At 37.9% G+C, this 72,089-nt stretch overlaps 1 protein-coding gene and 1 long non-coding RNA gene across 2 annotated transcripts; one reads left to right on the plus strand and one right to left on the minus strand.

The window, feature by feature from the left end:
• Positions 1 to 9,082: 9,082 nt before the first annotated feature.
• Positions 9,083 to 38,196, minus strand: LOC141605556 (uncharacterized). The gene is made up of 5 exons (XR_012526385.1): positions 37,919 to 38,196; positions 20,980 to 21,072; positions 20,809 to 20,876; positions 11,177 to 11,232; positions 9,083 to 9,336 (listed from the first exon to the last, which is right to left on the minus strand). It is a non-coding gene; the product is annotated as an uncharacterized LOC141605556 (long non-coding RNA).
• Positions 26,575 to 38,120, plus strand: LOC141605555 (uncharacterized). Its single transcript, XM_074424377.1, has 2 exons — positions 26,575 to 31,181; positions 36,367 to 38,120. The coding sequence occupies exon 1, from the start codon at positions 29,162 to 29,164 to the stop codon at positions 29,795 to 29,797; it is 636 nt and encodes a 211-aa protein (XP_074280478.1). The 5' UTR covers positions 26,575 to 29,161; the 3' UTR covers positions 29,798 to 31,181; positions 36,367 to 38,120.
• Positions 38,197 to 72,089: the final 33,893 nt, after the last annotated feature.

The raw sequence follows: 72,089 nt of genomic DNA on the forward strand, positions 1-72,089 counted from the left end.
TATGAACTCTTTCATATTTCTATGCCTGAGCTCCAGAAGGTAGAACGAGTCTTCAACATAGTAAAAACTTGGGCGCATCTACGTGTGAGAACAACAGTAGTGTCCACTAGTGATACCGTCGTAGAGTACCAAAGATAAATTTATAATCCAAACTACTACTGTAGATAGCGGCAGTCAGGGTCGAACCACAGAGAGGCGATGCAATTAATAATTATCTAATTTTAGTCTAAAGTAACAATTGTGAGGGGGTTTGTTTTGAATAGTTCTATAACTAAAGTAAATAAATGAGCAGTAGATAAAAATAGATGGAAGCAAATATTAAAGGGATGCTAAGATGGTCGGTTCACTGTAGTTTCGACGGCGGCAACTCTAGGTAAACTGTCTTAAACATGTTAGACGGGAAAATAAAAAGTCCTCTCGGTCCAATTTAACAGGTAGCAACCTTTCGGCCTAAGCTACGGGTCCCTAATCTCACTAATACTAACTTTCGTTCTTGATTAATGAAACTCAAAATCTAAATTATAACTTATCTCTCGATCTTATTAATTTAGTCGTCTTAATTAAGTAGTCTATTTTCCTCCCCATCTTTCGATCTTGTCGGGTCGGTCAATTCCTAAGCATTCAACTAGTCGCGTGCACTCGATTCGTCAAATATAGCAATTAAATTAATTAAGTCGAAGCAAACCTAACACGCTCTGGTCGATCGACCATGTATGTCAGTCGATCGACCGGAGCCCGACAGCAGGTCACCTACGTCAAAGTCGTCTAACCTACAGATCCCCTACATCTTAGCACAAAGGATTTAGCTACTCATGATTATGATAAAAACAACAATAAGATTAATGAATAAAGCTACTGAATTCATGATAGAATTAACTAAATATTTAACTAACATGAAACGATAATTCGGCTTTTGGGAAACCTAAATTAGCAATTCTAATCTATGAGTGAATGAAAGCAACGAAACTGAATAACGGAACAGAGAAATACCGTAAAGGATTGAAGAGAAAAGATCAAACCCAATGCAAAAGAAAACTTTATTGACGAAAGAATAATCTAAACTAATGAAATAATCAAAAGTTCAACTTCTGTGTTTTGAACCCTAATTGATTCGATGATCATCTGCAGTTAGGAGGAGTTACGTTATATAGATAGTCATCCGTAACTTTATTCCTAAAACCTAATTACAATGGGCTTCGGAATTCTAATTAATTTCCATCAGCTCGTGGGGTGGTCGATCGACCATGTGTGTCAGTCGATCGACCAAGGTGCGTTGTACAGGAGCTTCTGACAATCGTACTCTGGTCTATCGACCAAGAGCATCGGTCTATCGACCACTGCAACAGGTACTTGGCTCCAAAAGCTTCGCAAATTCGTCTTTCGGGCCTCGATACACGCACCAAGTTTGCTTCCCGAGTCTTTACTCCATGTCAAATGAAATACTAAGTACTTAGGGACGGATTCGGCTCGATTTCCGCTGGATTCTTCACATTTCTGCAATATTATACAAAAACACGAAAGTAGACGGAAATAGGGAAAATAGTAGCATAAACTACATAATTGAGCTCTGAAATGCGTGTGAAATAGGGTGTAAAACATCATATTTAGGACACGCATCAAACTTCCCCAAACCAAACCCTTGCTTGTCCCCAAGCAAGAACTAGACTCGATCCTAAAACCTAATGGAACAAGTTCAATCTCAGAGCGAAATGCAAACCGAATAGCCTAAACCGATTTAATGCAACAACTAACAATCAATTAGCGATATGAATCATGCAAACGAGTTATGTAGTCGTCAAAAACTGCTGAACCGTCAACTATAGAGACTTATCATTATGGACTCTCACGGGTCGCTCATATCACACATAAGCACAGGTGAAAGTATGTAAAAGATAGAAAGAAGTAATTTTGTAATGACTCTCACCTAACTACGACCTATAAGAACATGCCTGCAGTCTAATATGAAAATAATCTCTACAACCGTACATATGCATTCCAACCAAACAAATGACCATGACACATGCCGAGGTAAATATGGATATGTGAGGTATGGGCAGGAAGGGCTAAGATAAATTTGGTAAAAACAGAGTTAAAAGCCAAGCTAGTAACTAAGGGAACCAAATTATAACAACATCCAACTTCAAACTCAAGATTTCAATCGAAACGGTGCTAATTAGAAGCACAAATCTCATCATTTCCACAATAACTGTAATTCCCCAAATGATAATGATAAAACATGGGAATAAAATCACCATCTACTCAAAACTTAAACCATGTGATTTGTTCGAATTTCGATACTGTAGCAGGCAGTCGATCGACCAAGTGGGACGGTCGATCGACTGATTCTCTTTTTTCCGAATCATTCTTTTTTTTTTCTCTTTTTTTTTCTTGTCCTTTTTATCTTCCCAACATCATCTCAAAATGAGCATTAGCTACCAAAAACGAAATAACAATCCCAAGAACATAAACTACTAGCTTGACAAGGGCAGGCTAAATGTAGGATGTAGTAACGGGACAAAAAGGCTATTTTTGGCAGTGTGGAGCTTATGGGCAAAATGAATAAAGGGGCTACCTCTTCCACATGTGTCAACTAACCACGAACCCGAATGCATACAGGTATTAAGCAGATTAAGTTCACATTTATGCATATTGATGTAACATGTCTCACAAGGAGTAACTACTCACATTCCTATATAAACCGGTCATGAATGACACCAGTTATGAGCTCTAAACCTCGGAAATATAAGTAGTTTGCCAAAAATCTAAGTCAAGTCTCAAGATTCAGCGAATAAATTAATGAAAACTCGTAGACCATGCATATATGATTCTACTAATAACATGTCAATTTAGCACGGTTTAGGCATAAACAGATGCAAATGCAATGTCATCACTGAAATACTACCGTTCCGACTCAACCTATATGCTAAAATAAACATGCAATTTTTTTGAATTTTTGAAAATTTTCAATTTTTTGAATTTTTGTATATATTATAGGAAATGAAATAACAAATGCAAACTGAAGTGCAATAAACGTGAAACAGAAATGCAATAAAACATGTGAATGCAATGCGCAAAACCCTTCCCCAAACCAAATCACACAATGTCCCCATTGTGCAAAATCATATTAGAAAATAAAAGGGAAATGGGATTTTTGCGATAAATAATAACTAAATAAGACATGAAGTTTAAACTCGGAAACTCACAAGACTTTAAGCGCAGCAAAAGGAAACCTCCCCAAACCAGCGTGAGCTAGGAGGTTTCAGTAGCCAGCAGTGCTACCATAGGTACCTGAAAGGATAGAAAATACCGTGCATTATTCCGAGAAAACAATTTACGAAACGCAAAATTATGTGCAAAATAAGGAAACGGAAGAAAACAGAAATGAATCGGAGAATAAAGTGGAGAAAAGGCTCCCTCAACTCCGCAAATCGACCAAACACAGCAGGGGAAATAGTCGTGAGCAGGTACAGTAGCGGGGCACGGTCGATCGACCATAGCAGCCAGTCGATCGACCAGAGGTGACCAGAACAGAAGCCCCTGGAATCGCGGCTCAGTCGATCGACCAAGATGGCCAGTCGATCGACCAAGATGGCCAGTCGATCGACTGAGAAACCTGCTGTAAGTTTCTGATTTCTTCGAATTAGCTCAATAAATTGAGCTAATATGGTTCATGAACCTGCAAATACACATAATAACGCGCCCAAAATTGCGCAAAACCCAAATGTAAAGTCTAAAGTCCTTAAATCCTAAGCAAACTTATTAAATCGAAGTCTCGCGCAAACCAAAGCAATAAAAAGTCTAACAAAAGCAATAAAATGTCTTTTAGAAAAGTCTTAATCAACTAATAGTTGATCAAGAATGGCCACGGAATGGCCCACTTGCTCGGCTTCTGGCTGCAAGAAGTAGCCTCTACAGTGCTCATCTTCTCAGCGGCACTCCTATCAATTCCAATATCCGCAGAACTCAACGGATCAACATCTCCAACATCTTCCCAATCAATGACCTCGTCTGGCTCGTCAAAATCCATATCGGATTCCGTCACCCTAACTGGCTCCTCATCAGTTGCATAGCTCAGACATCCTAGACCGCCTCTTTGAACGATTGGCTCCTTCACAGCTGGAGCAACAAGCGGCTCCAACTTCCCCAAACCATTTCCTGCAATATCTAAAACAGAAGAATCTTCCTCCAATTTGCTCCCTATCTGGTGCGGAGGTGTTATAGCAATAATAGGCATAGGGGCAGGCATATCAGAAAGCACAAAATAAGATTTCTTCTCAGAAATCGTATTACAAGTGACTGGCCACATAGGATCTTTCTTCTTAGCGGTCTGGGCAAAAATAATGGACTGTTTCCCTACTTTAAAGGTCAATATCCCCGAGCCAACATCTATAATCGCACCAGCAAGGTGTGCGAAAATGGTCTACCCAAAATGATAGGAATGTGAGCATCCTCGGGTATATCTAATACAACGAAGTCAACTGGGAAAAAGAACTTTCCTATTTGCACAGGAATATCCTCTAAGACTCTTATAGGCTGGACCGCAGAACGATCAGTCATCCTGACTCCATGTTAGTAATCGCAAACCTAGTCAATTTCAATTTCTTAGCAAGACTCAAAGGCATAACACTAATGCTAGCTCCTAGATCACATAACGCCTTCTCAATTGAGAAGGTACCAATATTACAAGGAACAGAAAAGCTACCAGGGTCAGCTAGCTTATGAGGAGCAGTGTGGGTCAAATAGGAACATGACTCCTCAGTTAGTGCGACAGATTGCACAGTATCAAGTGACTTCTTTTTAGACAAAAGCTGCTTCATAAATTTCGTGTAAGCAGGCACTTGATTAACTAATTCTAGGAAAGGAACTTGCACATTTAAACTACGAATAACATTCTCAAACTTGTTAAACGATACCTGTTCCTTTTTCGGCACCAATCTCTCTGGATAAGGGGCTGTAAGAAGCAACTTAGCCCTCTCCTCTAGGTCTCTCATACCGGCATCAGTGGACTTAGGCTGAAAATCCACTACCTTGTCCTTGTTGTAGCTCGAACCTTCTTCAGACCGTCTCAGGAATGAACCATTGACCGTCAGGGGGTCATACTTTGGAACCGGAACTGACCCATCAGCATTTGGATCTTGACTCGATAATTTCGGAGTCGTCGTACCCCGAAATAAGTGATCCCTCAAGTTATTTGGCATTGGAGGACGAAAAGGTTCACGATCAGCAGCACTGTCAGTCGATCGACCATGTAGGTCAGTCGATCGACTGGCTTCCTCAGGACCAGAAGCTGTACTGTTATGCGGGCTGGTCGATCGACCATGGGTGTCAGTCGATCGACCGACATACCTGCTGATCGTCTTTTTCTTGCTACTGTTCACTACGGCCTTTTTCTTGCTCGGTTCCGCCTCATCTTTTTCAGTAACATCTTCGACCATAGCGGGCCCATCAAGGGTAGACCCACTCCTCAAAGTGATCGCATTTAGAGTCTCTTTTTGATCCGGCTGCGACGGTAAATGCCCCGGAGCTCTAGTTGCACTTTTGCTTGCCAATTGGGCAATTTGACTCTCCAACATTTTTGTAAAAGTCTCTCTAGCTAGAGACTCCTTTTGCAGCAAACCCAACAGATTCTGAACCATATTTTTCAATTCAGAAATATCAGAACCTTGAAATTGCTGCTGCTGAGGCACATAGGGAGGCTTTTGATATTGATGCTGCTTATGAGGGGGCATATAACTCTGCTGCTGCTGCTGCTGTGGACCCGGATTAAGGACATTTTGGTTAGTCCACCTCAAATTGGGGTGAACATTAGAGGGATCGGGATAAGTACCAGTCTGCCTATAATGTTGAAAGGCATCACATGTTTCATTCGAACTAATACAAAACTCCGAAACATGTCCCTCTCCTCCATATCTTTTGCATGTAAAGGGACCGTCTGAAACTGCATTAACTTTATATATCCCTCCTTTTTTAGATCCCCCAAAATCTATTTTGTCGAATCTCGCAGTAACGACTTCTATTGCAGCTACAGCAAGAGATTCAGCTGATCTTCTCTGATTTCCTCTAGAATTCCCATACTCAGCTTTATGGGTGGCCAGGTCATCGATGATTTTCCACCCCTTTGTCTCACCGCTATTTTCTTGAAATCTCCCAATAGCTGCAGCATCTAGGATAGCTCTTTGATAATCATAAAGAACATTGTAGAATTGGTTGCACAGAAACCATTTCTCAAACCCATGGTGCGGAATGGTTCGCACTAGTCTCTTGAAACGGACCCATGCCTCATGAAAATCTTCATCAGGACCCTGTTTAAAGCTCGTGATCTGAGCTCTAATCGCATTGGTCTTCGAGGCAGAGAAATATTTCTTGTAAAATACTAGGGCCAGCGAATTTCGCCGGTAATCACATTAGCGGCTCGATCCGGATCTCGGTACCATTCCCTTGAAGCATCACGAAGCGAGAATATGAACATCGTCTCCTTCACCTGTCCCGGGTTACACCTGCTGGTGGGGTATGGAACAAGTAGTCAATGAATGTCTCTATATGTTTAGCCGCATCTTCATTTGCAGCTCCCCCAAATTGGTTTCTCTCAACCAAGTTAATATAAGACGGTTTCGGTTCGAATTTCCTTTCCGTCCCGGCTGACAATGCGAATCCCTTATAGAGATTTTCGGCTTTTGGCTCGGAGTGACTGGCTATACTTGCTTCTTCAGCCATATCTGGAGATGTAATGGTCTCAGCTGAAGAAGTAGAAATAGGAGATGAAGGGGGATCCTCCTCAAATAGCTCGTTCTCGTAGTAACTGGACAGAGTACTCAGCTCTTCCTCTGTCGGCAATACTCTATATGATCGTCTCGACTCACGTAAAGTCCTTTCGATCTCAGGATCTAACGGTCGTAATTCACCACCATGTGACCTGTGCATAAGAAGAAACTACAAGTAGAATATGAGAAAAGTTTAAGGAACAGATGTCCCTTAAACTAAGAAAAAGACTAAAATAAAAACAACTAAAATTAAACAATTGCCTCCCCGGCAACGGCGCCATATTTTGATACTGTCGTAGAGTACCAAAGATAAATTTATAATCCAAACTACTACTATAGATAGCGGCACTCAGGGTCGAACCACAGAGAGGCGATGCAATTAATAGTTATCTAATTTTAGTCTAAAGTAACATTTGTGAGGGGGTTTGTTTGGAATAGTTCTATAACTAAAGTAAATAAATGAGCAGTAGATAAAAATAGATGGAAGCAAATATTAAAGGGATGCTAAGATGGTCGGTTCACTGTAGTTTCGACGGCGGCAACTCTAGGTAAACTGTCTTAAACATGTTAGACGGGAAAATAAAAAGTCCTCTCGGTCCAATTTAACAGGTAGCAACCTTTCGGCCTAAGCTACGGGTCCCTAATCTCACTAATACTAAATTTCGTTCTTGATTAATGAAACTCAAAATCTAAATTAACTTATCTCTCGATCTTATTAATTTAGTCGTCTTAATTAAGTAGTCTATTTTCCTCCCCATCTTTCGATCTTGTCGGGTCGGTCAATTCCTAAGCATTCAACTAGTCGCGTGCACTCGATTCGTCAAATATAGCAATTAAATTAGTTAAGTCGAAGCAAATCTAACACGCTCTGGTCGATCGACCATGTATGTCAGTCGATCGACCGGAGCCCGACAGCAGGTCACCTACGTCAAAGCCGTCTAACCTACAGATCCCCTACATCTTAGCACAAAGAATTTAGCTACTCATGATTATGATAAAAACAACAATAAGATTAACGAATAAAGCTACTGAATTCATGATAGAATTAATTAAATATTTAACTAACATGAAACGATAATTCGGCTTTTGGGAAACCTAAACTAGCAATTCTAATCTATGAATGAAGGAAAGCAACGAAACTGAATAATGGAACAGAGAAATACCGTAAAGGATTGAAGAGAAAAGATCAAACCCAATGCAAAAGAAAACTTTATTGACGAAAGAATAATCTAAGCTAATGAAATAATCAAAAGTTCAACTTCTGTGTTTTGAACCCTAATTGATTCGATGATCATCTGCAGTCGGGAGGAGTTACGTTATATAGATAGTCATCCGTAACTTTATTCCTAAAACCTAATTACAATGGGCTTCGGAATTCTAATTAATTTCCGTCAGCTCGTGGGGTGGTCGATCGACCATGTGTGTCAGTCGATCGACCAAGGTGCGCTGTACAGGAGCTTCTGACAATCGTACTCTGGTCTATCGACCAAGAGCATCGGTCTATCGACCACTTCAACAGGTACTTGGCTCCAAAAGCTTCGCAAATTCGTCTTTCGGGCCTCGATACGCGCACCAAGTTTGCTTCCCGAGTCTTTACTCCATGTCAAATGCAATACTAAGTACTTAGGGACAGATTCGGCTCGATTTCCGCTGGATTCTTCACATTTCTGCAATATTATACAAAAACACGAAAGTAGACGGAAATAGGGAAAATAGTAGCATAAACTACATAATTGAGCTCTGAAATGCGTGTGAAATAGGGTGTAAAACATCATATTTAGGACACGCATCAACTAGTCTTCTCCGGTGATCAGCCACAACCACTAGGTAACAAACAGCAAGGCACCTTCCGAGTGCTTTTCCATCTGCCTGAGCCACAATATCTTCACCTCTGGATCCATAACTCTTCATGGGAAAGTGAGTTTGCTCTTCGCCATCTGATCAGCAGCTTGAGTAAGTTTGACGTTTGATTGATAACCACCCTTTCTTCTTCCCTGTAGCGCCATGTTATCTACTCTAGCCATCTAGGTGTTGAGTTCAAGCTTGCCCAGTTGACCATGTTCTGGTTTGGAAAAGCGCCACGTCCACGTCCACACATCAATGGGATGTGCGCGAAACACATAATCAATGCTAGTCATTGAGTTGCAAGAACAAATAGACTAACATCCAAGTCCTTATGGTTTCTAACCATCTCTCACTAAATTATTTATTTAGTCAAATCATTTATTAGGCATTTTCCTAAAGATCTATGTGTGAGCGTCGGGGGCAGTGATGCTCTGATACCAACTGTAATCTCCTATAAAATCTAGTGCAAAACAGTGGCGGAAACACTGTCGAATGGGATTAAATACACAATTATAAAAATTCTAATTGTCATAAATTGAGAATGTATAAAATTCTCAAGGATAAAATTAAATGGTTAAGTCTAAACAAATGCCACTTTTATAAAAAGGGCGAAAATAAAGAAAACCTCCAAAAGTGTTCAAGACTAAAACCATAAAAGAAAGCAGAAAAATAGAGTAGGATCTGCAAACTACTCGCTAGCTCACACAGAAATCCCCAGCAAAGCTAACACCTGTCATGTTATAAACATAACAGCCACAATCAGTGGGGAGTAACTCGACGTCCTCCCAGCCATATCACATGATATAAATGTTACAGAAGCAATAATATATCAAAATAGATTGAAATATCAAAAACATATGTAACAAAAATAAATTATCAAACTCACGCTTAAAATAAACGTGCTGCATGCATAAAAGCAAAATTCCTCAAATGACAGAATGGAAATAATATGGTTCAGGATAGATTTTCACTTTGGCTATACTCCTTGATACCGCAGCATCTTACACTAGTTTTGGGAACTCAGTGTCACGCAAAGGTGACCAACTCCAAGTCCACTCACTAGACAACAAACTATAACAGGACTCGTCTTACTACGCAGTGCGTAGTCCCAGTCTAAGTACATGTACATGACTCTACGACAATCTGTACCTCCCACAAGGGTACCCAATCATATAGCTGTATAAGAACCCGTATGCCTTAGTTCATTATTCTTTTCCCTTACTTTAATTATTCCAAACTTAAAAATATCCCAAGGATAGTATATTATCCATTGTATATCATTCAAATGTTCGTAAGTGAACCACACTTTTATTTCTTCAAAACAGAAAACTTAAATTTTACTTCCAAAAGTATAAAATTAATTCAAGGACTTTAAAATAGATAAGTCACTGCAATTAAACTTTAAAGACCATCCCTTGACTTAAGGTACTTTAGTAAAGACTTATTACTTAGGCTTTAATGAGACGGAGTTCTATATTAGTTTATAAAACTGAACAGCAGTATTGTAAAATTCATAATTAATTACAGAAATGATACAAGGCCAATTTTCATGATTTCCTGTAGCTTTTAGCTACAACTTTCATTTGTTTACCGACTTTAAATTACGAAAGTATCAGGGGTCTAAAAATTCATTTCTAAAAACTGTCATAAAACGCCACCCATAATGTTTCAGTTCATAAATCCACTTTTACAAAATATTTTAAGGCAAGGCAAAATTTTAAACATAATTAGACATTATAAAGCTTCTTTGAGAAAAATATTAGCCACTGTATCAAAAGGAAAATATATTTTAAAAATTAATCTTTGAGAAAAGTCATAAAGGCGTTTTACAAGCGAGCTGTTCACAAGTAATTTATTCTGACCAAACCTTAAGTTTAAATCTTATGAAATTTTTTACACAGACTCTACACTTGAAAATAACAGGAGTCTATTCTTTACACTTTTGCAAATTCGAAATAAAAATAGGTGATATAATTGTTACAAACAAACAAACATATTTGACAGATTTAACAACGGTTTTCATCAAACTTGTAAAATACACCATAAATCGAAAATAATGATTCAAGACCTAAAATTTTATACACAACCTAATACTCCATGTCTATGCCACATATTAAAATTTTGTGAATTAATAATTTGATTTAGTATTTTTAACATAATCAAAACCGAACAGAATCGCCATAATCGCAAAAACTGCATCAATACTTTAAATTACGAAATAAATACTAAAACTCCAAAACAATTACCACGAAAATTCATGATATCTTAAAATATATCATTTAACCCAGAAAAATAATTTACACCGCCTGAAAATCATAAAAACGAATTTATACCATCCTTATATCATATTAATCGATTTGATCATAAAACTTGTAAATCAACCAAAATAAATTCCCTATTGACAAAATAAAATTATACATAGTCAAAATAAATTATGGATATCAAGAGATCATAAATTAAAGGTTTCAAAAATCATATTTATGAATAAATCATCATAAAACATTAAAAATTCAATAGTACATACAACTACAACAATTAAATCAATGTAATACCGAGTAACATGGAGTTACCTTATTCCGGATCCAAATCAAAATGGTACTAGCCTTCAAATGGATTCTCTCGAACCCTACAAAAAAATATCGATCATATGAATAAACCATATGATAATTAATATAAAATGAAAACTAACACCAGATCGATAAGAGTAATTGAATTACCCTTAGAATTAGGATGATTAGAGGAAGAATTAGAACAAAGAAAATGATGAAGAAATATGGGGCTTTCTTGTTGAGTCTCACGCAGCAAACAAAGAGAAGTAGGGTTAGTTTACTTAATTTTTATTTTTTGAATAAAAAGAGAATGATGGATGTTAACCAAATATACTATAGATAAAAGGTATAAAAAAACAATATAAGTAACAAAATAACTCTTTAAGTAGCTCTAGTAAATCCGGTCAAACCAAGGTGGTTAAACAAAATATCTTCCCAAATTTTTTGTTGCAAAATAATTAAAAGTAGGGAAGAAATAATATTTTAAAGCTTAATAGTAAAAGAATAAACTAGTTTAATAAATGACTTGATAAAAGCTATAAAACACGGTCCAACTACTATCTGGAGCCACAAATAAATTTCAATTTAGCTTGTTGAAATGTCATATAAAATTAAAAGTCAGTCCATGAAGAAATAAGACTGAAATAAGACTTAAAACGGAATTAATTAACGATTTATATAAAAACCGATAAACTTAAACAATAAAAATTAAATCTTATAAATAAAAATAAGACTTAAAACGGGATATTCTACGGTGTACCCTTGTGGTTTTTGGTTTTCTACATTGTACCCCTCCTTTTTTTATATTTTATGGTGTACCCTTAAACTCTATACATTAGTCTATATCATGACCTTATTTATTGTCTTTGCTAACTTAGTTTCTTAAATGACATATTAAATCGTCAATTTATCATTCCAATTACTCGGTAACCCACTCATTTACTTATTAGTTCGTTGAATTACTCATTAGCCCACGAAATAGTATACGAAACTAACTAAAAGTTCAAAAAATCTTCATTATCATGTCGTGACTCATAACATATGTTTTTAATAGTAGTTGGTGATTATTAAAAGTGATTTATGATGTTTCTCATATACAACATTAATAAGTTAGAATAAGGGTCAAAGTATCGTCGTTTGATAATAATAAAGTTAATGAAGAGTTAAACGAGGTTATGATGGAGAAAAACTAAGAAGTTTAGGGGTACAATGTAGATTTAAAAAAAAAAAGAGGGGTACAACATAGAAAATCGAAAAACTCAGGGGTACACGGTAGAATATCCCTAAAAATAAAATAAATGAGACTAAAAATTTACGGGTGTTACAGTCTAAATTAAGGGAAATGTTCCCGTTAAGTGAGAAAGGTAAAGCTAAGATGGTCCGATTAGTCCATATGTCATTTGATGACATAGTTATACTGATAATCTGGAATGATTTGATACTTCTTGTGCTAGATAAAATTAGCAACTAAAATTGTTTCAGTTATGCCTCAAGTTAAAGTGAGTTCATTATGATGTAACTTGACCATTAGCTTTCTCACCAAATAACATGAGATGTTAAAGACGATTGAATGTCGTATCAAGAAAGTCTAATATAAATAATCTTTGAGTTTATTAAGAATAAGACTTGAGATATTGACTTAGACGGTGGTAAAGGTGATGAGTGAAAGAGCAATCGTTGTCAGACACAAACCTGAGGCCAAGTCTGAAAAGGGTACGTAAATAATTTAGAGCATATCTAATGATAGCATTGGAAAGGTAACTCCTAGAAGTGTCTAGAAGATCTGCAAATGCAATTGAAGTATGACTTCAAGTGTATATGTTATGGAGGTAAGCGTTACTATTGTTCTGTTACTTTGATATAAGATACCAAATGTAACCGTTACATTATAAATGTAATTGGTTAAGAAGGGTAGAACAATATCTGAAGTGAAATGTTTAAACTATAATATTAACAAATGATGTTATTTCATATGTAGAAATGGTTTACTTAAGCTTACCTTATTGCTTCATACTAGAATTGAATAAAGGTTATTCATGTACATGTCATATTCAAGGTTGGTAATTCTAGTTCATGTTTGGACATGGACTGATTTTATGAAGAACAAGTGTTGTTCTAGGACCTTGTCAGAAGATCAGGTACAGTGAGGCTAGCCAAGTTGTTATTATTAGTAATGAACAACTTTATCCATAACATAATGATTATTAGAGTTCAAGTTTTACGACTCAGTTCTTACCCATTTATGGCATTGTCCTTAAATCATTAAACATGAAAAACATAAGGTATGTCCCTTTTGTTTAGATGATGAAGGGACATAAGAGGCCTCCTACTGTTTTCAGTGGGATTATGTTTGGCTTGTTCGATCACACATATACAGATATATGTGGGTTCAATAAGTTATTTTGCTAAGGGAGAATTTTAGTTGAAAGTATAAGAACAACTTGAGAAGTTGATTTAGTACCGTTTAATCTGAAGGAGACTGAGAGAATTTGGGCTTAATGCATGTGATCATATTAGAGATAAATGAAATCGTTCAAACTATCTCGAACCCTATGTGATTTGGTTCAGTCCATGATGAGTCACACAAATCTTATTGATTCTTTTAAAGGCTTATGTTGCACTATAATGTCTGCGTACATGATTAATGAAAGTGTCCATCTAAAGTCGTCGTAGAAAAGACAGCATATCTGATATGCATTGAAGGTGTTCCTAAACTGCCTTTTCTTAAGACTTGAGACTTTGAAAGTTTTAAGAAAATGTTTCTTGAAACTTAGTTTCGATTCTGACATATGCTTTTGTGGGGTATCCTTAAGAAGGAATTTTATTCGACAACCCATCTCATGAACAAAAGAATTTTTGTTATGTGGAATGTTATGGTTTCTATTAAAGAGACGCGGTCTCTAAAAGAAACAGTGGGAGTAGAGTAAATGTTGAAGTGTTCAAGATTAACAAAATGCTCTACAAATGTTGAAAAGGATTTAGGTTTTATCCATGTAGAGTCATGGATTTTCTACCTAAAAGCCCTACATAGGTTTGACCTATATGGAAGAAGTGATGGACCGCAACTCCAAAAGGTGGTATAAAATCACAAATCTCAAAGAACTCCATGTACCATATCAAAGTATAGACTTTGTAAAAGATGGGCCTTCAATGTGAAGATGACATGGAAAGATATATGGATATCTATATAGCATGGCTGGCAACAACTATAGATTGATATCATATTGTTGACTATGATGAAATCTAATTACAGCAGTATGCTTAAGTTAAATAGGATTAACCTAGCAAAATACTGCCACTCATATGATGAGTTTTGGTAGATGATTGTGAAAAAACACTTTTTCTTATTGGACTTGTGTAAGGTGGAGTGTTGACACATCATGTGAATTTCATGTCATCAGAGTGCGCTAGGAAGATGTGAAAGTTTCAAATTGGTTGAAACGAGTATCTTAGAGTTGAAATCTTTGTTCTCAATAAAGTAACTCAAATAGTTTAATATCCTTTGAAACAAAGATTCAAATGTAATATGTACAAGAAGACTAGTGGGAGTGCAATATGTTGGAGTTAGTGTCCTCCACAATAGTGTGTTTACATAATAAATCTCATTAAAGGAATATCATCACGATATTTAATTATTTGATCCTCGTCAATTGATTAACGTAAATCGATAACGGTTCGCTAACTAGAGTTTGACGTTATTGTCGTGAGATGGCGGTGATCAACTGACCCCTTTCGGTCACACCTAAAGGAACGAACCCCAATTGATAACTAATTAATTGTATGAGATACAATTTATTTAGTCCATTGATTTATAGACTAAAAAGTTAGTCGATTATTTTTAGAGAGATTTCGAGTTGCGAACTCGAGGAGCCGCAGTTATTATTTAATTATGTGATAATTAAATAATAAATTTTATGAGACGGGTTTTAGTCAATTAATTGTTAATTCATTAAAATTGTACTAATTGATTAATGTGATTAATATTAGTACGTAAATAATACGTGTAGCGGTATACGTATATTTACGGAGGGATTTGGACGAAATTAATTGGAAGTATTTAAACATAATACTATATTTAAATAAAATTTACACGTATTTGTGCGACAAATATAAGAACCGAAATAGACCCGTAAATGGGACATTGGACCGTGTAAGTGGAGTGTAGTGGATGATTATAAACACAATCATTTCACTTTACTTGGGATACTTCCATAAGTTATCTTATAATCATTTTTTGCATGTGATGTAAGATTGACAAAAAATAAGAAAATAACACTCCACTCACCCTCTCACCTACCCGGCCACCCCTTCCCATATAGACCAAGTTTTGTTCATTTTTACACTACTTCACTTGTGCATTTGCATGTGATATCTTTCTTGGTCTTCCTCTCTCTAAAATAATAAAATCATCAATTTACTAAGTAGTTAGTAATCTAAAAATAATTACTAAGATTGTTAGTATTATTTACATATTAACAAGGGTAAATTTTACAAGTATCTAGTTAATACTTGTAAGATTATTTTGGGTATTGTTCTTGGGTGCAACTTGAAGGAGACTTTCTTTTTGAAGGTTTTTCAAGGAGGATCATCCATTTCTTTTTAGCTCAAGAACAAACTAGATAGGTGATCTAGTTTGTGCCCATTTTTACCATAAAAATCAATGTAAAGAAATTATTTTTCCTTAATCTTTAATTTTATGCTTTTATATTTGCATGCATGTTACATAGATCACTAAATGAACATATTATGAGATAATTTATTTTTAATTAGAGAGTCTAATTAGGATCTATGATCTTTCACAATATACTTTATGGTTTAGTTTGTAGATGATATTTTTTCTCTTATGCAACAATACATTTTGTTTTAGTCTATGAGACTTAATAATAAAATTGTTTATTATGTGCTCTTATGACGATTAAATACCGATATAGTTCTAGTGATTGTCACTAGACAACCATCTAGGAAATTATCATGTATGCTTGAGGAGCATTGAGAATCATTTATGAGATGGAAGCTGTGATTAAGTGATCATTGTAAACAAGTTGCATCGATTATGATTTTCAAATAGACAAGGTTGGTTCTTGATTCTTATCTAGATACATTTTGTTTATATGAATGAAGTTGTGAGTTGGAATAGTGTCAAGCACAACGACAAGACCAATATTATAACTAAAGTAAGTAACTTATTGCTTGTGAAGCAAGAAGAAAGTGTTTGGTTAAGAATCAAACACACACTTGACTTTGATGATTATGATGCGTTTTTGGTGCTTATGAATCATTTAACAGTTTATCTTATTGATGAGGAAAATTGTGTATTTGCAAGATTATAACCGATGCAATAGTTTCATATCCCGTACAAAATCTCTATTGCATCTAGAACATGAAGAGTGATGTTGTTGCAATTTGTATAAGACGCATTGGCGAGTGGTCTTAGTATTACCAAGAGATGTTTGCCTTAGTGGGAGTTATTTTCGATGATTGATATATATGTATGACATATCGCATTTATTTAATATAAGTGTATTTTATTCAATATTGATTGGATTATTGGTCCCTAAATAATACACATTGATGAAATGGATCACCAAGTGCGTGACTTGGTTGTGGAACTCCATTTGGATGATGTTGTTATTTTGTCTCTAGTCAGAGTATTATGTTGGGACATTTGAACTCATAAATGACTAGTATGTACACTGGTTTATGGCTATATTCCATAAGTCATAGGTAAGGGGATACTAAGCCAGGTGCATGGATGTGTGTTGGAGAATACACATTAAACAGACCCGCCTAAAAGGACTTTACTAAGGATTTCTTAGTATCAGTAAAGCTCTTTGCAAGCTGTTGACTTGTTTTGGCCATAGACTTGAGTCTTTGACTATTTTGTACATGTGAAGTGTATACTTTGATATCATTCCTAGTCTGATATAAAAGGGGATCATGGCTGATCATGGGGTGTGCATGGAGTGTGTGATAGGATGTGGTTAGACAAGAGGGGATTTGCTCCTCCCTTGTGAAGGGAGTATATTGTTTCTTGGCCTCTCGAAGAGTGTGACTTGTGTAATTGCGTGGCCGCGCTCAGATGGGATGATTGTCATCCATCTGCTCTTTTACGAGTCAACTTAGGGATACGAGAAAAATGATTGGGATATATGAGGCTGATACTTTTCCTACCTCATTCTCAGTTGGAAGAGGAGATATTTTTTAAATTTTTTTTTTTTTTTTTTAGAAATAAAAAAAGAAAGGATTTGTTGAGGAGGAATTCAGAGATGCGGAAGGGAATGAGAATTTATCTTAGGATGAACATTGAACGTGGCTTGTGGTTGTCAAGGATATAAGTCAAAAGAGATGTATTTTAAGAGACAGGTTCATAGTCAATGAAGAAATTATAGATATGTAGATCAAGTATTTAGAGATGTGGAAAGTAAATAATGAGGGAGATAATATTTAGAGAAAAGGAAAGTAATAATGTGGGGAGAATTTTGGATGACATAGTCAACAATCTTACCGGAAAATTGGGTTGATAATTTATTGGAATAAGGAAAGTATTTTAAAAAGTTTGGAGAGTGAAACTATTTGACAGATTAAGAAAGTTGGATTTTTGAAAGAGAGATATTTTTAAGGGAGATGAAGTGTAAATTTGGAGGGATAATTAAAAAAGATATATATTAAACATTTTAGAGATTTTAATGGTGACCAAGAGAAATTTGGTCAAACTGAAGTTTGTAAAAATTGAAAGAGATGAATTTTAAGAAGAAAGATGATGGTATGATTAAACATGATAAAGTTTGGAGATTAGATATTTTAGTGGTGACAAAGAGAAAGTGTTCTGGGTGTAATTCCGGAGCAGTGTTCTTTGACCACGTAAGCTTGTGGAATGATGTCGTTGCTTGTCTCTTCCTTTCGCTCTTTCCTGTTTAAGATGAACAAACTGAGGGCTCGGCTTGGTACCGAGTGTACTCACTCCGACGCTCAAGTCAGTAAACTTAAAAGGGATAAGTTGTATGTTACTTGGCAAAGTATATTGTAGAGAGATAAGGGAGTTTATACCAATTTGTGAGATGTTTAGGTTATTTTTCGGTCCTTTTCTCAATGAGAGAAGTGGAGTATTTATAGACTTTCACCTTTTGTCACGTAGTGGCCAAGTGGCCAAGTGGCAGAACAGGTGGAAAGACTGTTCTACCCTCGGCCGAGGGACCCATGGCAGGCCGGCTGGCCTGGTTGACTCCATGCCGAGGGGACTGGATGTGAGTACGCGGATATGCCTCCCGGCTGGCTAGTTGCCTAGCCGAGACCCAAGTGACAGGCCGACAGACTGTGTCGGTTAGGCTGTTTAATACGTTGACTTGCTGTGGATATCTTTGACCTTGCTCAATATGTTGACTCGGTCAGCGGGTGCAGAATATGCCCCATCAGAAAGATTGTCGACTAAAAGATTTGTATGAAATCTGGAAAGATGAATTTTGAGTGGGGAATAAAGGAAGCATCTTTTTTTTTTTGCGAGAAAATTTCTTTGTGTATTTGAAGAAGAGCATAAATTTTTAGAAAGAAATAATTTGAGGGATTTGAAGGCATGAATTAATTGAGGATAAGTATCATAGGAAGACTAATTAGGATCATGAGATTGAATTTAAGAAGAGAAGTCAAACGATTAAACGGGGATTTGTAAGTATGGCAATTGCAACGTGAGGAATAAAGGCAAAGTTAGAGCATAGATGATGGTGAAATGGGGACATGGACATATACGATAATATTACTTTAACATCAATATAAGAAAGATAAAGGCTTTATGGTGTACATAAAATTTGAGAAAAAGATGGGAAGATAGTATAAGGGATATGCTTGGAAAAAATAGGGGTTGATCGTTGTATCATTGAAGGATAGTTTAATGCAATTTTTAGGGTGGTAAAAAGGAGGTGGAAGAATAAGGGTGGTTGGTAGTGGCGGAACTTGGGTGGTAGAAACAAGCCGAGCAGATCTCTGCTCTGGTACCATGATAGAATACAGAGAACTATAGGAAAGATTGAATTATATTAAGATTTGCATGACTTACATAAGTAGTGAACAATACAATTTATACTAATTACAAGAAAGAGTTAATCTACCCTAATAAGCTAAGTTAGCCGTAATACATGGCTTATTGTACAAGAATAAGATCAACCATAGAATAATATACAATATATATGTCAACTATTATAATCACAAGAATATACTATAATATCTTTAGATAATACTCCCAATACTCACTAGTATGTAAACTCCATCCACAGCTCATCGGCAAAAAATAATTCAAAAAATAATTCAGAATGTTCTTATTAAAACGCTCAATCTTTGAGTAAACTACTTACTCATTAATCAAGGCCTCTGACAAATATAACTAATACCAAGTCATACACAAACATATGAATGTTGACCAGAGAGTAGCTCGGGATAAGAAATTCAGTATGACCCATGTTACTTTACTCAATTCTTATTAACAATAAGTGGGAATCAAACATTAGAAGTCAACCTTTAAGACCATGCCTCATTCAACCTTTAAACGAACCACATCCGCATACTCACTCGAATTTCCAACTAACAGACCTCACCATAAATAATTCTCCATATAAGACAATATATACTACATCCCACAAGATGGCGTGTGTGTAACGACAAATAATGATTGATCAATATAACAGTCTCTTAAAAGAAATATCCCAACGATTCTGATGATAAACCCGACCTATTCACAAATAATCTCTATAACTCGTATAAATTCATCATAGTATCATCATAATTCTCATAAATTTGCCCAAATCTGAAATAAACGCATCCCAAACATAAATAAAACAAAATCCAAGATAACATCAACCTTAATTTAACAACTCGTAGAGTACTCTAAAAAATCGATTTACGTCAATGAGCATAACGACAATACAAGAAAGACTTACAATTTATAAAATCTGAAAGAGGGATTGAATGAAAGTGCAAAAGTAATGGTCAGAGGCAAGGGAAGAAAGAATGGCTGAATTATGTGAAAGGGGCAAAAGAGGGAAATTAAAGGGCTTTGGTATGTGAAGAAAGTGGTGAACCGTAGGTTTATTAGAAACATATACAACAATTTTGTTTTTCTTTTTTTTTTCCTTTTGTAAGTTGAGTTGAAAATAAAGACTAATTTCGGGTTCAAATAATTATTCACTCCTAAATAGTTCACAAATCGATATATTTTCAAAACACTCAAAGACATTTATTTCCCATAGCATTACATAAGAAAATAACGCCATAAAAGAAATTCGTAAAATAACGGGGTGTTACACCATCTCATCTCAACTCTTGCACAACTCCCTTAACACCGTACCCAAGGTAGTCATACAATATAAGCACAAATTAATGATCAACTCGTAACACATGTACAATAATTAATTTCAAATGATAAACAAACAATAATACCTAACTCAACCTACGAAAAATGGGATGTTGATCTACATTTACCCATTGTCGATCGACCACTGCGCCCGTTGTCGATCGACCAACACTGGCCATCGATCGACCACATGTACTCGTGTCTAATGACACCTTCGCTCCATGAATAGTATAATGCTCATAATCAATGATGCGACGTATCAATTCAACAATACGAATTTATACAATACCAAAGGTAAGTAGAGTATCCTTACCTTAATAGCAACTCGGCAATCAAAGAAAAAAGCAAGAGTCTAGAACCGCTCCTCTACGAATCCGTGCCCTAATTATACAATAACCGTAACATATAATCAATCATGGCACAATACGATGACGGATCGAAAAAATGAATACTCGATTGATTAAACAATGATTAGAATACTTACGAATACGGATGTATGAATTGAGACGGTCTAATGCTTGATTCCCGCACTCTCCTTATTCTCCCTTCACTCGATTTCAACGTGGAATGGGTGTGTCTGTATTTGTGTTTTTGAATTGACAAAAGGCTATAATAATATTGGGGGTTGGGTATATACATTTATAGGTGTGATAGGGTTTACGTAAGAAACAACAAATACACTAATGCAGACCATGTCAATCGACATACCACAGGGTATCGATCGACCAAACACAAAGTTTCCCCCAAACCCACTCACGGTGTCGACTCAACGACCCCCGTCGATCGACACACCCATGTCGATCGACACCCCCCATGTCAAACGACACTCCACTCCCTTAGTCTATAGACAGTCAATATGAAACCGTTAGACAAGGCCATAAGACACAACTCCATAATCACTAGACGTATCATAAACTCATACAAATTAATCTTAGCATTCACTCTCATAATTTGGCATCCCTTATTATAATTTACGGGGTATTACATGATGTGTAGTAACTAGTCTCTTAGCTAGAGTTGATGGAGGATTAGGCCATGATTAATGAGTCTATCTTATTGATTGAATGTTGTGGTTTTAACTAGTGCAGATGTTATGTTTGATGAAATGCTTGATTGCGAGCCTTGGTCCTAATCCGACTCAAGTTTGATTTATTTTAGACTCATTTACATGTGAACCTCCCTTTGTTCTCCTCTATGATCCCATGTTACCCTGGTGTTTTATCTATATTGTTTACAATTTCATCCATTTTCTTGGTTTAATTTTCATTTGTTTACATTTAGTTTAGAATACAAACACAGAACCTCAATTCATAACACATGCAAGACATAGTTATTTGCATTAATACCTCCTTTAAACAAATCGTCCTTTGGGTTCAATCTCTAATTACTTCTATACTAGTTGTTTGTTGAGTATAAATTACGATTGATTTGGTTGTGACGACCTAGACCAACTATCAATTTTTCATATATTACTGATATAATTAGTATAAAAATATAAAATATATTTTCTGAAAATGTGTTATTATCATATATCACATATTGAATTATTAATTGCAAATCTCATATCAAAATATATTCGAATTAATTAAAAAACATATCAAAACATATTCTAAAAAGCAAACCCGTGCATTTTTTTGCACGGGATTAGTTTGAATTTTAGATATTTACTTATTTTTTACCATTTTAAAAAAAATGATTTATACTTTTTTTGTTTTACAATTCTGTTTTGCCACTTTAATCTTTAATCTGGGATTTCACACCTTTTTTTTTATTTTAGTTTTTAAAAACACGCTTGTTTTGTTAACCATGCATTTATCTATTTTATTTTACTTTGTTAATTTACCTTTGACCGCATTGGCGTATTCAAACCTATACCGATTCAGATGATGATTCATGTTAGCCGACCCTAACCTATGTTGGGACTAAGACTTTTTTTTGTTGTTGTTGACCTGTTCGAACCGAACCCAAAATGACCCATTTTTTAGGGTCGAAACCGACTTAAATGGGTCTACCCGTTGAGTCAAGGATAAATCAAGAATTTTATTAAAATATTAGTAGTTATATTTTATATTTGAAATAATAGGTAAGAAAATATTATTTTTAGTACTTAAAATTACAAATACAATTAACTTTTTTTTAATAACATTTAATAATAAAATATTTATTAAAAAAAACTTTATTTTTATAATTAGGATAAATTACAAATAACCACCACCATGTATTTACATATTTTTACAAATAACCACCATGTATTTATGTTTTTACAAATAACCCTCGGAGTTTAACGTATACTTTCCAATCACCAACCTATATTGGAACCGATACTCGTTTTTCACATTTTACGACTCGTTAATGAAAAATTTATGCGAAATACCCATATTAACCTGCATAGACTCGGCCCATGATCACCTCTAGTTTAAATGCTACCCATCTATTTATAGAGTCAAAATCGTCTCTGGAGAGGTCATTACCTATCAACGATCCAGATTGTATTATGTTAACATCGAACAGTTTATGATTTATGCATAGAAATAAAGGGTTAATAAAGTATAAAGTAGATAACATTATTAAATAGGTTTGTGAGAGGAAATGGAGAGAAAAGAAATGGAGATGATCCTTGTTACTATTATCTATATAATATAGTTAAAATGTTAGCTAATGCATTAAATTTAATTCCATGTCACTAATGCATTAAATTTTATTCGATGTCACATTTTTTCAATTAATTTGTATATTTTGTTTTGAGGAAATTCAATTAATTGTATTTAGTATTTCATAATAGATAACTTGATGAGTGACAATACAACATTGTATGATAACGGAATTAGTAACCCACCAAAAAAAAGAAGAATAAAAGCCTATTTGGAGTGGAGTTTGTCAATTATTAATCCTACTAGTTTTAAACCCGTGCAAAATTGCACGGGTATGTATTTGGGCCGGTATTAATGTTTTTGGATGTATTTTTTTTTTCATTTCTATTGTAATTATCTAGTTGGTCTAAATCAGCGATCTACATAATTAATATTTACACTTGTTTCAAATACGTGTTCACATGCAATGGTTTAAGAGAAAATAACATAATATACTATTGTAAATAAAATTTGCATACATAAAAAATTTTACATCTCGAAAAAAGAAATATAATTTAATAATCAACTTTAACATAGACAAATTATTCTAAAAATTGAAAATTTTCATGATAGTGGATCTCGGGGATTTGACATTGATTGTTACGTATTTTCCGTAACCACCAAGTTTCTTGGAGGTATGAACACCTATATTCGTCAAGCATAAAGGCAAAGACGAATTATTTCATTAATTTCTGTAAAATATTCATATTATTTGTTATTCAATCCCGTAAGTAAATGTAATTTATTCACGTAATTATGTAATTTTATTAGTAACTGTGTAATTCAGTCTGATATATGTAATTACTTTCATTTATTCCGATTTGTAATTCATTCCGTTTATATGCAATTTCTTTTACTTCTGCCGATTATCTATTTATTTCATTAACTATGTAATTCAGTCGATTATATGTAACTACTTTCATTTATTCCGATTTGTAATTCATTCCGTTTATATGCAATTTCTTTTACTTCTGCCGATTATCTATTTATTTCATTAACTATGTAAATCAGTCTGATTATATGTAATTATTTTCATTTATTTCGATTTTTAATTCATTCCGTTTATATGCAATTACTTTTACTTCTGCCGATTATCTATTTATTTCATAAAATATTTTCTATGACATAATTTGTCGCATGTTTGTCAGAGACGATTTAAAGAAATAAACTCTTTCCACGTAAACGGGGCCTACCATTACCTGAATTTCCAAAAAAAAAAAAAAAAAATTGGGTGAATGACGTGGCGCATCCTGTGTTGAGCATTGTCTTTTGCATTAATATAGATAAGATTCTTTTTAAAAAAAATAAAGATCACATGAACACCGAAAAACTTAGACTATCTCTATGATAATATCGTTTTTTTTTATGAGACCAATTTTAGAAGTTTTATTAAGTTACCCTACAAAATAATTTTTACTATTTGTTGAGATCAACTAAAAAATAATTGGAGTACTTGTGAACTTAAAAATTGAGAATATATTGTGATGAGGACGCTCCCATTAATACATTATCTTAAAGTAGAATTTAAACATAATTGAACAACATTATTGACTAATACAAAATAGACAAAAATAAAATATCAAAGATCTGAAATAAGATAACATCGCAAAATTAAACTAGTAGAAGAAAACCAAAAGACAAAAATCTAATAAATCTAACCATAATAATTACACTAATCCAAAAAAAGCCATAAGTAACAAAAAGACCAAAAAAAACAAACGGCTAAAGTAAAGAAGTCAAGATGACAACAAATAAATAAGTTGTAACTGTTGTGAAAACTTATTAGGGATGTCCATAAGTCACACCTCTCTCCATCATTCTCTATTCTTCTCTACATTTTATAATACGTTATCAGCACGAAACTCTGCCGAACTAATTAACCAACGATTTATAACGTTTTCATGGGATAAGGCATGGTTATGCAATCACAAGGAAGGCCACATGGACTATGTCATCTACTACTCTACCAGCATTGGTAAATCAGACATGCAGGGTAATTCTTATTATTTGATACGGAGTATATGGTTACGATTTTTAAGAATATCATTCACCAATTTCTCCGACTGAGCGAAAAGGATTTAATAGTCTTTATTTATTCATACTTCATATTATTAAGATCTGATAATCAGGAGGTTCATATTAGATCATATTAGTTTATTCCGTTAATTTAGGTATGTTTCCGTTATACTCCATAATTGTTTATTGAGATAAAATCTACTCAAATTGTCCTATATATTTTTGGTCAAATATTAATCATTGAGCTACGTTTATTGAACTCGATTTAGGAAACATTTTAGTTGTGTATGTTTCGTTTCCTTAACAATAGAGAAATTCGGTAATCTTTTGCCTTTAACACTTATTGTTGATAATCACTGATGATGTATTGTTTCTCTTGCCGCTAGACATGTAAATTCTAGGACGTGTATTTTACAAAATTTTATATGCCGTATATCACCATTTTCATTGTGTGTATCACATTAACTTAAAAGATTTTATCATGACTTGCTTTGTTTCATGGAATTTAAGTTTTCACAATTTTATTTTGTATTAATTATGGAGTTGATGTACGAAGTATTGTCTCATGGGTTCACATGTATTGTTATGTATGCTTTAAATATTGATTATATTGATTATTGACAACCATAAAAGTTATCCTTGGTACATGGCTTTTAAGTTAGATATGAGCAAGGCTTACGATAGAGTGGAATGGGTTTTCCTGCAAAAGATTATGCTGCGATTGGGTTTTGAAATTGGATGGGTAGAAAAGATTATGAGATGTGTTACTACTGTTAAATTGGTTGTGCTTATTAACGGTTTCCCGTCGAGGTCATTGACTCCGAAACGCGGACTGAGACAGGGTGACCCACTTTCTCCGTACCTCTTTATTATGTGTGCGGAAGCTTTTGCCAGCTTGCTGGCACAAGACATTGCTCGCAGGGCTATTGAGAGTATTTGCATTTGTCGCGGGGCTCCTTGAATCTCCCATCTGTTCTATGCTAATGATACTATCATTTTCAGCCGGTCTAATAAAAGAAATGCAGTGGAAATTCAAAATATCATAGGGAAGTATGAATATGCCTCAGGACAACGGATTAACATGCAAAAATCGGAGATTTATTTTAGCCCAGGCACCTCAGGTGACCATCGAGACGACGTGCAGAATGTTCTTGGGGCATTGTGTAGTGTTACAACCGAGCAAATATCTTGGAGTGCCAGGAATGATCGGTCGGAGTAAGAGCGCTGCTTTCGCTCCGTTAAAAGAACGGATTTGGAAAAAACTGAAAGGATGGAAGGAGAAATACTTATCCTTTGCGGCTAGAGAAGTCCTAGTTAAGGCCGTAGCCCAAGCGATTCCTACCTATCATATGGGTTTGTTTAAACTCCCGGATTCCTTTTGTGATGATCTTAATGGTGCGATGTCAAGATTCTGGGGGGGGGGGGGGGGGCTTGAAGAAGGGAAGAGACAAATTTATTGGGTGGCATGGGACAAACTCTGTCGGAATAAGGGAGATGGGGGTATTGGATTCCGGCATCTGGATGCGTTTAATACGGCTATGCTTGCTAAGCAAATGTGGAGACTAATTATGCACCCTGAATCTCTCGTCGTAAGACTAATGAAGGCGCAATATTACCCTACATCCAGTCCTCTAGAAGCTAATATTGGTCATCATCCGTCTTACACTTGGAGAAGCATTATGGAGGGACAATGGGTGGTTAAAGAGGGGAGCAAATGGCTGATTAAAAATGGGCAGAAGGTGCGATTTTGGGAAGATAATTGGACACTAAAGGCTCCTTCGTTTCGGGTCTGGTCACCACGCAAAGGGGACACAAATGTCAGAGTAGCGGATTTTATTAGAGGGGATACTTGGAATGAGGAGAAACTAGCAGATACTGTAATACCACGGTTTTCTAAGTCTGTTACTCAGCGGAATATGGCTTACTCAGCCGAGTAAGGGTGTCGTGTGTTTCTGGACAGTTTACTGCCCAGGAATACTCGGCCGAGTATGGGAATACTCGACCGAGTAGAGGATACTTGGCCGAGTATACTCTATACTCGACCGAGTATCCGGTCTGACGGGTATTATTTCCGCGGTTTGATTTATAGATGATTAGAGTTATATAAGACGCATTAATTAGTTTCTAATCACTTTTACAAAACCTAAACATTTCAACGTAACTCTAATCCTCTCCAAATCTCTCTCAAGTGCGTGGATCATTAGCGAGTCTGCTTCATCATTCATTCCATTGTTGGTGTCGGTAAGCTTTTGATTTCATTGATTATAGTGTTTTACCTTTTTAAGGTCTTGCCCTAATTTGTGATTTGGGGAAAAAGGGTTTTTCATATGGTAATTGGAATTATATGATTGTTGCTAGGTGAGGACTTCGTAGAGGAGCCGTTCGAGATTGCTTTGCTTGTGTATCTCAGTGCAGTTGTGCTAAGGTAGGGTTTCCCTACTCGGTTACTGTTTAATTGTTATAAGATTATATAACAATTGTTTTACGATTTGATATTGTGTTTACCTGCTGATCGCTGTTTTGGAGTTGGGTGTTGGAGTTGTGATGGTTGCTGATAATGTTCGTGAGGTGCGTCCTCAGCTGAGTGGAGTCACTTGCGGGAGTGGCTTCACGCCCTAGTTTCGCCCTTTGTGGAACCCGCCACAAAAGGGGATATGCACATTAATGAACAGGGTTATCGCTCGTTGATGAGCGGGGGCTTAGGTGGGGATTGGCTACGGTCCCCCACTGGCGGTGAGGATTATCTGTTACGATGGATAATCTGGCACGGCTACACACTTTAGTGTGTAGTCAGTTACGATATATGATTGTCAGTTGGAGGTGGATGATGATCAGCAGTTCGTGTTTTGTACTTGTCTTATTTTGATTATACAGTAACTGACCCCGTTGTTGTGTTATAAAATCTGTGATGATCCATTCGGGGATGGTGAGCAGATTGTGACAGGTGATGATGTTCACTAGCTATGGGGCCGTCATGGGGTGTCATCACTCGAGTCTAGCTTCCGCTGTCAAGAGTTTTATCGTTTAGTTTTAGTTGTGGAACATTAGTAATATGTACTTTGGTTTTTGGATTTTGGAATGTGTAACCATTAAACTATTTATACTTTAACAATTATGTTTTAGATTGGTACTTTGATATACTAACCTCGGACAACCGAGATGGTGATGGTCTCTCATGTTAGGGTGGTCCTGGTAAGGCACCTTGGTATGAGGGGGTGTCACAAAGTAGTATCAGAGCGACAATTCTGGAACCTAAAACCAGTGAACCCAATGAATATAGGGAGTCTAAATAACTTGAACCCGGGGAGAGTTGTTTTGAGCTACCGCAAAGACTTGGAAGACGTCCCGAAGTCGCATTAAGGCCCTTATGATCTCAAGCCGGTCACATGGGGGAAACTGTTGTATGTTGAGTCATGTATGTGTGATACCATAACTTGAATCTTGTGAAGTTGTTGGATGAATAGTGAAAGTGATGGAACATGGTAATATATGAAGGATGAAATGTGAAATTCGTACATGATAAATCTAAAGCTTGAAATATGTTGAGTATGTTACCTGTTTAATACGTGGCTTTCAAAAAGGTAGTGGTACATATGTATATATATATTGATAGAAAAGCATGTTTAAGTATGTTTACGATAGTTGCAGCTCGTTTTTGGCATGACTCGGCCGAGCAGGGCGGGTACTCGACCGAGTAGGGGGTAATCGGCCGAGTAACCAGGCACTCAACCGAGTGTTGTTTAGGGTGTACGTAGCAGTAGCTACTGGTTGTGATCACTCGACCGAGTATTAGAGCATACTCGACCGAGTGAGGCATACTCGACCGAGTATGTTTTCTGTGTTTTTGACGTTGGCTACTGGAGTGGAATACTCGACCAAGTATTAGTAATACTCGACCGAGTAGTCCATACTCGACCTAGTATCCCACCATACTCGGCCGAGTGCTTCTCTGGCGGAGGGTCTTGTTTATTTTGAGCTGTAGGCTATGTGCTTACATTTCCTTGCTTTGATTAGCTCAAAATGCCGCCAAAGAGGTCAGCAGCGTATATCCAAGCAACTGAGATGACTACTGAGGAGATAGCCTGTATGATCGAGCAGCAGGACGCACTCCTTGAGACTTTTAAGAATGTGGGTAAGGGGGCTGAGAAACCGGTGGATGCAACCCACCTGAGCACTATCATTGCCCGCTTCAAACCATCGACTTATAAGGGCACCGAAGAACCTAAGCAGCTTGATAACTGGCACCGTGAGAAGGAAAGTCTCCTTGAGGTTGTGAAGTGTCCGCCGGAGTTAGCTGTTGAGCAGGTAGTGTACTACCTGAGGGGTGAGACTGCAGTATGGTGGCAAAACGTGAAGGAAGATGCCAGGGCATACTATAGGGATGAGGGGCTCGGTGCTATACCGTGGGCATGTCTGAAGAGCGCTATGAGGGAGCAATTCGTGCCGGAACACATCCGTTACAAGTTGAGGTCCGAGTTTGATTCTTTCACCATGACTAATAACATGACGGTTACAGAGTACTATCACCGGTTCCTTGAGTTGTCACGCTACGCTGAGGACATGCAGCTGGGGCAGCGAGGTTTGGCTCTTCGTTTTGAGAAGGGGTTGGCACCCAAGATCATGAACAGGTTACCAGCTGGGTCATCACCGACCTGAAGGATGTGTACTCAAGGGCTATGCAAGTTGAGAGGTTGGTGGATTTATCCAAGGAGGCTACAGAGAGAACCACCACTGAAAAGAATAAGGTAGAGAGTGAGAGTGGCAATTAGTCAGGCCACAAGAAGGGCAGTTATGGTCAGTCTAGGGCTTTTTTTGGAGGATCTGGGTTTTCTGGGGGATCTGGAGCATGGGGAAGGGGTGGTGATCGGAGTGTTAGTGACAACTCCAACCTTACTTGCTTCAACTGTGGAGGAGTGGGTCACAAGAGGTACGATTGTACCAGTGCTAGAGTTGGAGGGGTTTTAGGAACTTACCACGGGAGTTTCTCTCAGGCTCCGAGCCAGAGCTCTGCTAGTAACAGGCTATATGGGTCTTGGGGTAATCGTGAAGGGCGGCACAACAACAATGGTGGCTTCAACCGCAACAGTGGAGGATATTATCAGCGCCCGAACAACGGTGTGACTCAGAACTCGGCAGCTAAGCCGACTACTTCTAACACATCGGTCCAGGGTGGAGGCCAGAAAAGCAGCGGGAAGCTCTTTATGATGGGCAAACAAAAAGCTGAGAACGATGCTCATGTAGTCACCGGTACCTTTCTTGTTCATCATACACCATCTTTTGTTTTGTTTGACTCAGGGGCAACACACTCTTTTGTGTTTACAGGCCATACTTTGTCTATGGGTTTGGGGGAGTTTGAGCTTGTAAAAAATAATGTGTTCATACCTTCCGGGGAGTCGATGTCTTGTGTCAAGTTGTATAGGGATGTGTCCATGTTGGTTGGAGGGGTATATTTACCGGTCAACTTGTTAGAGTTTCCTATGGATGGGTTTGAGGTCATCATCGGGATGGATTGGTTGGGTAAGTATAATGCTAAGATAGACTGCCGACAAAAGAAAGTGTCTTTAAAGGGTCCCAAGGGTATTAGAGTGTCATATAAGGGATTTGTTGTGAGACTTAAGTGTAAGCTCATTGAGGTAATGACCTTAAAGTCGTGTTTGAGGAAGAAGTGTCCCTTGATTCTTTGCCAAGTGAGAGATCGACGCGCCGAACAGCTGACAGCATCTGATATACATGTGGTGGGAGAGTTTAGTGATGTCTTTCCAGATGAGATATCGGGGTTACCACCTAAGAGAGATATCGACTTCAACGTGGAGCTTAAACTAGGGACATGTCTTATATCTAAAGCACCATACCGTATGGCACCTAAAGAACTGGAAGAGTTGAAGAAACAGTTACATGATCTGTTAGACAAGGGGTATATCCGGCCTAGTGTGTCACCATGGGGAGCACCAGTGTTGTTTGTGAAAAAGAAAGATGGGAGCATGAGGCTATGCATCGACTATAGGGAGCTGAATCATGTCACGGTGAAGAACAAGCACTAGTAGAAAAAACCCCTATCACGACGCAGTTATCATGGCGGTTCTAAAAGAAACGACGCGAAAAGCCCAATAAATTGGCGGGAACAAAATTTTTATGTATATAAGAGGTCTATTGTGGCGGTTTATGTAAGAACCGACGTGATAACTGGAAATTTTTATGGCGGTTCCAAATAAAAAACGCCACTATAAGTCAATTATGGCGGTTATATGAACAACCGACGTTAAAAATGACGCTAAAAATTAATAGTAAGTGACAAATTTTTGGACTAAAAAACCGCCATTATTTATTTTTGTGTCGGTTTTTAATCACAACCGACTTAATTGAAAAACCCTTTACAATTCCCTAATACACAGTTCAGCCGCGCATTCATTCATTCATTCATCGTCTCTTCATCTCCACACCCCAAAAGCTCAATCCCTTCAATTTAATCATCAATAGCAAATATGATACCGGCAACCGTCCATTTCCTTCTCACGCCTTCGTCGACAACCATGAACTGGGCATCTCTTTCACCAGACTCGTTCAGTATCCTAGGTAAGTTACCACCTTATTATTGCTAGATTCGCTTTTAAATTGACCCTAATTGTTTAGAATCTGTAAGCTATTTTTGTTGGATTAATAATAGGGACTGTCCAATTGATGATACAAATCGGTAACCCTGATTCATAATTTTCGGCGATGGAGCAGAGAGATACTCGAGTTGCGTCATTTGGATAGACGAAGATTAATTGGGACAAGTAAGTATTCCATTCAAAAACAATCATTCAATCTTATATATGATCAAATTCATGAAGAAATGTGAGCATTATATGTTTTTATCATCTTTATTTACTTTGGTTTGGAGTTTAATCATTTTAATTTCAAGATTATCCCCTTAATTTTAACTATCAACCATGCTCAAGTGGATAGATGGAATTTATGATGAATTATTTTCATTGCAAAAGAAGAATGCTTTAGATGGATGACTGTTGAATACTTGTTTCCAACACCAAACTCGCCATCCGTTCCGTTTTTCTGAGATTAAACTTTGCTTGCAGGCTCGACAAGACTAAATTTTATGTTGTTGGAGCTGGGCTATTTACAGGGATAACAGTCGCTCTTTATCCAGTTTCTGTTGTCAAGACTAGGCTAAAGGTCGCATCTAAGGATATTGCTGACAGAACTGCATATTCAGCTGTTAGAACCATACTCAAAGCTGACGGAATACCTGGTTTGTACAGAGGATTTGCCACTCACATTATGGTGCGATCCCGTCCAGAATTATATTCCTTACTGCTTTGGAGACTACAAAAGTCGCTGCTTACAGGATTGTTGAACCTCTTAATTTTTCTGAACCATCCAAGGCTGCCATATCAAACGGGGTTGCTGGAATGTTAGGCTCGCCTCCTGTGGGTGTATAGAAGGGAATGTTTCCTGGGTTTGAACTTTGAATAGGTGCTGGCTCGATTTTAGTTAGTCGAACACCAGCGATTCACATGGCTAGAAAAATGCGCAAACATCTCTTTATCAATCTTCTACACCATACAACTGGTGGTATAGGTTACTAATTGGAAATCTCTTATCTTTTTCTTTGTAACAGAGAATAGTAATTGAAAACTTATAGGCACCAAGTTATAAGTTATGAAGTAAAAAAGATTTTGACGAAAGGGAAGGTTGCTGGTCTTTTTCGGCTTGTTTTTCATGATGCAGGAACCTTTGAAAGAAATGACAATTCAGTTATTCAGAACCTTCTATATAGCCTGTAGCTCCTGAAAGTTGAAACTCATGCTAGCTGGATGTTTTGGTAGGATAACCTTATTTTTGTTCAAGTATTGTATAACTCGGTTCTATGATCTGCCATCCTCACTCTGTCTAGACACGATCCCTCTTTTGAGGCATTGAGGTAATGTTAATGTTGGCCCTGGCCCAAGTGAGTGTCTACAGTATGAGGCTAACTGATGAATGATGGTATGCCAATATTTCATAGTGATTTGATGTCATTTGTAATGTGCCAATGCAATTAATTTAGAGTCTTTGTAAGCCTTTAATATATGAGGCGTTAATGGTCTGACGTATGAAATTATGAAACCATTTTCCATATATACAGAGACTTTTGGTCTCTTTAATTGCAGAAATGTCACTTAGCACCACTCTATTAGTCATTGCTTTAAATTAGTTTGATGTTTCAATCCCCCTAATAACACTAGTAAATATCGTCATTCTGATCATCTTATGGCTTATGTTGTTATGTAGGGGGTATATGAACGATTCTATAACATATGAACTTGAAAGACTAGAGAATAAAGGGCTCAAAAAATCTCTGAAGGCATGCTTTCACACTTTTTCCTCTCGACCCATTTCTCCTCACACTGGGCTCCTAATATCATTGATGATGATGAGTATTTCAACGCTTTCACGCCCACATGTCGGTTTATATGTGAAAAAAACATGGCAATTATCTGTTGTTGCTCGGTGCTCTTCGGAAGTCCAGCGAATGCAAATGAGACTCTTTGTGCAATTACACGAAACATGGGATCACCTCTTACAGCTAAAGTATGCAGTCTCGGGTATATTATCTCTGTTTTGTAGTTATTTTTCCTTCATTATGATTTGATAGTATGAGTCCATAGCTGATGGTTGATTGTTTTCTGGATGCAATTTTGTGTCAAGGATTTTCTCCCATGCACTTGAAAATTCCTCTACCAAGTCTGGTCTAGTACACTCGCTATTTATCTCTATATCTTTGTTGGATCCCAGATGGTCATCTTCCTCTTTGTTAATGAATTCTCTATGAGGTCAGCATATGTACGAGGCGCCGATCACAATAAATCCGGAGACTGCTAATGCAATGCTACCTAGACTTCGTTAGTGTCTGAAATAATCTTTTTAACATTACTCTTTTATCTAGTCATGGTTACCCATGTAGCTTCGTATAAATTTATTTATGTCAGCATGTCACTAAGTCTTGGTTTTAGACTTACATAGAAGTCTATTTGTGGCCTCGATTCGGTGCCCCCCCCCCCCCCCTAGTTTGGTTGATACTTCCTGGACCTTCAAAACTTTTTGTAACTAACTTGCGCTTTGAACTGTGAAAGTGTCGAACATGGTCCATGGCTAATGGTAACAAAGATTTATTCTTGCTGCTAGCCTGCTAGGGTTAGTAATTTGAAGTAGTTTGTGGTGTCTGGTGTTTGCAGATGATTTGCTATACCTTTTGGTTGTGAATTCTAATGATAAGATATTGCTCTCTATATATTGCCCACCACATCTTGCTGCTAGCCTGCTAGGTTTAGTATTTTCAGTAGTTGTAGAATATGTGTGGATATGTATTTTCAGTAAGCGACAAGATAGAAATCACTCTTAACGATTCGCGATTTAGGGTAGCCGAGCAAATGCGGTACTACTGTAGTATGGTGGAAGAGTAATTGAATACGTCTAACTCATGTTCATTATAGTTGTTTTTCCTGGGATAAAAGGGAGAGAGTACAAGTAAAATTTTGCATAACGAAGTCTTCAATCTTGCATATTTTGATTGGATGTTTTGTTATGGCTGGATTTGAATTACCCTTTTTCCTTCCGTTTTAATACGTAATTCTACCAAGTGAGCATTGTTCGGTTAATTGTTCTAATTTGTCCATTTTTGTCCAGATTGTTGAGTTCATTGTTGTTCTAGTGAAAGCTGAAAACCAAGCTGCAGACAAGGATATCATTTTTCATTTTATTTTGACCTGAAATATATGTGGTATGTGGTGCTATAATTCAAACTTTTGAGCTTTTTATCTTGTTTTTGCTTTATATATATTTATATAGGTACCCTTGTTTTCATTGTTTGATTTTTAGTAATAACGCTAGACGTTGATTTAATAATGCTTAGTTTGATTTTGTTACTATGGGTTTTGTTTACTCTATCATTGCAGATTTAAGAGTAAGAGTGTCAATTGAAGAGATAAAGAATGTTTTTTTTTGCAAAAGATTTATCATTTCAATCAAAAGAGAGAAATTACAATACATTTTGCAAGACTATCCACTAGCAATTAAGCTACCAACAGACACAAACCAGCAAAAAAGGACCCAAGACAATACATCAGAAGCTAAGAACAAATGCTATCGACTATATGTGTATAGTCAGGATGAGATTGCCATAAAGACATCCTGACATAAACCAGGTACTTAATTTTCTGAACAAGCCCTCTGCACTGCTGCACAACTCCTTGAAAAATACGCCTATTTCTTTCAGCCCAAAGTTGATGAACTGCAGCCACCAGAGAGACCATAAACCACACATGTCTCCAATGCTTTAATCCATAAGAGCTCCTGTAGAGCAGCTCCTCCATAAGACTTTTACCAGGTCGCAAAATGCCCATCCAGTGCAACAAATCTTGCCAAACAGCACGAGAGAAAGGACAATGGAAAAACAAATGGTCACAAGTCTCTAAATGATGTTCACAAAGCACACATCTGTTAACATGGCAAATTCCTCTTCTGTGCAGATTATCAATAGTAGCAAGAGATAAAGAATGTTAAAGAGGTGTAGGCTACCAAATGTTTAGGGAATATGTAAATGTTGATTACTCTATTAAATAAGATGTGTATGTGATTATTTATACACTTCGATGTAAAAATTTTGAACATGGACATTATTGTTCTGCCGGATAATATGAAAGTTTCTGGGTAGTTGGTTGCATTCTTGTACATGTATTATTTGTTCATTTCGATATTGGATTGTCATATATATATATGGGAGGTTGCTACAGAAATTTAGGTAGCAATTTTTTTCTTTAAAAAAAATACCTATCTATGGCGGCGTTTCTAAGTTAGAAACGCCACGAGCTATAGTGACGGTTCTTAAGTAAAACCGCCATTATAGATAATCAATAGTGGCGGTTCTTAAGTTAAAAACCGCCACTATAGATAATCAAAGTGATTAATGAAATACCTATGGTGGCGGTTTTCTTACAATAACCGCCACTATAGAGGAGTTATAGTGGCGGTTCTTGTCTAACAACCGTCGTATTATATAAGTCTATAATGGCGGTTTTGTATAACAACCGCCACTATAGGAGAGTTATAATGGCGGTTGTACAACCACTTACAACCGCCGTAAAGTTTATACGACGCCGCGATAAACGACGCACCCTAAATCTCTAAAAACCGCCACAAAAGGTCATTTATAACCGCCACCATAGGGGGTTTTTCTACTAGTGAAGTATCCTTTGCCAAGGATTGATGATCTTTTTAACCAACTAAGTGGCGCAGGGGTGTTCTCTAAGATCGATTTGAGGTCGGGTTATCACCAGTTGAGGATAGCAGATGAGGATATTCCTAAGACAGCCTTCCAGTTTCGTTATGGTCACTATGAGTATGTAGTGATGCCTTTTGGTTTGACGAATGCACCAGCAGCTTTCATGGATCTCATGAACCGAGTTTTTAGCCCGTTCTTGGACAACTTTGTGGTCATCTTCATTGATGACATCTTAGTCTACTCTAAGACTAAGAAAGAGCATGAGGAGCATCTGAGGTTAGTTTTACAGACTTTACGAGATAATCAACTATATGCCAAGCTATCCAAGTACGAGTTTTGGCTAGAGGAGGTGGCTTTTCTGGGTCATGTGATATCTAAAGAGGGTGTGTCGGTGGATCCAAGCAAGATTGAAGCAGTGACCAAGTGGGAATCACCAAAGAGTGTTGCTGAGATTCGGAGTTTCTTGGGTTTAGCTGGTTACTACAGGAGGTTCGTGAAAGAATTTTCTACGATAGCACGGCCTATGACAGCTTTAATGAGGAAAGAGACCAGATTTCGGTGGGATGAGAGTTGTGAGACGGCGTTCCAGACCTTAAAGAAACGCGATAGTGGGGTTTGTCGCGCTCCCCCAATCAAACAAATAACTCAACTAATGTAGTAAGGTAGTCGAGGTCGAATCACAAGGAGATCAAGTATTGAGTACTAGCTTGTCGTAGATTATAAGCTAGCTAAGCGAATCAATTAACAAGAGATTGGAATAAACTAAATAAGTAAACAACTAAAACCAACTAACAAAGAATAGAGACGGTCAAATAAATAAGAGAAAAGTCTAGGAGTTAATGTCACCACTAGCATGAATTGACCACTTTTTGGACTCCTTCAACAAGTTACCGGTTTGTAGTGTAGGTGAGATTATGTCATCATATATACCAATTACTCCCTCCCGAGATGTAATAAGTCTCTCTAACATGTGAAAAATCAATTCCCATGGTATCTCACACAAATTAAAGGCATTAAGAATAACATAAATCGTTCTCAATTATCATTCTCTCACTCCCATGGATAAGAACTCAAATCAAAGTTAGGGGTGCTCTAAGTGAATCTCAACTTCCGTATTTTTGACTCACTTTAGCCCAATTAATCAAGTTATTAATAAAACCTCTAATTCCAACCCAACTTACATTGATAGTTAAGAACTAAGGTGAAACTTAACTCCAAGATTAATAAATAAATGTCCCTTAACAATACCCAAACATACAAACCAATAACTCGCAAAATAATAGAAATCAATACATAGGTCAACACATTCTAGGGTTCAATCAACCCCTAAACAAGGTTAACTACTCTCTAATCATAACTATTCCGATACAAAATACATTAAAAACTACACTAGACATGATATTAAGCATAATAGAACAATAAAGACTAAAAATTTAATCTAAATTAATGACTAAAATAGATGAACATAGCAATAATTGAAAATGACATTAATTAAGAGAAAGGAGAGAAATTTATGCCAAACTTGTAATTAAATGGAAATGAGATCATAAATCCTCACATAAAAGTTGTAAATTGAGAAACTGGACAAAATCTAAACTAAAAGAAATGAGTTTTTTTGATAATTTTTTGGACAAAAACAAGCTCTCGCCTCTCGCTTCTTCTTCTTCCTGCGAAGTCGACCGACCACCAACAAATGAATAGCCCCTTGTCTTTTTGTGGCTCCTATAAAATATCTTCCTAGTCTCCTAGTCTTGGCCTTCTAATTTCCGACCCCAGCAAAAAAAAACCAAAACAGGCCTTCTTCTTTTCTGAGATGTGGGCTCTTCCCTTTTTTGTCTCCAAATTGCCAACCTGCTTGTCTCCCAAATGTCATGAAACTTGGCCCAACAAAGTAGCCCAATACATTAGTTTTTCCGAGAGATCGAAATGAAATAGGAGCATGGTAGTAGATTGGTGTCTTTGTTTGGCTCATTTGTTTTCGTCTTTGTTTGATTTGTCTTGCCCACTTTTCATACTCGGACTTGGTACCTATAAAATAAAAATACAAAAGTAGTACCAACATCCAAAAATAACGTAGAATTTGACTATTTAAAACTAGTTGACAAATACTCTATTTAATACTAAAATGAGTAAATAATACCAATTCGGGTTATTATTTCGTTCAAATAAGAGATAAACTATTGGTTAAAAAAAGGGTAAAATATGATGTTATCAGAACGTTTGACCACAGCTCCTATCCTAGCTTTACCAGAGGGTTATCAGAACTTTGAAGTATACACTGATGCTTCAAAAAACGGGTTGGGATGTGTTTTGATGCAGAATAGGAAGGTCATAGCTTATGCGTCGAGGCAGCTGAAGCCGTATGAGGAGAACTACCCTACTCATAATTTGGAACTGGGTGCAGTTATTTTTACTCTTAAGATTTGGAGACATTACCTCTATGAGGCAACCTTTAAGGTGTTTTTAGATCATAAGAGTCTGAAATATATCTACACACAGAAGGAGCTTAACATGCGACAGACGATGGATGAAGCTGATTGGGGACTATGATATGGAGATCATCTACCACGAGGGTAAGGCTAATGTTGTTGCAAATGCTTTTAGTAGGAAGAGTGTTCATTCGTTGTGTACAACTATGTCTTTGCTGAAGCTGAGGGATGAGATATCCAAGATGGGGATCTATATGATTCGAAAAGGGGATACCATCGGGGATTTGATGATCGATCCAGATTTGTATGAGGATATCAGGGGAAAATAAGAGCTTGATCCCAAGATCCAAAAATGGAAGTCTAGAGTGGAGAGTGGCACAGTTTCCAGGTTTTCTATCAGCACATATGGGAGTGTTCGCTTTGATGGGAGATGGTGTGTTCCTGATGATGCAGAATTGAGGAGGGCAATCATGACAGAGGCTCATTTCACTCCTTATTCAGTTCACCCAGGAGGTGACAGGCTTTATAAGGACCTCAAGAAAACTTTTTGGTGGCCTAACATGAAGAGGGATGTGGCCGAGTTCGTGACTAAGTGTTTGACATGCTGATGTGGGTGATGTCGTCGGGTCTCCCAATCAAACACATTTATAATACTCAACAAACAACTAGTTAGCGGTAAGTCGAGGTCGATCCATGGGACGGTGTGCTTTGGGTTCTAAGTCTATCTATCTCAATTTATGCTAGTGTCACAATTTGTTTGGGTTTGTAGTTGTGTCTAGACTAATGCAAACAATAAGGTAAAACAAGTAATAAAAGGAAGGGTGTAAACAATTGATTAAAAGCACTAGGATGTCATGGGGTCATAGGGGATTCATGGTGTTGATCATACAAACATGTTTACAAAGTTGCAAGCAATTAATGTTGTGGAGGAACAGAGTTGGTTTATGTCTTACGGTTCATAGGAAGGGTTGGGTCCCGGAGCCGAATCGATTGGATTGTACAACACCTACAAGTCGACTTACTTTCCTCCTATTCAACTTCTATGCATGGTCTAACAAGACTCGAGTTGGTTTATATCTTACAAGTCAAGTTGAGTAGATAAGAGATGGTTGTAAATGCAAGGATTCATAGGCTTAGCATTTCATCAAACATAACATGTGCATAAAGTTGACATCACAACAAGCAAGCAATTTAATCATGTGAACATATTAGATTAAGCATGAATCAATCCCATGTTAGTTTTCCCTAATTACCCACTAATCTTAGCTAAGAGACTACTCACTCATTATCATGGGTCATTAATGGTGTCAATCATCACAACAAGTATAAACATGATAATAGAATGAAGAAATGAACAATAAAGATTAAAGAGTAAAGGAATTATACCAAACTTGAGATGATTCCAAATAATAAAGCAAAGAATAAAAGAAGAGAACTTGATTGATTGATGAAGAGTTGTCAATTCTCCAATAATAACCTAATAATCTTCAATTACCCAATAATAAACTTGAATAATAAACTTGAACAATAATTGAGGAAAGATTAATGAGTAATTTGTGGAAAGATTAAAGAGTAATCTATTCTAATCTACTCCTAATCTAATCTAAGGAAGGATTGAATTAACCTAATGAAAACTAGATTCTAATCTAATGAAAACTTGATGGTTTGATTATTACAAATGGGGTATATATAGTAGAGCATCATTAGGTTAAGCAAGGGTAAAATAGTAATTTAACAATGCTAATTGTTGGGTAGGGAATCGCCGGTCTCAAGGGAGACTCCGGTCTCCTTTTCGCCGGTCTTTGAAAAATATGCGCATCCTTCATAGAACAAGAAGAGAACGAAAAGTTGCTGTAAGGGAATCCGAGCATCCAAGGCATGAAGACGGGCGGATTGAGGGAAGACGGGCGGATTGTTGGGAAGACGGGCGGATTGTTGCTTGGACGGGCGGATTCCTGAAGTGTTTTTTCTTCATTCTTGTCTGTCGAATAATCCGAGCGTCTTGTGGGGAAGACGGGCGGATTGGGTCTCAGGAATCCGAGCGTCTTGAGGGGAAGACAGGCGGATTGGGTCTCAGGAATCCGAGCGTCTTGAGTCTCGGGACGAGCGGATTGGCGGACAGCTTCTTTGTTTGACCTCGGATTGTAAAACGGACGACATTTTCTCATCCGGACTCCTATTGGAGTGATTCAAAAGCCTAGATCACTTGTTTTTTTGACGTCGTTCCATCTAACATATTTTCAGAGCCAATGGAGCAACCCTTGGTTCGGTTTTCGAGCGATTTCTTCATGCAATGCCTTCCTTCTCGTCATCCTTGCTTTTAACCTTATGAGCCTTCTATATACTCTTTATTCCTACATACTTGGCCATCATTCTTGCCTCCTCTTCATACTAGTCCATCCAATATCATCAAAAAGCTTCCAAATATGCACAAAAGACGGGAATTTCCGCCTTATTATCTCCTTTCCTATAAAACATACGAAGTGCACTAGGAAAGCAAAATAGAAAGCATTTGACGGATAAATTGGCTATGGAATGTTATAATAGTATGCAAAATAGGCTCAATTAGGGGACTAAATGTGTGCAAATAATGTTCACATCACATGCCAAAGAGTAAAGGGTGAACAATGAAGGCCACAAGGTAAGATTCAGTCACTTGAGGTACCTGAGTGGAAGTGGGAGTCGATCTCTATGAACTTTATCGTGGGGTTACCAAGGACACATCAAGGTAACAATATGATTTGGGTGATCGTCGATCGGTTAACAAAGTCAGCTCACTTCATTCCCATGAAGGACACTTGGACCAAGATACAGCTGGCTTTGGGTTACAGAAAGCATGTGGTTCGGTTACATGGTGTGCCTAAGGATATAGTGTCGGATCGAGATGCGAGGTTTATATCACGGTTTTGGCAAGAGTTGCAGGATTTGATGGGTACAACCTTAAAGATGAGTACAACTTGTCATCCTGCCAGTGATGGCCAGACGGAGAGGACTATCAAGACTTTGGAGGATGTGTTTCATGTTTTAGAGCTCCGGAAGTATGTGAGTGATCTATCACATGTGTCTGAGATTGAGAACATAAAGCTTGATGTGTCCTTATCTTATACTGAGGTTCCTAAAGAGATCTTAGACCGCAAAGTACGCAAGACAAGGAATGGTGAGACCGTCTTACTTAAGGTTCTTTGGTCTAATCATAATATGGAAGAGGCAACATGGGAACCAGAGGAAGCTATGAGAGAACGTTTTCCCACCCTTTTTGACCGGGTATGTTTGGTTATGGGGACGTAACCGTTGTCTTTTTAGGGGGGTAGGAGATGGTCGCATGTTTGTTTTTGAGTAGTTTAAGTTGTTTTAGCTTTGTTTGTGTCATCGGGTCTATTGCGTTGAGTGTTTTGTTTTATGTTTGGGAGTTGTTTGGCCTTGTTAGTTTTGTTTTGTGGGTAGAGTGTAAACTTCGGGGACGAATTTCTTTTTAAGGAGGGAAGACTGTAATACCAAGGTTTTCTAAGTCTGTTACTCGGCCGAGTAAGGGCGTCGTGTGTTTCTGGACAGTTTACTGCCCAGGAATACTCAGCCGAGTATGGGAATACTCGACCGAGTAGAGGATACTCGGCCGAGTATACTTTATACTCGACCGAGGATCCGGTCTGACGGGTATTGGTTCTGCGGTTTGATTTAGAGATTATTAGAGTTATATAAGTGTAGATACCTCATTTCTGCACCTCCCGCAAACCACCCGGTGATGATTGGGCCGCAAGTTTGGTATGTGGAACGATTTATGACAGTTCATAAGTTTATCGTCAAGTGATCGCTCAAACACTTGTGTCTACCTCTTAATTGTCATCTACGTGCCGATGCGGTCGTTTTGGCAGTAATTAGAGTACATTTGGAGTCCGTGTCAAAAACCGTCATCATTTTCTAAAACCGAGTCAGAATGTTCTGGAATGTTCCGAATATTTCTATTCCATATTTTGCAGTCTTTTAATCTTTGGTAAAGAATTTCCCGTAATATTCACACAAAATATTAAGGAAAACAAGATTAACCCGTTATTCCATAATCCGAACACGGAAATCTTTCTTCCGTAGGAGGAAACCACTTGGGAAAAGACGCAGCAAGTGCTGCACCTCTTCCAAGAGACGCAGTGCCTGCTGCGCCTCTTCTCAAGTCCTTTTCTGCGTATTTTTCGTATCTTTTCATATCTTTTCGAGATTCATTTCCAAAGTTTCTCCGAAAAACCCTACTTCCTCCGTGTGATTAGTATAAATAGAGACCTTCGGTCTCACATATTTCTCACGCGAGTGTCCGCCCTTCTCTTCTCCCTTTGCATTCTAGACCATGTTCTTACTTTTTGGCGTCTATGTGCTTGAACTTTCGACCACGTAAGCTCGGATCTTTCTGAGTACCAGCCTCGTTTTGCATGACCGACCAATTTGACCAACTCCACATTAATCAACATTAATCAATCTTATTCGTTTTCCTCCTAGAGGGCACTTTCGTCGTACATTCGAGTCGAGCATCACTAAACGTTAACTTAGTTCATCTCGTTTCGTCAAACATGTAAGTCTGAGGGTGTATAATCCGTATTTTATTTATTGTTCTTTATTTATTGTAATCATATTGTAAGATTTATGTCGAAAGTATTCTTAAAACCGATTTGTAAAACCATGTTTTAAAACCTTTTTTTTTACAAATTATCATAAGACAGACGTCGAGAAAGGACGCAGCAACTGCTGCGCCTCTTCGAATGGACGCATCATCTGCTGCGCCTATTCGTGAGGCTGCCGCAGTTCCTGCTTCCTTTCTTCTTCCTTCGTCTTTTGTCAATTCGTTTCTTTTATTTTCTTTCGTTTGTTCTTCGATTCTTTAATATAACGATTCTAATATAATAATTCTAACATGTAATATATTATTCATCATCATTAGTTATTAATTCATTTTTTAAATCCCGACTTAAATCCCTTATAACCAATATTTGGGGGTTTTCGTCATTAAAATCAAATTCGGTTTTTAGAGGTTCGATTTACCTATATTGAGTCTCTCGAATTCGATCTTTGATATATTCCCATCTGTTATTTATCATATCCATCATTAATTCATCATTAATAGTTTGTTTAACCTAATTAGTTTGTTTAATTTATTAATAATCCTTTTAATCTTGTAAATAATTTGTCCTAATTAGTTTTGTTTCATGTTTTATCGTTTTTATGACCTTCATCATATGTAAATAATCTGATAATCACTTCTATCCGAGTCAATTATCAATAATCGATCATTAAAATCACCAACGAATATTAACGATTTGTAATTCCGGCTTCACAGCCAGAACTGAGCCAAGGAACGGACGCAGCAACTGCTGCGCCTCTTCCAAGGGACGCAGCTCTGCTGCGCCTGTTCCTGGTTGATTTCTATCCCTGAACTCTCGTTTCTGCTTTGACCTAGTTTATTAATTACGTATTAATTAACTATTAATCGTATTATCACCCTAATTCTTGTTCATTTATTTATTCATTTATTCTTTCTCAAATTATCCATTTTAAATGTATTTTCAACATAAATCATTAAATCTGATGTAATTATTGTAATTTTCCTTTGTTGTATTCTTTATTATTTATTGCTTGTATGCTCTCACATGTAATCAACTTAATCCCTACTTTGACATTAATTGTATGCTAAATTAATTGTTAACCGACTTAGTCTAATTCCTCACATGTTAGGATTAAAACGTTGGATGTTGCATTGCATGCATATAATCGACAATATATCGAGTATAGATAATTTCCCTAATCATTAGTAGAGGCCGCTATCGAGGCGGGCGGGATTAGGTGTTCGATCAAAAGAGCATCCTAATACGTACCCTCACCCCTTACTCCAGATCTCTGTGAACATCCGTGTTCATTGGCATCCACGAGAGTCATTCTAGACATAGAATGCTAAGGGTAACGAGTTCTTGGTGTTCATGTCACTACTTTGTGTCTTGACATGGCACGAGGTATTCGAACGGTTTCCAATTTTCCACAATAAATTGGTGGCGACTCCACAAATGCAAACGCTTGTTCCCAAGCGCCTCCGTGGTCCCGCGTCCACAGTTTGGCGACTCCGCTGGGGATAATACACTTACGTGTAGCCAAAAAGGGTGAAACTTGAACAAGGTTAGGGAATAGTTTGTACGAGACAATTGTCGGTTTTCATAACTCGGTCTTCCTAGATCGTTTCATTCGGCCTTCTTAGGCCCAACCCATCCCATTCGACCAATCGTCCCGTCTAAACAGTCCTAATTCTTATTTGGGCCTAAGGATGGATAGCGATTGACGTCATCTATACCATGGTACTTACACTTGTTTGTATCAAGGACTTTCACTACTTGAGGAAATGGACTAGGAATCGGCCTTACTCTTGTTTGGTACGAGCCTCTCCAGAGACTTCAGGTTTGATTGTTCGGTATGACGACCCACCCTTTAAACCAAAACCCTTTTAAATGCACTCATCATCCCGTTATAATGCTTGTATAATATTTGTACCATATGTGATCACCATTCCTAAACAAAACCACGAAGATTTTTGTAAAATCAAAATCCTTCTTTAAGATGTAAAAATTTCGAAATTTGGGCCTAATATTAGCGTAAAACCAGTCGAAACTCTGTCCAATTGTCGAGTCAAAATTCGGGCCTTAAAACCCATTTCAAAACCTCACCTCGAGTCCACTCCTACAACTACACTAAAGTTGACTAGGACCATCATTTCCAAACTTTGTCATTTCCTCAAAACTCACTTGACACAAGTGGCACACTCCCACTTCTCGAGTCAAAACATTTCTTTTCAAATAAATGTGCTAGAATGGTCGATCGTGTTTTGATTCGTCGTCGATCTCTTATTCAGTTTCCAAGATGCCTGAAACAAGCGATGTGAACTTCAACCAACTCCAGAATGGTAATGATCAAATCCTAGCCGCGCTAGCTCGTCTCCAAGTCACTCAAGACCAAGTGTATGATCGCCTTGACACAATTGAGGGCCGAATATATGCCAGGAAACGAGGATGCCTCCTGGATAAAGTGAAGTGTCTGATGAATTTGTGAACAACTTCGGGGACGAAAACCCTCCCATAGGTATGACCGCAACTGAGAAACGACTCCAATACTTGGAGGAACAATTGATGTATCTCAAAGGGGATGACATTTATAGGGAAAATAATCGCAAATATGAAGTCGTGAGTTCCAAGTTGCCGACCAACTTCAACATGACGGATATCCCTAAATTCAAGGGGCATGAAAACCCTTTGAACCATATCCGTGCTTTCAAGGATTATATGTCTATCAAAGGCATTAAACCCGAGATGTTCTTACGGATCTTTCCTTCATCTCTTGACACCATCCCAAAACAATGGTTCTATTCGCTAGAGCATAAGCAAATCGCTACCTGGGACGATGCCGCAATCGAGTTTGCTAAACAATATGCGGATAATGCTGAAATCCAAGTCAACATGCGCACTTTAGAGGATCTTACCCAAAATGACAAAGAAGGTTTCACCGACTTCCTAAGTAGGTGGAGGAAGACTAGTACTCAACTTGTTGAACGTCCGGATGAAGCTACCTCGTGGAGAAATCCGTGGACAACCTAAATCCCATCTATGCAAATCATTTGAGGTAACAAAACATTAAGACCTTCAAAGACTTAACCGTACTAGGGACAAGGATCAAAGATGACATCCGTAAAGGGCTCTTGTCCAAAATGACAGGACGTGGATATCAAGGCTCAACAAGTCGTTCTTACGGCTCTACTAGCAAAACCGATGAGGTTAACCTTCTCGAGCCATCTAAGAAGAGTACCCCACCAAGGAAATTCACAAATCTAGGGGACACGTATTCCAACGCTCTGAAAAGGTTGATGAAGCTGGGTAAACTTCAACCCATAGGCCCTGCACCCGAACCAGAAAAGAAATCCAAGTTCTGGGATGAGAATTCATACTGCGAATACCATAAAGGCAAGGGACATGATACAGAAAAATGGTACAAACTGAAAAATGTACTTCAAGATATGATTGAAGACGATCGCCTACCAATACCGCCTGGAGGTAAGCCTAACAACACTCAGAATCCTCTTGGTATTCTAGTGATTACAAGTGAAGAATCTACCATAGATTGCTCACACCTTATTTCTTCAGTTGAAGATGAAATTAATGCAATAGAGAATGAAGGGAACTACTCTACCATTTCTCCAACCATCACTGATTTCATTGCATGGGCAAAGAGTGTGAATAGGCAAGTCATGGAACTAGAGAGTGCAGTGGCGACCCTATGTGATCCCAACGCAACACCTAAAGAACGTGCACCACTAGTCTTCTCTCAAGACACTACAATGCAAGAAGTAGTAGCCGTGGTTGACGAGCTAGTCGACCAAATTATCCAATTGGAAGCCGAAATCATGAGACCGAGGAAACTTGCTGCCATCAATGGGATATGGACCGATGATGATGAAGACGAGTATCTCACTGAACACTACCTAGTCAAAATCAGTGAAGAAATAGTCCAAAATGGTGAAGACCAAGATGTAGACCACCTTACTCGTTCGGGACGCCCATACCAAAACACTTCTCAAAACGACCCCATAGCAAACGGTCCAACCAATGTGGTCATACCAAATAATAATTAAGAGGGCTCTACTGACCATTTGCTAAAGCAACTACAGAAGACAAAGGCTGGTCTTTCAGTCTGGCAACTCGTGGCAAGCTCATTCCCACATCGCCAAGTTTTACTGCAAGCCTTGGCCAAACTAAATGTGGCACATAACTCCACACCCGACGACGTGGTCAACTTGGTCTTCCAAGAATCACCGAAGCTAAGTAATCCTATTACTTTCTCGGATGAAGATTTGCCACCCTTTGGTGCTAGTCATAACTTGGCTCTTTACATCACTGTCATTTGCCTAAAGAATAATGTGCCAATGACTTTGGTAAATGATGGCTCCGTAGTCAATGTCATACCCCTGAAAACGGAATACAAATTAGGCATGAAAGAGTCGGATTGGACCCCTACCAATCAAGGTGTTCGCGCATATGATGGTACACGGCGAAAGGTAGTAGGACTTGTTAACCTAACCATAGCCACAGGGCCAATTGAGCGAAAGGTCAAGTTCCAAATAGTGGACATTGAGGCATCCTTTAACATACTTCTGGGAAGACCCTGGATTCACGCTTCCAAAGCGGTAACATCCACACTCCACCAGAAAATCAAAATCCCACTAAATGGTAAGGTGGTGACGATCACTTCGTCACCCGTCAAGGCAGTAATCGAAAAGAAGTCAAGTAATCAAGTCCTTGCAGATCCAGTACATGAACTTGGAGGCTTCCATATCATAAATGTCATAGAAAGTGAGTTGGCACCCTTATACTTCAATCCCCACTCTAGTTTAGTGGTCAACCACATACTCAAATCCCAGGGATACTTCCCGAGAATGCCTTTGAATCCTATCCGAAGAAACACCTTTACACCCTACAAAGAGGGTAACTCACAAAGAATACCCCTTGGACTAGGATACAAACCCACTAAAGAGGAAGTTCTCGAGATGCTCGCTCAAGTTCAAAACCGTAAGAATATGGGAATCCAAATGCGACCCTACCTCCCTACCCTAAATGGATACTTCGTTAGATAAGGAAGTCAAGATATCTTTCATGGATTTCCCGAGCCTTGGCACTATCTCGAAAGGAAGATATCCGGAATCGAGATCTTTCACGATTGCTACTTCATTCCTCCAGAAACGGTTCCTATCGTCAAGACTCGTCAAGCACCTTGCTTAGACGAACAAGCCGTGAGTCTACTATTTGGAGAGGATCGATTTGTTAGAGCCGCGCAGGATGAGATCATTACCATGATACTTCAAGACGATCACTTCAACCCTACCGCGTTAATCACATAAACTAACACCAATCAGCAGAAAGGATGGAGAAAATCGATTAAGTGGACAAACAATCAAGGAAGACTCTTCAAGCTCACCACTGGAGAAGGAGAGATGTTCAAAGGAGAACCAGAAGACGATGAATTCGAGTCAGAGTCAGAGTCAGAGTCGGAGTCAGAGTCGGAGTCTAGAGAAGTTCCTAGAGAGTCTTCTACTGTCGTCATTCCCACTCCCCTTGTTTCTCCTAGCTTAGTGTCAAATAGCAACAGTAGTTCGGGAAATGTCCCAACGGCTGTCCCTTTACCGCCACTGACTACAGATCAGATGGCTTCTTTGTTTCAACTTTTCTCAAATTTTAATATGAATAAATCAGGTTCTGCTTACTCTTCGTGTTATCTTGAATGCAATTCTGTTTACGATGATGATGAGGATGACCCAGACTCAATCGAAATACCTCCCTACATAGCCAAAGAAATACTACAAGAGGGGGAAGGGGGACCAGTGATAGAAAATACTGAACCCATCAACGTAGGAACTGAACTAGAACCCCAAGAACTTAGGATAGGGACGACCTTGAGCCCCACCGAAAGGGCCAATTTCATAGACCTTTAGCACGAGTTCAAAGACGTTTTTGCTTGGTCCTACAAAGACATGCCAGAGATCGACAGGGACATTGTAGAGCATAGAATCCCAATCAAACCAGGTTTCAAACCCGTGAAACAGAAGCTTCGTCGAATGAGGACAAAATGGGCTCTCAAGATCAAAGAAGAAGTCGATAAACAATTCAAAGTTAGGTTCATCAAAGTTTCCGAGTACTCAGACTGGGTAGCTAACATAGTACCCGTACCCAAAATGGATGGGAGAATCCGTGTTTGTGTTGACTTTAGAGACTTAAACAAAGCGAGGCCCAAGGATGACTTTCCTCTACCACATATCGACATATTGGTGGATAATACGGCAGATCACGTGTTACTATCCTTCATGGATGGATATGCAGGATATAACCAGATCAAAATGGCCATAGAAGATATGCAAAAAACCGCCTTCGTCACTCAATGGGGAACCTATTGCTACACGGTTATGTCGTTTGGGTTAATCAACGCCGGAGCTACATACCAACGCACCGCAACTACGCTCTTACATGACATGATGCATAAATAAGTTGAGGTATACGTAGATTACATGATTGTCAAGTCCAAGGAAAGAGAGGGGGACATCGCGAATCTTCGCAAATTCTTCTCAAGGCTACGGAAGTACAACAAGAGGCTCAATCCTCAGAAATGCGCATTCAGAGTGACATCTGGCAAACTCCTGCGATACGTTGTTAGCCAACGAGGTATAGAAATAGACCCTTCTAAAATCAAAGCTCTAATCGAAATGCCGCAACCTCAAACGGAGAAAGAAGTTAAAGGATTCCTAGGCAAGGTGCAGTACATAAGTCGATTCATATCGAAACTCACCATGATTTGCGAACCTATCTTCAAGAAGTTAAAGAAAACAGATCACACCATGTGAGATGATGACTGTTAGACGGCTTTCGACCGAATCAAGGAAATACTAGCCAAACTACCAGTGCTCATGCCACCTCAACGAGATCAACCTCTTGGTTTATATCTCACAGTAACTAAAACGGCCATGGGCGCCATGCTAGCTCAAACCGTAGGAAAAGAAGAAAGAGCTATCTACTACTTTATTAAGAAGTTCTTGGAGTACGAGTGCAAATACACGCCACTCGAGAAGACATGCCTCGCTCTTGTGTGGGAAACGAAGAAGCTACGCCATTACATGCTTAGCTACTCCGTCAAAATATACTCCAAAATAGATCCTGTCAAATACCTCTACGAGAAACCCGTTCTCAATGGACGTTTAGCAAGATGGACTTTGATGCTCTCAGAGTTCGACCTCAAGTATGTACCTTTGAAAGTTATAAAGGGGCGCGCCGTTGCCGAATTATTCGCAGAAAATCCCATCAATGATACACAAACGATAGACACCTGGTCGTTTCCGGATGAGGATATACTCCAAACGGATGTAGACTCCTGGGACCTCTATTTTGATGGAGCATCGAACTTAAGAGGATTTGGAATAGGAGTGTTTCTCATTTCTCCTGAAGGCGAGCATACACCAATCTCTGTCAAACTCGACTTTGAGGTGACAAATAACGCTGCAGAATACGAAGCTTGTCTCATTGGATTGCAAGCGGCAGTAAGTTTAGGCATCAAGAATCTTCGAGTACATGGGGATTCATCTTTGATCATCAACCAAATTACGGGATCTTGGAAAATCCGAAGCGAAAACTTAGCACCTTATCAAGCCAGAATAGACCAAGTTGCCCAATTCTTCGATCAAGTGACCTACCTACATCTACCTCGAGAAGAAAATCAATTTGCAGATGCTCTTGCAAAACTTGCATCTTTGATTAATATGCCGGATAGCATGGTAGAAATGCCTTTATGCATCGAACGACGATCAGAGCCAGCTTATGTGCACCAAATCGCGGATGAAGAGGAAATCACAGAGGAACCTTGGTTCCAAGCGATCTTAAACTTTAAGCTCAATGGCACCTATCCTCCAGAAATGGACAAAAGGGGACAACGCGTTATCCGCTTTCTAGCTTCCCAATACGTTCTCATGCAAGGAGAACTATACAAAAGAAGACCTCTTGGTGTAATCCTACGCTGTCTTGATCATTCACAGGCACGGAAAGTGATGGAAGAAGTCCATGATGGAGAATGTGGCCCTTACATGAGTGGACCCATGATGGCAAAGAAAATCACACGTTTGGGGTATTATTGGACTACGATGGAATCCGATTGCATCAAATATGTAAGACATTGCCATAATTACCAAATCTTCGGGAATGTACAACATGTCCCTCCTTCATTGCTTTACACCATGACATCTCCCTGGCCATTTTCTGCTTGGGGAATTGACATCATCGGCAAGATCACTCCAGCCGGAACAGGAGGTCACAGTTTCATCCAAGTAGCAATCAATTATTTCACCAAGTGGGTAGAAGCGGCTTCCTACACCCGTCTTACAGCCAAGAACGTGGCAAAGTTCATACAAACCAACATTATCTATTGATATGGTTGCCCACATGAGATCATCAGTGACAATGGATCACATTTCCAAGCTGAGACTGAACAATTGCTAGCCAAGTACAAAATTAAGCATCACCACTCCTCGCCATATAGACCACAAACCAATGGCGCGGTAGAGGTGGAAAACAAAAACGTTGTCACGATTCTCAAGAAAATGATTGGCAACTATAGAGATTGGCCAAGAAAGATACCCTTTTCTTTATGGGGATACCGTACATCTGTTAGGACGCCCACTGGGGCCACCCCTTTCTATTTGAACTACGGTATGGAAGCTGTACAACCAGCCGAGCTAGAAGTACCATCCTTGCGTATTTTACTCGAAAGTCAAATCCCAAAAGTCGAGTGAAAGATGGGCATATATGAAGAACTCATCCTCTTGGATGAACGAAGGTTACATGCATTACACAATGTGCAAACATACCAAGCACGTATCAAACGAGCCTTCAACAAAAGGGTTAAGCCAAGGAACATCAAAGAAGGAGACTTGGTCCTCAAATCAATTAGAGCTCTTTTACCTGTCGATCCACGAGGAAAATTCAAACCCAATTGGGCCGGGCCATTTCTAGTCAAGTCCATACTTCCAGGGGGTGCGGTTAGAATCACAAACCTAGATGGGAACAAATTTGCCAATCCAACAAACCTCGACCAACTGAAACGTTACTATGCCTAGAATAGGAGCAAAAACGCGCCTCGCGTAACCTCACATGTCGCTCTTGTGGCACGAAATAAACGGCCCCTGGCCAAGCTGAATTAAGCTAATGTCATCTTGCTCTTGCATTTTGACAATTTGTCATCCTCATATAATCAAACAAACTAAATTGCATTTTAGGAGTAAGTAAAGCTCATGCTTATTTTTTAAGTTCATTACAAGCTCTTGCTTAGAACAATTATTCTTTTACATTTACTCGAACTACGCGCAAGGGTTTGATTTCTTTTTCTAAATGAATACGTAGGCAATCCTTCACGGGATACAACCCATTTAATTATTTTAAATGTAAATAGAAGGACATTTGCAATTGGATTTGAAATTCGACAAGAATAATCATAGAAAATCATAATGGTTTCATGACCATTTAACCTTTTTTTATTTCATTTCTTTAATAATAATAGTACGTTACATAATAAAAATAAATAGGCTAGGATTCTAAAAACCCTACCTTCCTATTACAAACAACAATAATAATAATAAATAATAATAAAGACTTAGGCTACTCTTCCATTTTCCCTTTGCCTTTGTCATTTTTGTCAAATTTCTTGTCCCGACCTCGAGCCGGACGCTCTTGCGCCACTTCAGACCTAATCACCAACGGTCTCTCTCGTGGTCTTGCTTTGCCATTCTTGTCAACCACCATCTCGGCGGTAGGAGAAGTCTTCGGTTTCTTCGAAGGATGAACAACTCGAAATCCGGCTTCTTCCTCTCCCTCAGTCAGATGCTTCTCTTTCTCCTTTTCCACCTCGTGAACCTTGTAGTTAACAGGCTCGCGCTTCGTCAATCTCTCGCGCTCCTCTGGAGTAGTAGCTTTCCTCCACCGCAGATAGGAATCCGACACCCATAGAGCACTAACAGAAGAATTCAAGAACCAAATGTTCCTTTGAGCCCATTTGGTCCATTCTCTTCGACTCTCGGTAGTAAGCGCCACGGCAGTCTGCGGGACAGTGTCAAGCTTCGGGATCATCTGATTCAATCCAACCTGCCTCGTCAACCTCTCCGGGAAGATGCATACCATAAACTCCAAGCTGGGAATGCGAACAGATCGGGTAGGATCCAAGGAAGATACTCCAGTGACAGATTTGAGATGCCACCAAGGTACGATCCACCTAATTAAGGGGCCATCTTCACTCTTCAATTTGTTTTCCCAGTAGTTGCAGACTCGAGTAAAGTCCACCATGTAGAGCCTGGTCCTCATTTCAATTGAGCGAGCATGATAAGCAGGAACATTAACTGGGGGCTCGATCAATCGAAGACGCTCCATAAGCCAGACCTACCAGAAGCAGGAACTAAAAAATAAAAAAAAAATAAAAACGAATAAAAGAGAGAAAAAAAACAATTCTTTTACCTGCAAAATAATGGGACTCCCCAGATAAGGGAGGTCACGATTGGCTTTCCTGTTATCTAAACCCAATAGGATCTCTCCTAAACACAGGCAAGCTGGGCTCCTGCGCAGCTCCATTTGCTCAATCACGCTCAAGTAACGAGGGTCGCCTCTCAAATCCTCATCGACATGCCCTTGAAGGACATATACATGTAATAGGCAAAACCCGAACACCCTTTGCCTCGCAACATAAGAGATAGTGGAATCTGCCCTATTGATGAATCGATCGATGAAATCCAACATTCGCACTCCTTTAGAAGTCACAAGACGGTCAACATCAGCTCTTGCCAACCCAAGCAAGTCCCTAAACTTGTTCTTATACCCCTGAGAAGTGGAGGGAATAGCAGGCAAGTGTTCCGGGTCCCAACCACCAATCGCAGCAATTTCTTCGGGAAAGGGCAAATGTCGCCTCCAGGGAAGGCAAATACATGATAATTTGGGTCCCAATAATCAAGACAAGCATCTAGGAACGGTTTGACTACCTTGATCAGCTTCAAACTCAATAGTGATCCAAAATTATAAGCACCCATATCGTGTTTCTCCACATTAGAGAACTCATTTGTCCATTCTTTTAGACGAATTTCGAGAGTATTCATGATGTATGCTTATTTTGAGAGCTTTATGTAATAAGACGAAGAAAAGAAGGAAGAACTATGTGAATAAAACCTCCCTCGACGTCTCTATTTATACTAAAAGTTGTTTCCTAAAATCTCGGACGGATACATCAGAACAAAGCGCGGACTGGCCGCTGCGCCTCTTCGAAGGGACGCAACTCTTGTTGCGCCTCTTCCTCAGCCTTCTTTCTGTGATTTTCCGCGTTGGATCTTTCCTAAATTCCTCAACGAATAATTTCCTATTCATACGGGTTATTATTTTGGTAAATACGTCAAGTTGCCATATTTCGTGTTTCCTAATTTCACGGGCACGCATTTCGAGGCGATACCGACATTCTCGTCATTTTAGCACACTTATGCATTTCTTTTTATTTTTTTTTTTTGGGGGAATCATTTCACCAATTTAATTTATTCATTTTCAAACTTATACATTTCTTTTTTGTTTTTTATTTTTAGGGAATCATTTCACTCCCATCACACATTAACCTTCAAACTTATATGTTTCTATTTTTTCTTTTTTTTTAGGGGGTAACCCTCACTACCGTCCGGTCATTTCCGGCAAAAATTTTTGCATTTTCGAGTCATTGTTTTGCGCTAATTTAGGCCATGTGTACAAATTTATGTTCTATGTGATTTCTATGTAAATTTCGGCAGCATGACGGCGCAAATCATTATCTACCAAACCTGTTCAAAGCTAACCTGCAGGTACAAACAAAACAACCAAGCAGCAAAGGCACTCAGGCCATCATATATACAACCAAGAGGGGATATGTACACCAAACTGGGGGCTCGAGCCCCAAAACAAAATTCGAATGTCCAAAATGTGGGTTCTAAAATGTACAAATGTACAAAATACAGCCAAAAAAACAAAAAGCAACAAACAAGCTACTGCTGGTCGCCGTCTAGCTCAGCAACTCTTGCCTCGAGAGCAGCAACCTCGGCGTCGCGGACCTCGAGCTCCCTTAGCAGGCGAACTGTCTCCTCCCGGGACTGGGCAAGCTCTCGCTCCAGCTCACGCTCCCTCTGCAAACATCAAGAATTGGCTCATGTCAATCATTTCAAACACAAGGAAAATTCGAAAATAAAGTAAACGGAAGGTTCATACCTGACATCCTCGGCCGCCAACAAGTGCCTCGACGGCAGTAGCCCGCAGCCGGTTGGCTACCCTCCATAAAGCCACGAATCGGGATGGCGCAACCTACATTTCAAAAAGAAGAGATTCTTAACGATTGGACAAACTCAAGCAAATGTGTTCTTACACAAAATTATACAAGTTAGGAGACTCACCCTCCGAATCAGATGCTACCACTCGTCCAAGCCAGCATCTCTCACCGCCGCGTCAAAGTCACACAGCTCGGAGATCGTCGTCATCCCCGTCGCGTCAGTGTACTCGAGGGTCTCGAGGTACTCTGAGGGCTCGATGCCCGCCGCCTCGACCTCCTGCAAAGTCAAGTGATTTCCATTAACCGATGATCATTCATCGTTTTCTCAAAATAATCAAAAATAAAGGAGAGTAAAACACTTACCACGACCGGCCAGTACGCCAACCTCCCGTAGAGGAACGCCGAGTAGTCCTCGCCCGGAAGAAGGAGGGCATCACCACCAACACCTGCCAGGTCAACCTCCCTCTCACCCTCAGAAGGCTCCCTAAACATCGTCCGAGGAGGATCGATGGGAACCGTCAAGACATCCCGAGAGCACTGACTAGCCAAGCGCTCACCCAAGTACCAAACATGACCCATCGACGTCCTCAGCAGCAACCGGCTCAAGCTCCTAGGTCGAAGGACCTCAGCCACAAAGGGAGGAGCACCAGCGTACTCCACCCAAGGCCTGGGCACCCACTGGGAAAAGCAAACAAGAAGTCATTCTTATGATCAGTTCTGAAAAAGGTAATGAAGAAACGAACGAAGGTGAAGTACTCACGCCATCCAACTGAAGAGCGTTCACCTCCCGCCGACAGACGTCGTGGAAGGAATGTCGGCCTCCTCGTACGGCACATCACCCAATCCCTCACAACAGGGTAGACCTTCTCCGCCGGCTTCGTCCTCTTGGGCGCGAGGCCCGGAAAGTAGGAGTACACCCACGCCTGTAAAGCAAGATAACCAATAACGATCTTTCGTGATTTGACAAGAAAAGAAATAATCTTTCATGAAATGAAATGAAGGTTCATATCTCCAACAGCAGTCCAGGGCCGACAGCAGCAGGAGAAGTCCCCTTCTCCATCAACTCCGGACGAACCATGGCCCTCGTGAAGCGGATGAGGACCGCAAAACCAGCAGTGACCCAGTCCCAACAGCCTAGGGAGCTCAGGTCAGAAAGAAAGGGAAGGAGCTTCGTCGAAAGCCTCTCTCCCTTGTCTCCGAGGTAGATCAAAGACAGAAACCACCAGAGCCACAAACGGACTCTCTACTCTGCAGTACAAGGAGGAGAAGCCATCTCCCTCCCCTCGATCACCACCGACATCGGGGTCTTCCCCGCAAAGTAGTCCCAAACGTAAGAACTAGGCACCAAACCAAGTGCCGCAGCGGCCTTCGGCGCCAAGTTCTAGCCGATTAACCTTCTCGCCTCGGCCGAGTCTACTCTCATCGCAGTCTCCGGCTACTCCACCACCTCAGTCCCACACGGCAGACCATAAATCATGCTGTAGTCCTCTAACGTGACCCCCACCTCGCCAAAAGGCATGTGAAATGTGGAGGTCGTGTCCCAAAACTGGTCCAAGAAAGCTCGGACGAGACTGAGGTTAGCCCGAAGCTTCCTCCTCTCGATATCCCTCCAAGCCTACACCAGGGCGCCGAATGCTCCCTGCTCGATCATGACTCGCTCCTCCGCCGACAGCCTCTTGTAGCACCCCATCGCCGTCGTGTAACCCGAGAACGATTTGATGTTCCCGACCTCCTATGTTGATTTGAAACAAAAGCTATCTTTAGCTCAAATGAAGAATAAAAGGAATGACAAATAGAAATGAAAGAAGATGAATGAAGAGTAATGAATTCGATTTACCAAGCTCTTCACCATCCTGTAGGACAGGTGACCCTCCGCAGCCCAAAGCAGGTGCCTACTGTCCCAGGTCTCAGCCCACGCAGGTGTTCCCCTCAAATGGCGACCACCCCGTCCAATATTGGCCCATCTCGGGGCCTCCTCCTCCTCAACAACCTCCTCCTCAAGGACCTCGTCCTCAGCAGCCGTCACCGCAGCGGTAAAAGCCTCCTCCAACGCCTCCTCAAGCATCTGAGAAGGGTCAAGGGCAGTGTCCACATCCATGGGATCCCTCCCAGATGTAGAAGCCTCATCACCTGCAAAATTAAAGTAAATTTAGGCCGCGTCAAGTGACAACAAGCCTTAATAATTAGGGGATTTTCGAGTTTTCAGAGCTCCGAAATCGCTCTTTTCTCGCCATCCTTGGAAACTTTGTCCACAAACACGTCCGCTCATGTGGTAATTTGGGTCAACTCAAGCCTAAGTTGAAGCCTAGTCATGGGTTCGAGTCGGAATTTCGACAGCATTTCGTTATAACGGCGATTATGCCCTAGGAAGTGTCCTGAAAAAGTCGTCACCAATCAAAATTCTGAGATGGTAGAAAGTTTACCCATCATGCAAGGATTCCAAATACCAAGTTTCGTCACAAATGGGCAATTCTAAGGATATTTTCGAAGCGATTTACGGTTTAGCCGTGAAACCGTCACAATTTCACTCAAATGCTCAAAACTCAATGAAAATTCGAAACAAATGCATGGTTATGATTCTTATATTACCAATTAGCCATTTATAAAGTCAATTTTGCAAGGCAAAATCATTTGGGGGAAAAGCCCCAAATTTTCGACTAATTAGGGTTGAAAACCCTAATTTTGCCGGTCCCATTTGATCAAATACGAAAGATAAATGCAAGGTTAATACACATACCTCGATTAGTCATGGCAATTGCAAGCTTTTGGATCAAATTTTGACGGAAATGGTTAGAATTTGAGAGAGAAATTGAGGAACTGTATTTCGAAATAATGAAATAAACCTCTCTGTTTCATCGGGTTTTTACGCAGGATTGACACGCCCAAGAAAAGACGCAGCAGGTGTTGCGCCTCTTCCAAGGGACGTAGCTCTTGCTGCGCCTCTTCCTCAGTTTCCCTCCATAAGAATTTTCGAAGATTCGTTATTTTGTGGGCCCATCTTTGGTGCGCCTCTTCCTCGATGCCATATCACATATTTGGTCCGTTTCACGTATATTATTCGCCCGGATCCGTATTTCCAAGCCAACAGCAAACTGTTGCCATGTTTTTCCAAGACCTAGCTTGTCACAATGAGCGGTTCTTCTTTGACAGGTGTTTCGACACGCCTTTATTACGTTCCCCCAGCGAGAGTACACGGATAGACATTCCCTCTCGAGACATGGAGATCAGTTCCCGATTATGTTCCCCCAGCGAGAGTTCACGGATAGACATTCCCTCTTGAGACATGGAGATCAACATCGACCCCAAGCTCTTCCGAAGTTTGTTTGAAGCTGACCACAAGCAGATTTCTCCCAGCAGTTCTTGACTACGTCCTGCTGTCTTCTCCCAATATCGCGCTTTGTTTCCCCTGGAGTTTCAAGGAATTTCAGGTATGGTCTCTTCTTATGGCTGGCGAGCCTCCTTACGTAGTCTAATGGACTTTAAACAACCCTCCCCGATAGTCGACAGACTCTAAAACGTTCCCGACGACAGGTCCTTGGTTCAGACCCCTTAAACCGCCTCGCGTCGCCATAGTCGTCAGGTTGTAATCTTCGATTGACCTGATGGCTATACTTTGACTTTCGCCTTGTCCAAGCCTCAGTCAAAGTGGGGGCTCTGTAGATACCTCATTTCTGCACCTCCCGCAAACCACCCGGTGATGATTGGGCCGCATGTTTGGTACGCGAAACGATTTGTGACAGTTTGTAAGTTTATCGTCAACTGATCGCTCAAACACTTGTGTCTACCTCTTAATTGTCATATACGTGCCGATACGGTCGTTTTGGCAGTAATTAGATTACATTTGGAGTCCGGGTCAAAAACCGTCATCATTTTCTAAAATCGAGTCAGAATGTTCTGGAATGTTCCGAATATTTCTATTCCATATTTTGCAGTCTTTTAATCTTTGGTAAAGAATTTCCCGTAATATTAACACAAAATATTAACGAAAACAAGATTAATCCGTTATTCCATAATCCGAACACGGAAATCTTTCTTCCGCAGGAGGAAATCACTTGGGAAAGGACGCAGCAAGTGTTGCGCCTCTTCCAAGAGACGTAGTGCCTGCTGCGCCTCTTCCCAAGTCCTTTTCTGCGTATTTTTCGTATCTTTTAATATCTTTTCGAGATTCACTTCCAAAGTTTCTCCGAAAAACCCTACTTCCTCCGTGTGATTAGTATAAATAGAGACCTTCGGTCTCACATATTTCTCACGCGAGTATCTGCCCTTCTCTTCTCCCTTTGCATTCTAGACCACGTTCTTACTTTTTGGCGTCTACGTGCTTGAACTTTCGACCACGTAAGCTCGGATCTTTCTGAGTACCAGCCTCGTTTTGCATGACCGACCAATTTGACCAACTCTACATTAATCAACATTAATCAATCTTATTCGTTTTCCTCCTAGAGGGCACTTTCGTCGTACATTCGAGTCGAGCATCACTAAACGTTAACTTAGTTCATCTCGTTTCGTCAAACATGTAAGTCTGAGGGTGTATAATCCCTATTTTATTTATTGTTCTTTATTTATTGTAATCATATTGTAAGATTTATGTCGAAAGTATTCTTAAAACCGATTTGTAAAACCATGTTTTAAAAACTTTTTTTTTACAAATTATCAGAAGACAGACGTCGAGAAAGGACGCAAAGAATCGTTGCGCCTCTTGAAGGGACGCAGCACTTTTCTTTGCGCGCCTATTCGTGAGGGCCGCGCATTCCTCGCTTCCTTTCTTCTTCCTTCGTCTTTTGTCAATTCGTTTCTTTTATTTTCTTTCGTTTGTTCTTCGATTCTTTGATATAACGATTCTAATATAATAATTCTAACATGTAATATATTATTCATCATCATTAGTATTTAATTCATCTTTTAAATCCCGACTTAAATCCCTTATAACCAATATTTGCGGGTTTTCGTCATTAAAATCAAATTCGGTTTTTAGAGGTTCGATTTACCTATACTGAGTCTCTGGAATTCGATCTTTGATATATTCTCATCTGTTATTTATCATATCCATCATTAATTCATCATTAATAGTTTGTTTAACCTAATTAGTTTGTTTAATTTATTAATAATCCTTTTAATCTTGTAAATAATTTGTCCTAATTAGTTTTGTTTCATGTTTTATCATTTTTATGACCTTAATCATATGTAAATAATCTGATAATCACTTCTATTCGAGTCAATTATCAATAATCGATCATTAAAATCACCAACGAATATTAACGATTTGTAATTCCGGCTTCACAGCCAGAACTGAGCCAAGGAACGGACGCAGCAACTGCTGCGCCTCTTCTAAGGGATGCACCTCTACTGCGCCTGTTCCTGGTTGATTTCTGTCCCTGAACTCCCATTTCTGCTTTGACCTAGTTTATTAATTACGTATTAATTAACTATTAATCGTATTATCACCCTAATTCCTGTTTGTTTATTTATTCATTTATTCTTTATGAAATTATCCGTTTTATATGTATTTTCGACATAAATCATTAAATCCGATGTAATTATTGTAATTTTCCTTTGTTATATTCTTTATTATTTATTGCTTGTATGCTCTCACATGTAATCAACTTAATCTCTACTTTGACATTAATTGTATGCTAAATTAATTGGTAACTGACTTAGTATAATTCCTCACATGTTAGGATTAAAACGCTGGATATTGCATTGCATGCATATAATCGATAATATATCGAGTATAGATAATTTCCCTAATCATTAGTAGAGGCCGCTATCGAGGCGGGCGGGATTAGGTGTTCGATCAAAAGAGCTTCCTAATACGTACCCTCACCCCTTACTCCAGATCTCTGTGAACATCCGTGTTCATTAGCATCCACGAGAGTCATTCTAGACATACAATGCTAAGGGTAATGAGTTCTTGGTGTTCATGTCACTACTTTGTGTCTTGACATGGCACGAGGTATTCGAACGGTTTCCAATTTTCCACAATAAATTGGTGACGACTCCACAAATGCAAACGCTTGTTCCCAAGCGCCCTCGTGGGCCCGCGTCCACAATAAGACGCATTAATCAGTTTCTAATCACTTTTACAAAACCTAAACATTTCAACGTAACTTTAATCCTCTCCAAATCTCTCTCAAGTGCGTGGATCGTTAGCGAGTCTTCTTCATCATTCTTTACATTTTTGGTGTCGGTAAGCATTTGATGTCATTTATTCTAGTGTTTTACCTTTTTAAGGTCTTGCCCTAATTTGTGATTTGGGGAAAAAGGGTTTTGCATATGGTAATTGGAATTATATAATTGTTGTTAGGTGAGGACTTTGTAGAGGAGCCATTCTAGATTGTTTTGCTTGTGTATCTCAGTGCAGTTGTGCTAAGGTAGGGTTTCCCTACTCGGTTATTGTTTAACTGTTATAAGATTATATGATAATTGTTGTACGATTTGATATTGTGTTTACCTGCTAATCGTTGTTTTGGAGTTGGGTGTTGGAGTTGTGATGGTTGATGATAATGTTCGTGAGGTGCGTCCTCGGCTGAGTGGAGTCACTTGCGGGAGTGGCTTTACGCCCTAGTTTCGCCCTCTGTGGAACCCGCCACAGAAGGGGATGTGCACATTAATGAACAGGTTATCGCTCGTTGATGAGCGGGGGCTTAGGTGGGGATTGGCTGCGGTCCCCCACTGGCGGTGAGGATTATCTATTGCGATGGGTAATCTGGCAGGGCTACACACTTTAGTGTGTAGTCAGTTACGATATATGATTGTCAGTTGGAGGTGGATGATGATCAGCAGTTCGTCTTTTGTACTTGTCTTATTTTGATTATACAGTAATTGACCCCGTTGTTGTTTTATAAAATCTGTGGTGATCCATTCGGGGATGGTGAGCAGAATATGACAGGTGATGATGTTCACTAGTTATGGGGCCGTCATGGGGAGTCATCACTCGAGTCTAGCTTCCGTTGTCAAGAGTTTTATCGTTCAGTTTTAGTTGTGGAACATTAGTAACATGTACTTTGGTTTTTGGATTTTGGAATGTGTAACCATTAAACTATTTATACTTTAATAATTATGTTTTGGATTGGTAACTTTGATATATTAACCTCGGGCAACCGAGATGGTGATGGTCTCTCATGCTAGGGTGGTCCTAGTAAGGCACCTTGGTATGTGGTCCTGGTAAGGCACCTTTGATATACTAACCTCGCTGAAGGTGCGATTTTGGGAAGATAATTGGACACTAAAGGCTCCTTCGTTTTGGGTCTGGTCACCACGCAAAGGGGACACAAATGTCAGAGTAGCGGATTTTATTAGAGGGGATACTTGGAAGGAAGAGAAACTAGCAGATACTATTCTTGAGGCGGAAATTAAAGATATTCTTCAAATCCCTTTATGTCATAATGCAGGAGAGGATGAATTAACGTGGCATTATTTCCGCGATGGTACATACACAGTGAAATCGGGATACGCTTTTATTAGGTGGACAAAGGAGCGTAATGAGGCCTCTAGTAGCTGTGACACCAAAGACCCACTCTGGAAAGATATATGGAGCCTTCAAGTCCCACCAAAATTCCGGGTTTTTCTTTGGCGCTGCTGCAAAAACGCCATCCCTACCGGTGCTAATTTGCAGCGTCGTGTCCACGACACTAATGCGACCTGTTGTAGGTGTAGAACAGGGATTGAAAACGAGATGCACGCCCTACTTTACTAACCTAGATCGAGACCTATTTGGACGAAAATGGGGGACTGTGTGGGGGATGTAGAGGAGAATTTGAAGAATATAACGGACTGGTTTAGACGATGCAAAGAAGTGGATCTCAGGGAGGATATTTGCAAGAAAATCATGCTGCTTTGGGCGATGTGGAACGAGCGAAATAAGGTCTTTCATGGCGGCGAGGAAGGGTCTCCAAAGATGATTCTGGATGGTGCTCTCCAGTACCACAAGACGTATAGTGAAGGAGTAGGAGGTAAGGTGGGGAGGCGAAAGGCTGGGAATGGTGACACTCACAATACGAATTGGATTGCTCCTCCGGAAGGATGGTGGAAGATTAACATCGATGCTGCTACTTTCGACGAGCATGGGTGTAAGATGGAGGTGGTGATAAGGGACCACAATGGTGAGGTTGGGAAAGCGGCTATTAAATAGGTGCGTACGCAGTGGAGTGTTGATATCATCAAAGTGAAAGCGGCCCTTTTGGGGGTTAATATGGCGATCCAGATGGGTTTATCGAAGGTTATCCTTGAGTCCGATTGTTTGCACCTTGTTAATGCTCTCAAGAAGAATGAAGTTCAGGCTAATTACTTCGGTAACATTGTGTCGGAAGTCTTATTTTTGTTGAGTCGTTTTATTTTGATTTCCTTTAGTTTTGTAAAGCGGGAAGGTAATTATGCTGCTCATGGTATGGCTCATTACACCCCGCTTGACTACTCAACTAGAATTTGGGTAGATATGTGCCCGGATACTATAGGTGGTATTAATGCCTCCGATGCCATGTCGGAATTTACCTGATTAATAATATGATCTTTTTCCCTCAAAAAAAATAAAAGTTATCCTTGGGTTTGGACGTTTGGTGCATATTCGTGATGCATAGAACAGTGTAACACTTATAATGATGATGAGTTATCTTTAGCCAATTTTTAACGGACTATGAATCGTCGAGGTTATAATATTGAACGTATATGATAATTATAGATCAAGTTATTGAACGAGGATTAGTTTGACTGTTTCTATTGTTTAATTGTTCAAGTGAAATTATTATATATCATGTGGGTGGTTAAAGTACATACCCGTATTGTCCTATATTAATCGATGACCGTGAATTATTGAGCATGAATGGTTTTTTTTATATAATAGTGTTCCTTGTTTATTTTTATTTCTTTATTGAGTATATCATAATCTTATGCCATTTTATTAAACAATTGTCCTTATAGTCTAGGGATTTCATGTTCATGTCATTGATGTGCAAGCAAGCAAAATAGTGTTTGTTTTGGTATATTGAAATTCAATTACACCATTATATTTGGTTACTTTGTATCACTTGCTAAGTTTTAATGCTTAATTAAACTATATGTAGCTTGATCGGGTTTCGTATACATTGTTTATGTAGTTATTAGTAACGGGCTTTCACTTTAAGAATGTGTGATATTGAGTTACTGAATAAAGGTTTGTCATATAAGTGTTAAATAATTAATTATTATTTCATGGGAGACATTGTGTAACTACAATATATTCATATTGTATAAGTATAATGGCCAGAAGTCCACATGTAAATGCTAATAAGCAGAAGTCATGACTGCGCTTTTTGAACCGCAAATGAGTTTAAAGCGATCTTTGCTAAAGGGAAAAATACTTCTGAATTGATTCATGTTCACCTACAGTTGAACAATATAATGAAATCTAATATTGTATCCATTTCTTGTACTGAACGTTACATTTCATAAGAACTCTGCTTATAGCAGAGATCGAGAACATCGCAAAATGTTAAGCATAATGTGGTTTTCCGTGAGTCAAGCAAAAAGGCCTAAATCGGGCCCAATGTATAATGTGATATTATTTGAACCAAATTCGTTTTTGAAAGAAAATATATCTTGTAAGTAAATATTTTATGAAAAGAAATGTGGAACTCCTATATGTAAAAACTTCGATATTGGTAGAGAAATAAATGATATACGAGTTGATTGATATTCATACCATGGCTTGAAATTCATAGTATTTAGGGTTATTTAATGAGAATACTCCAAACTATTGGGTTGCTTCTCAAAATACTCCAAACTGTAATTTAACTACGAATATACTCAACTATCACCCTCCTTCTCTTTTAACAGAATAGTCCATTTATTAACCTGTAACAACAGGTAAAAGTTAGCCTGGGGTCCACGTATTTCCTTATAACATGATCTTTATCTTCCTTCTTTCCTTTTAATGAAAACCTGCATTTTTTTCAATTTATTTCTTCCTTTTTCATTACAATAATTCTTTTTTATTATCTCTCATCTCCCTTTTTAACATAAAATTTATTTTCCCTTGCCTTTTGAATGCTTCTCTCCTCTAAACTAAGTTATTCGCGTATACCGTTTTCCCCAAACTGCCCTTAATGGCCTAATCACTAATCTTTAACCTGACTAATTTCTCCATTTCCCCCAATTGCATAACAGAAAATCATTGGAAATGTCACTGTCGGCTGCTTCTTTTTAGATACCCGAGTTCCTTTGATTCTTATTTCATCACAGGAGGAGCTGCAAAACGACGTCGTCGTTGTCGGCTAATGGCGTTGATTCCGCGATAAACCCAGGAACATATGATGGAAAAACTTGAAAACATGAAGGAAAAAACTTGGTAAAAAGAATTAACAGTACCCAGAAACATAATCAACAAGAACGGTCCAAAAACGATGGCTTTCAAAGTTTGAAAATGGTTAGGACAAATGCAAAGTTTTTAATGGAAGGCTGCTAATAATCAAGTGGAAGATGAATGATTAATGGGCTGATTATTGTAAGCTAAAGGGGATTTGAGCACCGCCAAAATATCTGCTTTTGATTGTTTTGGTGCAATTTGGATAAGGTCCTTGATTCGGTACTGTAAAACCTTGCTTGCAATTGCAAGTACTTGATTTATTTCTTCTACATTTTGACTCTTGATTAATATATTCTACTTATATTTTAGCTAAAAAAAAAGACGTTCCAAAAATACCATTAATAAAGGGGAAAATGTGTTTTAAAAATGTAAAAAGATGAAAATCTTTGAATAAGAAAACTTTCCCATTGGTCTGAGAATAGGGAAGAAAGAAAAGTGTAAAAAACAAAGAGGAAAAAAAAACCGGTTCAATAGGTAGCCCTTCCACATGTTTTAGTAAAAGAAGAGGAGTGTAATAGTTGGGTATATTGGTAGTTAACTTATAGTTTGGAGTAATTTGAGAAGCACCCCAATAGTTTGGAGTATTCTCATTAAATAACCTTAGTATTTAGAAATCTTGAAACTATGACCAGAAGTTCATAGTGTTCACATATTATGAAACTGTGACAAGAAGTTCATAGTGTTTACATTACTAAATTATGACCTGAAGTTCATAATATTTACCTATATTAAAATTGTGGCCAGAAGTTCACGATGTGAGTATTAATAGAAAAATTATAATAAGAAAAAATTGTGGCTTGTAGTTCACAATGTATATATTTTTTCCCTTTTGTATAGTAAATATTATTTTGAGTATGATTGTTAAAAATGAACACAGGATTATACATGGATATTTGTAAAATATGAGATACTCTTAAAAAAAATTGAGAATCATATCAAATGAGATATCATATTTTGAGGATAAAATTATTTTATCTTTCATACAAATAATGTAATCCTATAGACACATTACATAATAAATTTGATTAAAGACCATTATTCCCTGAAGCGAATATAACATCGTTTTACTTGTCTAATAAAAGTGTGAAATTTATACCACAAGCAGTGGTTAAGTAGAAGAATATGAATATTTTCATGACTTATATGTGTTTGTTTTAAAGCACTAGTATTCCCACCGGAAGTGGACATTTACTCCACTCTTAAATAAAATGATAATGTGATTAACTTATGATATATTGTAAACTAAATTGTCGAATAGTACAACAAATTTAAAAGTTGTTGAATTATTATAACCCCTGAAGGGAATTATTAATTTTCATTATATGTATTGACAATTATAAATATTGATCTTATCATATAACTATATATGAAATACTCAAAGAGTAATATAGTCATCTTCTATATTGGAATATTGATAAGTCTTGCCTACATATATGAGACACATGTTGTGTACTATATATGTCACATCATTTATCTAGCCGGATAGACAAATTTTGATTTGAGTTTATATGATACAATTATTGCTAACTAGATGATTAGCATGAAAAACTATAGCAACTTAAAATGGGGCGTGTGATAAGTAAAGTTTTCGAAACACGACCAATGCTTATGAAAGATTGCCACGGATTCTGGGCAAACTAAAAACAAAAATAAATAAATAAATAAGTCGACATAAAATGGTTAGATGTGATAATTCAGGCCATCCGGGTTCATATCATACCCGTTTTCATAAACCTAAAGTTTATCATAAAGAAAAGACAAGTGCTGAAATTCTCTCGTGTATAAATTTTAGGGTTAATTGATAAGAATAATCCAAACTATGGGTGGTCTTCATATAATAATCCCAACTTTATTTAATCACATAATAAACCGTACTCTATTAACCCCATCTTCTCATAATACACTCGGTAACCTGCTACCTGTTTGTCAGGTCACAATAAAAAAACATTAACACAATGCCTTTAATTCTTCGTCTCTTCCATCAGCACCATCACCATCACAAATAATCAAACACCAAAACACACATAGTACATCCGCATCACCACTTCACCGCCCCACACCACTGAACCACCCAAGCATCACGGTCACCATTTTTGCAGCACCTTGGTACCACCGACGCCGCCTCACTCCAACCTCCTCCAAATTCCAATTCTCGCCACACCCATGTCTCTCCTTCATCTCCGTTGTCCCGCTTCCGCCGCCACCACCATCGCTTTTTCCTCACTCCTCACGACAACTCTACCACATCAGAACAACAACAAAATGAACAACAAACCTTTAAATCATCAACCAGTGCTTTCTGGAATATTACCATCAATATCGATTATGAATAGATTTAAACTGAGAAATATGTTATGGGATTATTCCCTAAATGAGATTAGTGCTCAATTAGGGACTGCTAATGATTGACATTTAGAGAAATAAAGTGGGATATGTTGATTAAAGAGATTATCAACAAGATTAAGAGAAGATAAACTGTTTAATTGACAGACTGATGAAGATATTTCATCAGAAATATTGAAACTTTGAAGATTAAGTGAAGTGACAATGAAAACATGAGCATTGTACAATTGAGTCCAATTAACAATGGTTGGAAAAAGAGGGATTTGACCAAGAAGAAAGGAAGTTTGAAGAGTTTAAAAGTGAAGGTTTGAAGTTGAGTTGAATGTCAGATTCAATTGATGAAGAATTAATGATGGGAATTAGATAAGTATGGTTTATTCAATTGATGAGAAGATAAAAAATGACTTGTTAGTTTACCGGATTTCACAGGTAAAAAATGACCCAAGTTTAGTATGAGAGAAGGGTAGTAATAGTATGGTTTATTTTGAGTTAAATTGAAGTTTCGATTACTACGAGAAGACGGTCAATAGTTTGGATTATTCTTATCAAATAACCCTAAATTTTATTAAAGGCAAACAATAAACTGAGATTGAGTATATGTGATGTTGGAGATCTCTAAATACTACTCGGAGTTGAATCAAGAACTTAAATGTTCATGTATGGAATAACGTTATATTGAAGTGGCTTATAGCTACATATTGAATTTTCTGAGTAGTTCTCGTGATTAAAAATCACATTTTGTTTATTATATGCAATCGTTGATCTCTTGAATTAGGCATTGTGATTCAGCACATATAAAACCCAACTGCATTATATGTTACTCCCTGAAATATATTATTATTGTACAAAAATGCCCATGTAAAATCTCATCGTTGATATGAGAAATTGATTTCTAAGGTGGTTATATAAATTTTGGACTATATATTGGTTATAGTTTTTACCACCTTAGGGGGAGAAAAGTGAGTTAAAAGCTGGTAAAAACAAATATGGAATGATCCCTTACTGAACCAGAAGTTCAGATAATGTTATACATTAAACTTATTAAGTAGAGGTTTTGAATTTGATATAACAAAAATATTTTTACCAGATTGATAGATGTACATCTGAAGTGTAATTCAATAAAAGTCAAGATGAATTGACGGTTCCATTATGAAATAGATGATAAATAGCAAGATGAAGCAGTTGGTGTAAAATAAGTTGATATATTTGGAGTGTTCCCGAAGTGACACAAATATCTGAATAATAATAGATGACCTAGATGGATATAATGGTACCACATATATATTTAGATTCAGACATCGTTGAACAGTACTGATATTATAAAATATGAGAAATTATATCGATATATTTATGGAACCTATATACATTTGCGCGCGATATTTTATGAACTTGTAATGAGGATCTTATATTTAAGTCCATTTTAATTGTCGACATATATATAATTCATTATTATAAATGAGTTCATGGACCGGAAGTCCATCCATTAACATGAAGTCAATCCAAATTATGAATATTGGAAATAGTACAGTTTACATCTGAAGTCATCATCATGTGCATATAGATAATAAATTCATCATTGCGTCTTAATTTTAATATTTAGATTATTATTATTGCATTGTTTTTGAATATGTTATTTAGAAATGTGTTTCATTCCATATGCAAGCAAATGTTTAATGGTTTTGTTTTAAATTGATAAATCTATAAAATACTATTAAAAGGCTAGCCTAAAAATGGCACATAGATAATGCCACATAAGATGAAAAAAAAAGCCACATACACAATAACAATATGACTTGACAAACTAATATGACATGCATTATCAATTTAATATTATATTGCATTAATTTAATTCACTTATTTTCTTTAAAAATCCATCCATATTCCATTAGTTTTAAATTTAATTAACTAAAAAAAAACTATAATAAAAAAATACGCATTAACTATAAGTTAATAATTTCAAGATATTTCATATGGAGTAGTATTATATGTATTCGAAATAAAAAAACTGAATATATAAGAAATTAAGAACGAAAAAGAATAAATGAAGTTAAAAAAAAAATTGTATTGTCACTAATTCACTATTGTTTTTTTTTAAAGGCATTAATTCACTATTGTTATTACTAGAAAAAAAAACAATAATATACCATAACTTTGTTGTATATAGAAGATGTTTTACAGAACTAATTAATCAACAAATGAGTATTAAAGATCATATAGAATATTTTCTTAGGAAAATATAAAATATTTGGAAAATAAATATTTATTTAATTTAAGTAATTTACATACAAATTTTGTAAATACTTAACTGAAATTATAGACTAATAATAGAATTTTAAAAGGGTATTAATACAATGTATTTAGTTCATGAAATTATTTCACGTAAAGGATAAGGTTTTATAAAAAAAAAACACACAAATTGCGTTGTTTAGCAATATATTTAGTAAGTAAACTAAAATAATTATATTTATAATTTTGTGTTCATGGTGAATTTAAACGAGACCTTCTCCATTCCACTTTTATTGTTTAATTATCCTTTAAAATTTATTCCAAAATAATTATTTTTTCGAAATCTATACAATAATATAAAAAGTCTAGATTGAGTAGCTAATAGAAAGACACATGACCTAATACAAGTTATACAATAACATAAAAATGCTAGATTGAGTAGTTACAATTATATGTTAGATCAAAAATTAATGAAAAAGTAAATTAAAAACAAAATACAAAAAGACAAAGTAGTAATGAATATATTATAATCATTTATCCTACGTAAACTTTCATCTTCCAAACATTACTCTATTTCATAATTAAAATTTATTCCTCTTTAATACCAAACTTTTCATATTCCATAATTATGAAACCATCAACAAATTTTACCTATAAAATAAGATTAGTAGATGAGAATCTAGCTTACCTATTTGTTTTCATTTGATTGAACTTTTTAAAAAAAAAAAAAAAACTATCTTTCTTTTGTGGTGAAATGAACGGGAAATGAAGAGATAAGAGAAAAATAGAAGAAAAGAGAATGTATAATTAACAAGCATTTATATCGTATTGTTCGTTTTTGGTATTGTCGAATGTTGATGATGACACTTGAGATTATTGATGATCGATGATCGAATATATATCACCATCCATTGTGGCGAAAGAATGTCCAACTTTGGTGAATGAAAGTCTAGCTTGACCAAATTGTACCCTTAAATTTTTTGTCTCACACATTCTTAAGAACAATGTAATGTTTTGAATTTTTTTTAATGTATTCATTAATTAATAATGTGTAGTTAATTTGTTGGGATTAACAACATATTAAATATGTATTGAATAAAATTTATATTTTGCTCGTACTTTGACTATCAAATAGTAACGAATTTTTTTATTTTTGAATTTTTGAAGTGAGAATATTGCAGTAATGTCGATGTTTTTTTTATCTCGATCTATTATATCCATCTCATTTAATTTTTTTATTTGATTAAATTTTACAACGGTTAAGTGAAAATGAGTGAAGAATAGTTTAGTTTTTCAATATAATTATTATTTTCAAACATAAAATATAACTATGGTTGATGTTACTTACTATTTTTATGATATCATCATTTTAATAAAGTTATAAACTAGAAAAAATATCATTTAAATGTCGAATAAATACAATATCATTTGGCTATAGATAACAAATACTTATTAATGACGAGCTAGAAAAGTCACGTGAGCAAATAATTA

The sequence above is a fragment of the Silene latifolia genome, chromosome 10 (assembly GCF_048544455.1).
Source record: "Silene latifolia isolate original U9 population chromosome 10, ASM4854445v1, whole genome shotgun sequence".
Lineage (NCBI taxonomy): Eukaryota > Viridiplantae > Streptophyta > Magnoliopsida > Caryophyllales > Caryophyllaceae > Silene > Silene latifolia.

Excerpts from the sequence above, each read along its gene's own strand:
- LOC141605555 (XM_074424377.1), top strand. The coding sequence starts at position 29,162 with ATGCCGCCAAAGAGGTCAGCAGCGTATATCCAAGCAACTGAGATGACT.